Source organism: Musa acuminata, chromosome BXJ2-7 (genome assembly GCF_036884655.1).
Source record: "Musa acuminata AAA Group cultivar baxijiao chromosome BXJ2-7, Cavendish_Baxijiao_AAA, whole genome shotgun sequence".
NCBI lineage: Eukaryota > Viridiplantae > Streptophyta > Magnoliopsida > Zingiberales > Musaceae > Musa > Musa acuminata.
Window position 1 is genome coordinate 409,656 of NC_088344.1, and position 58,107 is coordinate 467,762.

Sequence of the window (58,107 nt, forward strand, 5' to 3'; positions counted from 1 at the left end):
TGGGCCGCTTTTGGTTCGAGCTCGAGATTATATGGATTTGGGTCCGATTCGAGTCCGTCATTTGGGCTACCACTAACTAAAATTTGATTTTTAAGGTCTGATAAGACACTAAATCCATAATTATCAAAACTATGAATCAATTGATTGGATCATTTGCTTGATAAAAGATATCAAACATAAATGCAAGCATATATATATATATATATATATATAGGGCTTAATTCCAAGGTTGTGAGGCTAATTTTCGATTTTTATTTTGATTACTAACGATGGAGGACTGATTACTGTATATTATATATTTTATACAAAATCTAAATATGATTTATTGATCGTCTAATCCACTCGTCCCATCAGCGAGCAGCCATCCAAGATTTCAATCTGATAACATATTTTTATTTGTATGAATCCGTATTATATATTTCAATGCCTTGTTGGTACTTGGCCCATGAAATAGTGTTATAGATGATGGCCAAAATTGACACCATTGATGGACCTGTCGATCTTGAAATAGTGTTATTCTAGATGGTCGAAGTTTTTATTTTTAGATATATGTGTGTGTGAAGAAAGACCTGTTATTTCGAGTCTTGGCGATTGAATCAGCATCACGAGTTTAGAAAAGATTGATTTTGTTTTGCTCTCATGAATTAGGTGAGTATTGAGAAAATTGACTGATGGGTTCATTGCACCCACAGCCATCTCTCTCGTTGACCTCTGCTTTCTACGGAAGTCGATGCTCTCTCCTAAAGCTTCCTTTCCGATGCGGTTTGATGTAATCATCTGTTAAAGATGAAAGAAAGCCGATCAAGGAGCAAATTGCAGGTGGGGGCATCGAAATCGAAGTGGATTCTTCTGGGTTCGTGATTCCCAAAAACAAATAATAATTGCGAAAAAAGAATACAGGATTTGATCCTGATGGTCAATGTTTTAAGGGAACAAATAAATGATTGAATTTACCATAAAAAACACCCAACAATTTTATTATCGAATTTTTTTTGTATTTTGTTGAAAAATATTTTTTTTAATATACCATGTGATTCGCCCACCTAATTTATCAAATACTTTTTTTACATTTGATCAAATACTCACTTTTTCTTAACTATAATTTTTAGTTTATTTTTTTTATTTGGTGCCTCTATTTTTTTTATAAAATACTTAAAATATCCTTCGTCCCATCACATTGTTTTCACCAATTCTTCCTTCACCAACTTCGCCTAACTCTCGACTCTATCATCACTCTCATCCATTTTTACTCTATGTAATTTCTTAAGCTCTCACCTACATCTACCTTCATCGCTCTCGATTTTATCATTTTTATAGGAGAAAATCATGAAAAAAATATGCAAGAAAGCGATGATATAACTATGAAAAAAAAGATAATGGAGAGAGACAATAGGACCTAGACGAGATCATATGAGATGAAGAGGAAGACTTGACGAGTTGATAGCATGATAAAATAATGATGGGTGAAAAAGACCATACGCCTAATGAAATAGATAAGTGACCTCATAAAATAATATATACAGTGAGACAGGGGAGAGAGATAGCTCGGGGTGAAAACGTTCAATCGAATATCATGAGTATTATAAAAAAATAAAGATCTAAAATTAAAAATTAAGATATTTCTTTTGAAAAACTGAAAGAAAAAAAAAAAATCGCCCAAACACTTTGACGAAAACAATTGGAAATCAAAGATAATAATCTTGTCTTCTAGTTGGGTGTCCTTTACAACAAAAGACTTGCACATGACCTCTGCTGTCGCCGCGCATCCCTCTCGCTGCCCCGCTTCCTTATTGGCGGTCAGTTGTCCTCTCCCTCAGATACGACCTATATGTCCTGCGGTGGATCCTTCCCGCACCACCAATCCCAGCCTTCCGAGAACAAAGAATATATAGGTACAACATATTATACAAAAGGCCATAGTGTCGATGGAAGCAAAACATTTTGCTTCCTTCTCCCTCGCCCAGGTTTCTTCTTCTGCCGTCTCGGAGTTCCACATGTTCCGTATTCCCCACAGAGTCTAAGACAACCTCATCCTGTTCGGATCCCTATATCCCGGAGACCACTAGCCCGGCTGCTCTCTCCTGTTGTACCTTTGCTCGGTGCTCTTATTCGACGGGGCGAGCCCGGCGCCCGGTCCGTGGAATCTTGGACGAATACCTGGTGACTGGGGTTCGCTAAACCTGATCGTCCCCGGTTCCTCTCTACGATCTTGGTTCCCAAAAAAACAGGGAGAAGGTCTCCATGGGGAAGAACATGAGGATCAAGACCGCGTCGAGTAACAGGAGCCCGCTGCTGGACCACGAGGTATCGCAGACGGCGTGGTCTCCCCTTTTTTGGGTGTTATCTTGCTTGTCTGCCCGATGTTATCTCCTTTCTTGGTGGGCTTTGGGTGTTGAATTCAGTTTGTTATGTTCTTTTTCTTTGCTTGCAGCGTTACGACGTTTGTTTTGGTGTTCATCTATGTCTGGTTTGGACTTTAAATTACCTGAAAGATCGTCTGTTTGCGCGCACCCTTTGCTTTGAACATTTATGACATTTTTGTGTTCTGAATTGACAATCTTTATTGCGTGAATCATTTGGTTACATGTTTATATTGTGGATTTGCAATAATCCAATAAGATTAGCTATTAATTGTATCAGACCTGCAGCTTGTGATGCAGAGAATCTTGGTTTTCCAGATTCAATAAAGAATTTTAAGGTTTTTGACAACATTTAATTGAGAAATCTTGAGGGCCTTGGTATCATGGTTGATTGTATCCGCATCTTTCCTACGATGATTCTATGTAGACTTCGTATGTTTTACACAGGATTTCAAATTTAAGAAACTAAATTACAAAAGAAGTTCAACAAGTGGGAATGAGAAATTTCATTATTCACTTGTGTTAGACCTGCATTTTTGGGACTTCTTATTTGTTTACGGTTTGCAATGCATTTATTGATGTCGTTGTCTTTCTAAGCCTCCTTATCTGCTGTCAATCCATCTAATAGTTCCATTTAGAAAACAATAGTCATTTTACATTAGGATCTTTCTTAGGAATGACGTGATTGAAGGGTTTTTAGCTAATGCTGGATTTTTTTAACTTAGGAATCCTCAAGCCGTGCTTTGTCAGACCTTGAACATGGTGATACAGTTCAGGTAACTTAGGTGCACTATTTCCTTTCTTTCATTGTTTCACCTACATTACCTTGTATTTCTCTCAAATGATACTGACAAGATTGCTTTGTGAACATCAGCCAGCCAATGTCACTTTCTCTAGAGTTTTACACTTGGTAAGCAATGATATCCTTTCCTAATTACTTTAAAGCTGAACAGATGTAGAGTTTATTGACATGCTGTTCTTTTGTAGGCGAAACCTGATGCAGGGAAACTTGTTCTTGCTACTGTAGCATTGTTGATAGCGTCTACAACAAATATCCTAATTGTATGTATTCATTAACCTTTCTTCCCAAAGTTTGTCCATTGGTCATTCTCCATAATCCATATATCCCTGAACTTCTTGGAAAAGAGAGCAAGATGACATGATGGCCTTTGTATTTGTGAAAGCTTAATAGTAGATTCACTAGGTGTTTTGAAAGGTTTATAATCATCAAAATACCTTCTCCAACATGGTTAAGGTGAAAAATAAAAGGAAGAGACTATAAAGGCAAGTTATACTGTTGCAGAGTTGTGATTAATGCTGCTTACAATGATATTTGCAATTTGTTATCAACTTATGATATTTCTTTTTCCAATTATCTTCAATCAAACCACTTAATTGTTTCCAAATGGATCTTTATACAGAGCATTTATTTCCGTATTTTATGTAAGACAGTGGTTAGCTTAATGAAATATGAAACGAATTTTGCAACTTGTACCTGGTTCAGTCTGTTGAATAGAGGAGCAGATGTTAGTGGTAGAATAAGCAATCAGAGTTGTCTTCAGGGTAGAGGCTTGGGCTCTCGGTGGATCCATTCCAGAATGAGAAAAGCTTGGTCTACGATGATGTGCATGCAACAAGAGATGCCTTGAACACATCAGAGCTGTAGCAATCACCCAGAGCAAAGCATGAAAGATGGAGGAGTAAGATATTAGACTTGTTCTTCTCAAGCACAAAGGACTGCTAATTGCCTACTGACTAGTCCCTGTTTCTCAAGCACAAAGGATTAGACCCTTTTTTCAAGAGAAACACCAACATCTCTGTTTCTCAATCATAGCCAACCTACAGAAATTTCCCCCACAGTTAGCTATAACTGCTAATTGACTAGGAGAGAATAGTGGGCTATGCTAAATTTACGGAAAGCCTTAGCACCATGTTAAGATTGCTCCTCTCTGATCAAGGATACTAAGATTGAATCACAAAAACAACCTTTCTAGTTATAAGGGTAAAATTGCATGGTTTGGCCTTTCCTAGATCCTTACATTTGGAGGGAGCTGGGTCATCCTTTTTCTTGTGGGTCTACTAAATTAGATTAATTCAAGGAATGAAAGTGTAGACCACCGATGACAAACCTTCCAAATAAAAATTGTAACACAACACACATGTAAAGGCATTTTAAATTAATTCAATAGACATGATAAAAGGGCACAAAAATTTAAAACTACACAACTTTGAAAATTTCAAATTAATTCAAAATTTCTGTGACATTTTTGAATGAAAAGAAGTCAAGGATGAAGCTTAATTCTCAGGACCTAGGTCACTAAAGAAACAGCAAATTGTCATTCGGCAAATGATGAGGATTAACTGGACATCAAAAGAAAACCAAAGTTACTTTTTCATTAATTTGTGGATTTATAGGTGAAGTTTCAAATACATATATACATTTTATATGTTTTGTGTATCTATTTATAAAGACAACAATATATTGTTCTATGCGAATAATAATGTCTAAACTTTAGAGACTAGATACTATATATTGCATAGATACGTCATGTGTGTGTATAGCAGCAATGATTTATTGCTTTTGTAGAGTAAGTTTTATAAAATCTGAAAATTTAGTTCTTTGTATATGATCTTGATTCAAAGTATGCTCTGCTCAAAGACCTAAGCATCACTTGTCGTGCATGTCCCACTCAACATATATCATGGTACATACTAGGTAAGAACATGCTATTATATGTTGCCATTACCAAGAACATGCTATTATGTCATTCTAGGTTGCCACATGACAACATATTCTATGTATCTCTATTACTTAGATAAAAAAGTAGCCAAATAGGAAAAGAAAAGAAACAAGACAAATCTTTACTTAATTAATAGTTCTAAGGATTGATTAGAGCGCCATCTCCACAATGAATTTAATCTTGAAGGGTCTATAATCTCATATTAAATCTATCTATAAAAAAGTTTATAAGGTAGTATATCATTCAAATATCATGAAACAAGAAGGATTATTTGCCAAAATAAATATGAAAGTACTTATTTCTCCAGAACAGAAAGAATATATTCTAATGAATATAGGTTTCTTAATCGTGTAAATTTTTTTATAATTTTTACTTTTTCTTCTTATACTAAGGGTCTATTTAAAGCAGGAAAGAGATTGTAACATAAAATTTTAGGGAATGAATAAATGATTTTTTTTTCTCATAATACATGTGAATTGCACATGCTCACATTCCTAGAAGTGACTCCTATAGGCTATAGCTAGAGCGAGTCTAATACTTATTCTAAAATTTTTCGATGATGTGTTGCCATTGTTCATGTGCAAGACACATGATGGGATGGGCCTGGTATTCTTTCTTTACCTCTCTCTTTTTTCTTCCAGCATTGTTATCCCAATGTATGTATATTTTCTATGCCCTCCATGCATGAGCTATCATGTTGTGCTGGAGCAATTGTCTTGCTTTGGATTTCGTATTAGGGCAGGTTGTCCTATGCCATTTTGGTTTCAGAGCTTATGTCTCCATCACGTATTGCATACACTTGTTCCTTGGGCTTCTTCACCTGTGGCACAGTGGATGACATGTTGGCAGCATCTAGATTCTTGGCCTTTGATCAATTAATCCTCTGTTATAATATCCTTCTAAAATCAAAGGCTGTGGGTAAAATAGAATGGAAGAAAAAGCAATTTCATTGAATGCTTACCAAAAAATAACCATAAGTGGAATTCTATTTTTTTTACAATTTTTTTTATGAAAGACATATCATGCTTTATTCCGAATTTTTTTTTATGTTGCAGCCTAAATTTGGTGGGAAGATAATAGACATCGTATCAAGAGGGATCCAAGCGCCTGACCAGAAAGCTGAAGCTTTGGATGCTGTTAAAAATACCGTGCTGGAGATCATGGTGATTGTTGTCATAGGGTATGTGTAAATGTTCTCAAATCTTGAATTTCTTATGCTTATTGTGGATGCATGTCATGAATTGAAAGTTCTGGTGGTGATCGCTACATATTATATTAGCCTTTTCTTTTCTTTTATGTTTAGAAGTTTATGTAACTCATTCTAACACAAATTTTTGTTTGCTGACTTCTTCAATTCTTTTGTATGGACCTTAGAAGTGTTGATAAAGCTGAAATGTTGAAACATATATGTTAATTGCTAAATGATAATTTTGATTTTATCTTTTAGTTCAATATGTACTACTTTGCGAGCATGGATGTTCAATTCTGCCAGTGAAAGGGTAGTTGCTCGATTGAGAAAAGACTTGTTTAGTCATCTTATGAACCAAGTGAGTAACAATTGTCTGTTCATATCATGTATAATGCTATACCCATCAAATGAATATTTGAGTGATCTTTTGATTTTGTTATGCTAGGAAATAGCCTTCTACGATGTAACTCGAACTGGGGAACTTCTAAGCAGACTATCTGAAGACACACAAATTATAAAAAATGCTGCAACAACCAATTTGTCAGAGGCTTTGCGTAATCTTACCACCACATTTATTGGTCTCGGTTTTATGTTCTCCACATCATGGAAATTAACACGTAAGTTCTTTAAATGCTTGATAATTAAGAATTGCTGCTTCTTACTTAATAATCACATCATAATTTCTTATCATAATAATTGCAATTGATTAATTTATAAATTCACTTTTTCTTTAATATTCCTCTTATCAGTAGCAAGAAATAAACAGCTATAGACATATTCATACGTCATTAATGATGAAAGCCAAAGTAATTTTATCATAAACTGCATGCTATAGACAAAAAAAAAGAAATAAACAGCTAAGGTATCAAGGAACTATAAAAGTGTCAATTGTATTCTGTATTTAAATAGCAAAAAATTTCAATTTGCATAAGAAAACTTTTCTGTTTAAAGACTATTTAAAAGAACCATACAAAATTTCAAGATTCTTGCCTGTCACATGGAAGGCTCTATTGTCTTGCAGAAGTTGCAAGCTTCAGCAGCAAAGACAATGGAATCCTGTATATGGATTTCAACTTCTACATATATCTTTATTACTCATGCTACTAGCATCTTGTGTTTGTTCCTGATAAGATTGCTACTTGTCATGGAGCAGTTCTGTTTGATTAGGAAAATTGTTCAGCAAGAAATGATACAATAAATCTCATTTAGACTCTAGCATTCACTTATTAACTGTTTTCCTAATGAATATTGTGTTAGATTTTTCTCTATAATTTCATATTTGTTCTTTACATCTTCACAAATTTCTTATGAAATCTCTTATCTGTTCTTGACAACTGTTATTCTTTAATTTTAATGAGGTAAATCTTATAGTTCTTTGCATGAATATAAAATCCAATGATATCTTCTTGGAGCAGTTTTGGCACTTGTTATTGTTCCTGTTGTCTCTGTCGCTGTCCGACAGTTTGGGCGTTATCTTCGTGAACTTTCCCACAAGACTCAAGCTGCAGCAGCTGTTGCAGCATCAATTGCTGAGGTTTGTTGGATCCTTATAACTGGTTCTTTAGGTAATTGTAGTAAAAGAAGTCATGATTCTATTAAAACCTCCTTTTTTCCTAAGTTTCCATGAGAGACTGCATCCAGGTTTACAATTGATTCTTTTGAGTAATGGTGGTAAACAAGTCATGATTTTATTAAAATCACCTTTTCCCTGAAGTTTCCTTGAGAGATTGTTGGTATCTGAAGCAAGCCATATATCCTGTTTCTGCGTCGATATTTTCATAAAATTAAATTACCATTCTTTTTATTGTTCTCAAACAAATTCACATCTGATGATCATTACTTTTATTTGCTATGGTTGAGTTATGGTTATAACTTATAATACTACACAATGATATGGTAAAAGCTGACATGGATTTTTAAAAAAATAAAAGTGGATTTCTCCACCATAATTCTGTTTATGAAAGTGGATATGACGTTTAGAACTTTAGATAGTATTTTTCATATGACTCTATGGGTTTGCTTCTGTCAATCTGTCTATTTGTTTCATTCACTTTATCTGGTCTTTGACAAACAAAACCATAAAATCTAAAAATTGAATGTCCAATTCAGGAATCTTTTGGAGCCATTCGCACTGTGAGGTCCTTCGCTCAAGAAGATTATGAAATATCACGCTATTCTGTAAAAGTAGATGAAACTTTGAAGCTTGGACTCAACCAGGCTGTAAGATTCTTTTCTTTGCTTTATTTCTTAATAGTATGAAAGTGATATTGTATTCCTAAATAATGAATTTTGCACACCTTGCCAGAAAGTTGTTGGTCTCTTTGCTGGAGGACTGAATGCAGCATCAACATTATCAGTTGTTATTGTTGTTATATATGGAGCTAACCTAACCATAAATGGATCTATGACAACTGGTGCTCTTACATCTTTCATTCTTTATAGTCTTACAGGTACTCCTTGAAGGTCTTACATTTATTTTAAAAAAGAATTAATAGTTCTGAGAAAAAGGATCTGATAATTTTTTTCTATTTTTAATCCACTTATAACTTATGCATTTGTTCTGTTATCCAGGAACTGATTAACCCTTCATTCCTAATTAATCTGTAAATTTTTCCCTACTTTTAGGGAAGAAAGTAAATCTCTCAACTTGAAAACTTCTCATGTATGACAAAATACAAGTGGCAAAACTGATTCCTATTAGATCTCAGCCATCAAATAAATATAAAATGGATGGCTAGAAAATTTTGCTTTTATTAAGCATCTGTATTACTTGAGAACCTTTGGAAAAGTTTTATCTATTCTTGCCCACCTGCAGTTGGTTCGTCAGTATCCGCCCTATCAGGATTATACACAACAGCAATGAAAGCTGCCGGTGCAAGCAGAAGAGTATTTCAGCTTCTGGATCGTGTCTCCTCTATGCCAAAATCTGGGGACTTGTGCCCCCTCAGGTCAGTTGTAGATGTTGAAAACATCTTTGTATCATACTTGAAGCAAGTTCGATAACTATTATTGTGATAACGATATGACTTTTCGGACAGTGAGCAAGATGGAGATGTTGAGATAGATGATGTCTGGTTTGCTTATCCTTCTCGTCCGACTCATATGGTGCTTAAGGTATGATCAAAAATGTATTTTTAACACAATTTAAATTAATTCTTAGTTTAGTTGTTTATTCTAATTTAACCTCGATTTCAATTTTACCTATCTAGTTAACTATCAGCAGGTTCATTAAAATAGAAATATATAACTAATATGTTGTTTGTTTGGTAAAGTTTGTAAATATGTATTGCAAGCAAGGAGAGTGCACGCTGATCTCTGTAAAGGGTGGAGCTCCTTGCATTTCTTGACAACTAATTATGTCTTTGAGTGTGACACACGTCACACACCAACAGCCCAGGTTTACTTCCACAAAGGATGTGTTTTTGAGTTAGTTTATAAGGCTAGAGAGAATCTACTTGGATTTAAATATTTTTTACCAATGTTCAGACTCATCAAGTTAATGGGTTAGTTAATCCATTGGGTCAAATCATGACAAGTGGTATCAAAATGGACCTAGTATTTAGCATTGTAAGGGACCAAAGTAGGAAAGAACTATCCATGAATAAGGCTTCTTGAGGGGCTTAGGTTGGAATGAATTGCTCATGGATAAGGTTGAAGGCATATCATGGTTTGCGACACCAATAGGCAGGCCTCTCATGCACTATATTGGAACTATTCTAGGTTATGTTGGACCTTGAGAAGGAAGTTTAATCTAACATTGAATATGTGGCCAATTGAGTTAATTTATAGGGCTAGATTAAGTTTATTAATGTTAGCTTGGGCTTAATCATTTTGGACAACTAGTTCAAATTCATCAAGTTAATGAGTCACTTATCCGTCACGTTGGGTTATAACACTGAGTCAATATAAACTATTGTCATTGGTTAGAAACTCAGTATTATGCTAAAAGCTAAGGCAAAATTTTGTCTTTATCTGGTATAAGGAATTCTTGTAGAAGGAAAAGCCTTTTTGATGTTACTATGTTATTATAGTTACTTGAATAAACTATCAGTATAATTTTACAAGGAAAACTTGCATGTGTGCTCCTGCAAAAAAAAAAAATCATGTGCCCCTATGAAACTTGAAACACATCTGCCACTTAAATATTAGATTATAGAATTTGCAGCCTAATGGTGGTATGTTGATGTGCTTTGAAATGTTATATTCTTACATAAATATATATACATGATGTACAAAATTTCTAGGGCAATATGAAAAAGCCTTGTCCTAAAATGAATTCATGACCTAATTAGTGCATTTGGACTACTTTATCTCACATTGGTAGGAACCTCATGCATTAGGCCATTCTTTTTTCCAATATGAATAAAATCTTGCAGAGTTATGTACAATTTTTCTTTTTAAAATGACATCACAATTTTTTGTTGTAATGTAGACTATTATTGTTCTAATTGTGTTCAGATGCTGTTTTATAAAATCCTAGTCAGCTGAAGCATGAGAAGGGCATCTGCATATATTATATACAAGTGGTGAAGTTTCATTAGAGGTTGAACTAAACCTGGGACTTTTCACAATTTGCAGGGTATTCAACTAAAGTTGAGGCCTGGTTCAAAGGTTGCACTTGTTGGGCCAAGCGGTGGTGGAAAAGTAATTTTCTGATAAGCACTAAATTTTAGATGTTTCTCTACCTATTTGTTTAACCCTGCCATTTGAGGTAGGTTGCTCGAGTCTTTTACTACCTGTGTGACATTTCTAATCATGCAAATTACATTCCTGATGCAGACTACAATAGCAAATTTAATTGAACGGTTCTATGACCCTCTTAAGGGAAAGATCTTACTAAATGGTGTTTCGTTGGTCGATATATCACATCGCTATCTCCACAGACAGGTAATTATTATTTATCATTGATAGATAGCCTGAAAATGAACAGATGTTTGTGATATCAAATACATAAGCGATATAGCAGATTTTAGTCATGCAAACCAATTCTAGCATATGGCAGATGATGGCCATTTCAATGATTGTAATGTGTTTGTTGTTAGTTTATGGCTATTCCTTATGTGATCTGTAGTAAACTTAAACATATTTATAAGATTAATGACAGTGTCTCTGAATTTCTATCAGTTAGTTCTTCTTTTGAGTTCATTAGACTTGCTACCTCCCATTTTTTGTATCAGAAAGAATAATTAATAAACTGGGAGTCTATGATTTACAAGTCTATGTAACTACAGCAGTATTTTGTGTTTTCATAATCAATCACACAAATGAGAATGGATTAAATAAAAGAAGTTCTAGCATTTTTGGTGACTGTGCTTTATAAACTATAACACATGCCATTCATGTAATAATACCCAATTCAGTTATCAGAAGAAAACTAAGAATTTTTATTTATGAATGATAATTTTAATGGATACGTATTGGATGAGTACTTATTGTATATGTTTTCACCATTAGTTACCAAATTGCAGGTTAGCATAGTTAGTCAAGAGCCTGTTCTCTTCAATTGTTCTATTGAAGAAAATATTGCTTATGGTTACGATGGAAAAGCCACTAGCAGTGAGATAGAAAATGTTGCTGTAAGTTTTTATTCTTGGGCCAACTATCTTTTCAAGTGTTATAAGTTGCTAACTAAAGCTTTTTTGCTGAAATGACAGAAAATGGCAAATGCACATGAGTTCATTTCCAATTTTCCTGATAAATATCAGACAGTTGTTGGTGAACGAGGCATAAGGCTCTCTGGAGGCCAGAAACAGAGAGTTGCCATAGCAAGAGCCTTACTGATGAACCCACGAGTTCTTCTGTTGGATGAGGCCACGAGCGCTTTAGATGCTGAGAGTGAATATCTAGTGCAGGTAGATCAAACGAACTGCCTCTCTTCCATCTTTCTTCCAAGTTCTCTTATAAAATGATCAGAACAACCTTTGTTCCATTTGAAGAAATTTCTTCTTTCCTGCATGGGCCTCACAGTAAGCCCCAGTACAGGAATTTCTGTTGACCATGGTTTCTGGATTCATCAAAGAATCCAGTGGCAGAAATCTAGCTCGAGATTGATAAGTACAAACTTTGTCAAATAATTTTTCAAACTGGTGCAGGACGCAATGGATTCTCTAATGAAAGGAAGGACCGTTCTTGTGATAGCTCACAGGCTCTCGACCGTTAAAACCGCAGATACAGTTGCTGTCATATCTGATGGTCAGATAGCTGAGAGCGGTACTCACGATGAGCTTCTTAGCAAAAATGGCATTTATACTGCACTAGTGAAGAGGCAATTGCAAGGACCACGATTTGAAGATGAGACAGGTGACAAATCGAATGGAACCCAGGGCTGATTTTGCCCCATTTTAGATCGCAAGCAATGCCAACAGTGCATTGCTGAAGATTCAGTCTTGCTTATCTTTATGTAATGGTGGTGATGATGATGATGAGGGCAATTTGTCACCTGGTAGTCATTAACTAAGATGCTTTAATATCAAAGCTTGAACTTTTGCTTTTTGAAGTAACGGCAAAATATATGGTAATCCTGGTAGTCATTAACTGAGATGCTTTAATATCAGTTTGTCTGGAAGATTTGTTGTGGAGGTTGTTCAATACTGTGAATGCTCCTCGGATAAATCTAAGTTCGCACTTCCACCTTCAAAAGTAAATTGATATATTTTTATTTTTTTTGAAATTGTTCTAGGAATTTTTTTATCCTCTTTTATTTTTTTGAGGTAAGGCTTTAAGAATCATTAGTTGCCAATATTTCATTGCGCTCAATATAATTGGATTGGTTATTTTAGTATATGCTTTAATGGTATTAAAAAAGACTTTCCTGCATGTTCTATTTTTTCTTATGTGTTTTTGACTATTGGTTCATAGGGTTATTTATTCTCATGATTATAGTTTTGTTTTCTTTAATATGCTAAATATGTTACTCATTTTTCTAAATGTGTAGTTCTCTCCTTTTTCGTTTAGGATTTTGTTCTGAGGTGAGCAGGAGGGGAGTCAAAACATTTTATTTTTTCCAGACACGTGAAGTTTGTTAATTTTAAATTTTTAAGGAAAATGAGTAAGAATTATTTTGGTTTATCAAAATTCTGTCTTCAAAATCATGCTTTGAAAGATGTTGGTATTTCTGGGAGATCAGAAGGAACATTACACAAAAAAACAAAAAAAAGTTCTTCAGATGCATATCATTAATATGAGCCTGAGGTGCTTAAGCCAATGGATGCATTACTTTTATATTTGCTTAAGATGGAAGGATTTTAGTTTTAGAACATTCTAAAAGGAGGTACAGAGCATGAGTCAAATAAGGAATAAAAAGAAAAAAAGACAAAGATTGAGGTAATTTCTAGTCTAATTCTCTATATGATCTTTTGTTTTTCATATTTTTCTACTGTTATCTTTAAATTATTTTTCTGTTGTAAAAATCTTCATAATTTTTTTCTTAAGGAATAAAACAGAAAATTAACAATACAAAACTAAACAAATATGAAGATGTAGTTTCTTTTCCTTCCTCTAGAAGTTGTCCTATTTTTATCTAAAAAAATTGATAATTCTCTCTTCTTCTTCTTCTTCTTCTTCTTCTTTTTTTGACAAAAATATCGGTGCTGCGTCGGTCAAGTAGTGGCCACGTTTGGCCACAGGTAAATGGAGGCCAGGTAGACACTGTCATGCCCTCGGACATAATGCCAATGGCCCCACCAGAATAAAGATACAATGCCAATGGCCCGAGGACTTGTTTCGAGAAAGATGGATGGCTAGAATGGAAGCTCGTCTTGGGACCATGTAAGAAAGCTTTGCCCTTCTGAAACGAAGTGGACCACCAAACCATGCAAAACCCTACAGGCCTATGCATGCATCTTTTTCCTCCATGGGACCATAAAAATCTGCCATCTTTCTGTGCTGTGCTGTGCTACACTGAGACCTCCACCAACAGCAGACTTTAGCTCCAGCTTTGGTATTTACTGCAAACTCCACCATGTCTCATTCCAACAGGCGCCTCCTCATCTCTCCATGCTTCCCCTCGATCTACACGGCGGCTTTCCACCGAGCATCATCCGGTCAGTAGCGATGCCTGTAGCTGTCCTAAAAAAAGAAGTCGAAAGAAAGCAAGAAAAGAGGAGATGATTTGACAGTGCTGCGAGGAAACCAGTAATGCAAAGCTCAAAGTTTGCAGCATGAAGTTCTTTCGATCGAGTGGCTTGAACAATCATATATGATAGAGCAGGACCTTCCCATAAAAATCATTCTGCATAATGCATGTGGACATGGAGTTGTCCTTGATTTGAGCGAAGAACACTAAATAGCAAATGGGATACATCTAGAATATCCACACTCGAGATCTACCGGTTATGAAAGACAAAAGTAACTGGGTTGGATATGACAACCACACAGAGGAACAAAATGCCTGACATCTGAAGCTGTTCTTATCGACAGTTTGTTTGCATGACATGCTTGACATGGATCGCCTGGCTGCTCTCGCTTGCACCGAAAGTTATCAGCTAGTTTGTTTGATGATTGTAAGGATTGTGGTGATCGGATGACGACCTTGGGTGTGAAGGTCTCACCATTATTGGGCTGCCACTCTGAAGAAGATTGGCCGAACTCGATTGTGAAGCTGCCGCCTGAAAGTGGTTCAACTGCACCGGATTTAAGCCATTTAAAGTGGTCATATATGGTGAAAACACTGATGGCATTCCTCCGGATGCATAAAAGACTAGCTGAGATCCCGAAGACAGTGACAGCGGAGATGGCACGGAATGACCTCCGAGCTGATGCTCGTAGTATCCATCTAAGCTTGCAGAATCCAAGTGATAGCAGGAATCGTATGAGATCACATTACTTCCCAAGCCGGCGAGTGAAGAATCATTAGGCCTCGGAAGAGAGACATCAGCTGAAACTCGTGCATGATACCTTCCGACCCCATCGTTTTCCGACTCCATAACCCTGATGGAATTGCCTCCTTCCGTAGCATCTGTTCCGGCACGCGAGCTCAACGCAAAACTTGCAACTTTCACTGGCTCAAAAACCTTATTCCCTATACCTTCATCGTTTGTCTTTGAAGAGAACAATGCCAGGTGACAGTCTCCGATTTCATCTGCTGCACACTTGACATTTCTATGAGTCGTACATGCAACATCCTCCGCCGTCGTACATGCACCACTCAGATTCGCACCTTGAGAGATCGGCAGTGATCCACAGAACCGTGTGAAGCTCGCTGGTGGAAATGGAAGCGGAGGAAGCTTATCGATCTCATGCTGTGCAGCATTCAGCAGCCAATCCACCGCCTTACTGGGTTGGTTAACCCCGAGCTTATCTTGGAGATCATACAACTGGATTGCAGTCGGGACCGAAAGCCTAACACGCCGGTCTCTCAATCCTCTGATGGTGCTGACTTTGCTGTGCCGATCTTTTCCTCCGAATGCACGAGGAACGCGCACGATTCTCGATTCCTTCAGTCCCGGCCATAGCCTTGATGAAGTGGCTGAGAGTATGTCATCGCTCGGAACACCTTCTTGTTTAGTCGTAATTTCCTTTTCTCTCGATCTATTTATCATCTTAAGCCTTTCATCATCCCTTCTTCGTTACTCAAAAGCTCGCAATAGAAGTCGCAGACGAATGCAATCCACCCAAATCTTCTTCGGCAGGATGAACTGCATCTACCGGTATTCCGAAATCAACATCTTGTTTGTTTATCGGGCGAGCATGTGTTCTTTCATTAACAAAACAAAACAAAACAAAAAAAAGGAGAGGTGAGGTGAGATTTTTGGCAACAATTGTCTTTCATTCGTGAGAGGAGAATATAAAACATAGAAAAGATGCAATAACAAGTTGGAGAAATCGTTTCTATTCTTCTTTGTTAGTTTGATTAACATGGTGTATGTTCTACCGAAAGAAGAGTGGCAAATATGCATGCAACAAGAGCACAAACCGTATGCATATGTCGGTCATGGTAGCCATGTGAGAGCTCAGGATCGTGAGATGAACAACAAAATTTTGTGTTCATGCTTCTCAGATAAATATGAAATAGCAATTGCTTCGTAGAGTACGACAAGCTTTGTGTTCGCATCTCATGGTGTGGTGTGTTTAATGGAATGAAAAAAAAAAAAAAGGAAAGGAAAAGAAAAGAAAAACGACTGAGTAAAACAATTAAAGATCCAGATATCATCAGTATCCGACTATAACAAAATTGGAGAAGATTAGATGACCTAAATAAATACTAGTCCAAAACAACATTGATAGATATCATCATATGTTCAAGAAATACACCAAAAATACTAGAAAACTGATACTGCCGTGGATCTCCCCCTCTTTCTGGTGCTTGCTTTTTTTTTTTTTGTTTGGCTTGCTTGCTTCGAGTCTTGGCACGGAAACAATTCAAAGACCAGCAATCAGGAACCACAACTTTGTCGTCTTAATGGGATTAAGCATTCGAGAAAGATGGAACACGAAGAACACACTTGGGAAAGAGCACGGGCAGAGTTCTACCTTCGATTCGCGCCGAACCCTTTCGGAAATGATGAACGACGAGGAGAAAAGGAGAGAGATGCTCGGTTTGTGCAAGCCCTAAGCAAAAGCCAGGGATTTCTCGCATCGATCGCCGAAGATGATGAACCCTAGTATATGCATGCTTGGTGAGGTAATAATATGTTGATGGACTGAATCGGCTAATTAAAGGAGAACGCTTTAGCACCTTCAGGAAAGGAAGCCACGAGGACATATTCTGGTGGTTGATGATCGACAGCAGTAAAATAATGGAGGTAGTACCCATTCAAGATGGGACCATCTTCATCGGTGTCTCGCGATGGCGTTGTCATCTCTTGAAATATCTCGACTTATTGCATTTTTTGTCTTGATCACAATCGAGGAAGATAAATGCAACCAAATACAGATGCCATCTGATGGTTCTAATCGTCGGTAAAAACCTTGCGAGTTTAACTGATTCACCCAGCTGAAAGCTCGCGTTAGATAGATGAAGATCCTGAAAAGCCAAAGAGGAAAGAGCTGGAATTTTAGGTCATTTATTTGATTTAAATCGACACAAAGATGCCGTCCCGTGGTTAAACCCTAGGGAGCTACCACATGTGTAGCACGAGGACCAATACGCCTTTTGAGCATCCTCTAGGTTTGGAGGACCACGCAACTTTGTGTCCTCATCGTGCTACATATCCTTGAAGCAGTGTGAGTACCAAAGATTTGCCGCTAAGCCGAACGCAGAATAAGAATATATGAAAGATCTAACGGTTCTCGTGCCGAAACACTTATCTCAAGCTGCTACGTACATGATGTTGCTCGGGGGGGACTTCGATCTTGAAGAACCATGTCATTTTGTGGTTGGCACTCTCGCTCTCCCTCTCCGGTGCTGCTGGTCCAAACAAAAGAGTCGAATCCATTACCTGGGAAAGGAAAAGTCAACAACAAGACAGGTAATCTTTTTTGGTTATGAAATCTACTGCAGATGGACAGTGCTTTTTTCTTACTTTGATTGCAAAGAGCCAAGGAGAATATTCTTTCATGAGTTCGGTTGGAGCACACTAACCCAAACCCAGCAGCGTTCGAGTGCAGAAGGACAAGCAATATGTTTCCTCGGACATGCTGCGACATAAATGAAATCTTCTTGTGTTTCCTTCTTTTAGAGAAGCATGGGAGAATAGACCAAAGCCAACAACTCATACCTTTTCGTCGTTATAAACACAAGCCAAAAGAAGAACACAAAACCACCAAACGCGGCCTCTTTTCTTGATGTTGGATCGCAAAATCGCTCCTCCGAGATATTCTATGGTTCCATGACTGCGTAAATCCCCCTTGTGCACCTTTCATTCAGTCTTCTTGGATCACGGCTACCAAGCAGCGAAATCCCTACTGAACATCTCATATCAAGAACATCAGGAACTAATTCCACCAGCTTGTTCACCGACTTCTTACCATCCTTGTCTCTTACGTTTTGGTTGTTGGATTAAAGTGCATGAAGGCCATAACACCATCACCTTCGGGGGGAGACGAAGAAGCGTGGTTGAGTAGGCTTTTCCATGGAAAGAGATGGTCGTAGAGGAAAAAGAAACGAGAGCCGTTCGTGGGAAACACCATTTATGTGTTCACTATCATTGAGCTTGAATCAGTTATAGGCAGTACAGCAACAGGCATAGGCATTCGTTCTGATGGCCGAATCTGGTGCAGCAGAGGAAGAGCTGTTGTGATCCAAGTAGCCACCCGATCACTGTGGATCATGAGACTACCGTGTAGGGTTTCGGTCCAGAGATTGGGCTGTGCTTGCGACATGGCACATTGTGATGTAAGCAGGTAAAGGGAACAAGGCATGCCAAAAAAGCAGCGGAGGATGTGCGATCCAAATCAGCAAGGAAAGTGACCCAGCCAGGCATGTAAGCAAACAAGTCTAGATTTCTAAGTTCGTCTTTTTTTTCTTTGACTCTCACATCAAAGTTACAACTTTAAATTGCACAAGGAGAAGCAGAAAAATCTGCGACTCGAAAGTTAGCTCGCGAGGAGCAATAACTATGTCTTCAATTACATCAGCAAGCATGACAACAGATTTAGATTTTGATGCAAACTAAGTTTACGAGGCAAGGAAGTTGTTCCCTCCAAGACTACGATGATCTTGTGTGGGGGTTTTCATTCTGTGAGTCTTCTCATCATGGTTTGCCAAGGATCATGCTTTCATCAATTTCTACCCCTCTCTCTCTCTCTCTCTTTTCTTTTGATGCACTTTAAATCGACACGATCATACTCGAGACATGTGAGTCGGAAAAATATGACTTAAGTAACAAGAAACTTGTCACAGCAAAAACTTGACCCAATAAGAAAAAATCTGTCATGGAGGTAGGCATAAGGTGAAAAATGTCAAGAGCAAATGAGTCGGAATAACCAAACCTGCATGAGAGTAAGTTTGCAATGGCGAGAGACATAAAGAAAAGAATGCCCGAAGTAGGGAGATAGAGTGTCAACCCCTCTTTTACTCGAGGTGGGTAGGCCCAACATAGCCTATCAGCTTGGAGGCCCATAAATTAAAAGAAAAAAGAAAGAAAAAGAGATGCAAGCACCTTAGGTAGAAATAAGGTCTCTATATATAAAGAAAAGAGATGTGAACCCCGCTTTCTCTCAAGGCAAGGAGGTCAAAAAACGGATCCTCACCATACGCCGAGGTGTGGAGGTCGAGAAGCTTGACCCTCACTTTTGCTAAAGATAAGGAGGTAGGGAAATCCGACCCCCGCCTTGCCCACATAGACAAGAAGCCAAGGGGGGAGGCTGTTGGAAGCAGTCATAGACTCTCCCTATAAAATATTTCATGAAATATTCCGTCTCTTTAAGGTTATGTATAAAAGCTCATTTTCAACACAATACAAATTAAATTACTTTTTTTACCACTCGCATCTACACTCATATACCTCGGGTTATTAACTTGAGCGTCGAAGGGACCAAAACCAGGTCGAGAAATCTCTCTCGAGGTTTTCTGACTTTGGTCTTTATGCAAGTGGCATCTCTAAAGCTCAACGTTTTTATCTCATAGGCACTTCGGATAACCCTATGTATATGGGTCCAGACCACGTCAGACTGACTAGGATGTTAACGACTTCGTCCTTCAATAGAGGATAAGCAAAGTAGGTAATGCTATAATCGGCGATGAAAGCATGTATCCTTCCATCGTCCAAACTAATCAAATCAAATAGGACATTTTTGAAAAGATTCTGCATATAGATACTCATCGAGTTTCTTCCAAGACCCCTTCTAATTCTTAAACAGGTGTCCAAGTAGTCGTGGGCATCGCAGGTGCATCCCACGGGCTTTCGTCCATGAATTATATAGAAAATCGACCCATTAGCAGTTCAGGTCGGGTTTGCATGATATATTCCATGTGGAACTCAATTCGAATGGCTCACACCTGATAGAGAATATTTTGGTGTCACCCCCATAACGATAGCTGATAGCCACCTCAGAATCGACATGGCATCTCAGAGATAATGTGACGCACACGTGTGGTACAACCTTGACACGATGTAGCAAACTCAGAAGTGATGCATAATTGCAACCGTGCCGCTTGGGATCATACAAAGGCGTCCCCGAATGGAACGGAATCAGAAGAGTTAGCTTATGTCATTCAAAGCAGACGAACCGACCGTCTGGAGTGTCCACGATCATTAACAACTTGCATAAGACCGACCATTGAGGAGAGGTATAAACATTGACTCTTTGGCCATTGCTAGCAATGTGGAAGCAATCAATAGCCTTTCCACTCTCTACTATCTTATTTACACACCTCATACTATTGTCTTCCTCCCCCCCTGTCTTTTACTGACTTAAGCATCGAAGGGGTCAAGCCGAGAAACTCCTAGCGCGGACCTGTTGTGCAAGACCACCAACGACCAAAAGACGACTACACAGCCTAGAGGTGACGTCATGGCCTGAGAACCACCCATCCGCTAGGAGATTACTCCGCAGCAAGGAAGATCCTCGTTCCTCTACCTAACCTCTCCGTTTCCAAGCTAGGGCACCTCCAATGAATCATCTCGTCGGTAGGCCTCCCATACCGACTCACCACATCAGCATCCGACATAAGCAACGAGGAGACACCAAAAGAAACCTACGTCTTTGATAGTGAACATAGCAACGGATCGATTCACCGGTCGACGATACTTTGTGACTTATCAACACTCGTGACGAGTATATGAGGCCGGATATCTGAGTGTGAGGGTAAGCAAGGCGGGTTATGCTACGGCCGACGGTGAAAGCGTGTGTCGTTCCGTCGTCCAACCTAACCAAATCAAACGGGGCAGTTTCAGAAAGATTCTACGCGTAGATACGCGCCGTCGCTGACCCTTTCTAATTTTTGGACACGTGTTCAAGTAATCCTGGCCATCGCTGACGCTTTCCTCCACGAAGATCGATCGAGGAATCCCACAGCCAGACGTGGCCGCAAAACACGCGAATTCTAAGGCCGTCCAAACGACGACGCAGTTCGCGGTCGACCTCAGGCACGATAAGATTTATGTGGACCCCACACTTCTCGGTACAGTCCGGTAGTGGCTGGTAGAATGTCGCGGGTCGGAACACCCAACTCATTCTGCTCGGAAGAGTACTTCCCAGGACTCGGCAACATGTGGGACCCATCAGTTGTTATCTGCGACCGATTCGAAGTCGGGCACTAACCTCTGCTTCGCAGGTCTCGAAGACGGAGGAGTCACATTCGCAGGTCTCGAAGCACAGAATGATGTCAGGGGGATTAGTCTAAGACTCGGAATGTAGCGCTAATTCCTCCTATAAGATTGGGCAGAACTGAAGGAAAATGGCGAAGGGAATACCTGAAAATTCGATGAAAGAATAGCAGGCAGCGGGGCAACGGTGATCGTCGATCGATGTCCACCCGAGAAACAATTCCTGTCCAACTAAATTACAGAATCAAGTATCAGCCGCCATTAACATTAAAGAAATATTATGGCCGAGCAATCCAATAGGAGAAGGATTTTAAGCACCGGTAGAAGTCAGCAGAACAAGGTAACAAAGGATCACCTCATAAAATTGGCCAAGCGATGTTCTAGTGATAGAACATCTTAACATTTCAAGTGGTCTAAAATCAGGAAGCAGTAGTAATGTTGATGTAATCTTCTGTTTCTCTTTGACCTGCACCAACATTGAAATCTCCCATACAAAATTTAGCTGGATAATCTAGTCATTGAGGCATAGAAACTCCACAGTCATGTTGATATAATCTTCTGTTTCTCTTTGACCTGCACCAACATCTAGATATAAAAAATACCATGTGCCTCATCTCAAACTATCCTATTTACTTCTTCAAGGATATAAATACCCCACACATAAACTCTCATTCTATGCCCATGACAATGACTTTGAAAAATGAGTGCTAATAAAGTTAGCACAACATAAAATTTTAAGGCAACTTAAGACTGTACAAAATACTTACAATTTTCGAGGGGGCAATAAAACATGACATTTGAATACACCACCCCGTCATCGCCACAAACCAACTCCATAACGATAATAGTAGCTTCAGACAATTTTAAATTTATAGTTACGACTGAAGAATCCTGAGAAAGGCAAATATGATCTAAGGTAATCAAACTTAAAGCAAATCAACTAATTGTTATCAGAAGTTACAGTTAATTATAACCCTGCGTGATAGCAAGGTTTACAATCTTGGTTTCGAACCAGTCGATATGATTCTTATAAACTGGGTGATATATTGATCTGTACCAATGGATATCGCCAAAAAATGATACACTGGTCAAGAACCTATGAGTACAATGGTAAGTATCAGTTTGACCAACCCGATATTTGATGTGGTAGGCCTTGGTTGCAATATAATACCATCAGCTTAATGATAAAAAATGCAGCTATACTTGCACTTTCAAATTGACACTTCTTGCCGGATCAAAATGGAGGAAAGATCTACACCCTTACAATGAGATTTTCTTACATTAAGATTCTTTTGGTCTTTCAATGAGATCATGGTTTCATTATTAACAGATGCTGCAGCATTAGACCAACCTAGGTAGCCTTCTGTGCCAAAACCTGATACGGAGATTGACATGCCGCACAACCACTTGAACGATAAATCCAGAATCCATCTGCAATAAGCCAAGACTTCCATAAGCAACATAAAGCTTGCTGACCTGACTGGATTTGTGGAAAAGCATAATAGGCTTTGTCTCCTTTGTGCATTCCAAGATACAAGCCACTTAAATACTGTGGCTATGGTCCTAGAGAAGTTCCTCATTCATCTTCGACAGAGAAAACTTCTCTCAGTACAGGAACCAAAACCTGATATCAGGGAAATTGACCTGTAAAAGCATGACAAAGGATATGTACGCTGCTACATGCAAGAAAATGGCCACATTTGTCCCTTCAAAGAACTCTCAGATCATCTGCAGGAAGAACAAATAAGTATTGATTCATTATTTAATCAATTCAGTTTAAATGATAATTCTGTTTGTTACAACGAAGCATCACTGCCACTACTGGTTACTAAAATTTGCTAAAAGAAACAATCTGTAAGTCCATTGCACGGTTGCCTTTTCAATGTATATTCCCTGCAACATTACAAAATGCTTGCATATCACATTCAAAACAACCTACAAACATGAGTTTTACACCTTTGCTGTAGGTACAAAAATTGAATGAAAAGTCAAAAACATGGTCCCATATAATTTCTTTTAAAAAACAAGATGGTAAGGGCAATTCACAACCTCACCTGTTTGTTTACTTATGATCTAATGAAACTATAGTTAATTCTAGGATATTGAATGTGAGGTAAATGCAGGGTTTTGCTCGCAATAAACAAGATTTATAGGGTACAAAGTACAAACATTGTGAATTTGCAAGGTATCAAGCTAATAAGAAACTTTATAGAGATACATTTATAGAACACCCACTACAAATATCAATTAAAGAAATCTGTCCACGTTTCGAGATTATTATATGTTTTAATATCTCAGTCTACCTTAGTCACAGGTCCTTTATCATTTCTCATCTCAATTTCAGCCCAACAACCCAAATCCACTCCCATTTTCATTTTATTATATACGAAGAGAATTAATTATGATATCATGCGCCGGACATGGTATAGTTTGTATATTAGATGTATATTAGTTTCAAAAAAACCTTGAGATGATGCTTGAATTCCATATAATATTAGCATGCTCAGATTTGTAAGAATACAATGGTAATGTTGCAAGCAATTCCCTACCTATGTTGATTTTATGGATCAGTCATGCTAGGGTAAAGAATTTTTTTAATCAAACAACATATGGTGTAACTAGATCAGAGAGCTTAAAAAAAGTGATTAGATTTTTAGAAATTAAAATTTAATTTTTACAATATATCAGAGAATGAAAAATCAAAACTTATGTAATATGCATAGGAGAGAATATAGAAATATATGAAGGTAAAAGTTACGGTTTGATTAAAGAAACGTAGCAAAAATGCATAAGATATAATGACAATTTAACTGTATAAATTAAGTGCATTTACATACATTTTCACATTTTTATCTATTTATAAGAGAACACGATCTTTTCACCACTTTCTCTGTAGAAAATATTTGAATAATGACTATTATAGCCCTTGTTACCAAGTAAATGTAGAGAAAGAAAAAAATGCACCCCACTCTGACAGGTTATATGAAGAAAAAACATCTGCAAGATGGTGACTATACCAGCAATATCATATAAAGAAACTTACTTGGACAAAACTCCTTGGTGTTGCAACCTTAAAACAGCTCAATTACTTCAGTGTGGAGAATGTCTCATATCACCTGTTATTGAATTTTAAGACACTTTTACTACTGATGAGAAACAAGAAGTAGAAATGGTGAAAAGTTTCCAGACAGATACGAACCATTACCCTCCCATATTATGCAGGACCCATCTTTGAAGTAGAGACTGCAAAAAAAAATAAAAAATATATAGGCCATCATAATTCTTCATCAGTTTCATCTTCAAACTCTGCCTACATGTTCACTACCGATTGTACAAGTTGTCTAGATTTTATAGAATAAAAATAAGAGTTGTAATCATAAAAGCATTACAAAAATCTGTTTTCTTTTCTTCTTTGACAAAGTCTAATATCATCCACATATTTTTCCTGTGCATAAAGCTACACGGGGGAAAAATCTTTTTTACCTGCAAGAATTAAGAGTATAGTATCTCTAAAGCATGTATGATTTGGAAGTATGAAAATACACAAGCTTAATAATCGGTCTAGATAAAACATGGCTGCCCTATTTTCTAGTAATAGCCAAATGTAACAACAGTCGTCAGCACAGAATCAGCAACTGAAAAGATATATCATATGGTACACAAACTGTAGCTAAATCTTCGTATCCAAGAATATATAGCATGTCATACCTCTCTAAGTATGTTGATTGTGCCCAAAATGTGGAGGTTGGATTTCCTTCAAACGTTGAACAACTTGCTTCATAGTGGGTCTAATAGACAGTGAGTCAACAGTACACTTGACACCCAAGTGTAGGGTCTCTACCAAATCATCATGGGGAGCCACATCCCAGAGCCCCTCGGTGAAAAACTCACGAGCCCGGCCTTTTTGCAGCAGCATGCATGCCCAAGTAACTATGTTGAAACCATTACCATATGGAGAGAAGGAAGGATCTAGTGCTTTTTTATCTGAAATTAATTCCAGCAGTACGACACCGTAGCTATATACATCTGCTTTATCAGAAACACGACACGTCATGGCATACTCAGGAGCAACATAACCAAATGTTCCAGCGACACCAGTGGTTGCATGGGTCTCAGAATTTCCTAGAAGCCTAGCCAGTCCAAAGTCAGAGAGATAAGCATTGAATTCATTATCCAGCAATATATTGCTAGGTTTAACATCCCGGTGGAGGATACGAGGCACACATGTGTCATGCAGATAAGCAAGTGCACACGCCACGTCCAAAGCAATCTTGTGAAGCATCCTCCAATCCACAGGCCTTCTTGACCTTTCTTGTATAAATCTCTCCAAATTACCTCCAGGGAGATAATTATATATCAAAAACATCTCAGTGTCACTAATGTGATAACCTATTAGTGTCACAAGATTAGGATGCCGCCATCTTCCAAGTGTTTTGATCTCTGCATGGAACTGTTGAGCACCTTGAAATCTCCCTACTGCAAGCCTCTTTATAGCCACCAAGACCCCTGGTGAAATCTCAGCCTTGTATGTGGCCCCAAAACCTCCACTTCCAATGCAATTGCTTGCATTGAAACCCCCAGTGGCTCGCACAACACTCTCATAATTCAAAGGAACCCCAATATCGACAAAAACAGTCACTTCTTTTCTTCCAGAAGACCGAGTGGTGGACCTAGGTGCACACTTCCTTGTGTAAATATAGAGGACTATCAGAGCTAGGAGGACTGAGACTATAGCTGATGCTGATGCGATTGAAGCAATTTCGATAGAACTAAATCCACCACCACTGATATCATTTGGTGAGCCGTTTGGTGGTGACTCAGAATATGATTGCGAGTTCTGGCTGCTCCCTTGCAAATCAGATGACGGAACAGAGAGAGAGTATATATGACAAGATTGGAGTAAAGGGTTGCCGAGGACACTATCACATCTCAGTGTACTGGCATTTAAAGGCAATGGTCCAGATAAATTATTATATGAAACATTGAACTTAGTAAGCGATGTCACATTAGCAAAAGCAGAAGGGATATTCCCAAAAAGTTTATTGTTGTTGAGTAACAGAGTAGTAAGATTTGACATCTTCACAAGATCACTAGGAATATCACCTGTAAGGGAATTTGATGAGAGATCCAAAACCTTCAGTGATTGCAACTGATCAATGCCAGAAGGAATGCGGCCACTTAAATTGTTATCAGATAACGACAGATAAGTCAAGCTTTTTAACTGTTTAATGGTGGCAGGAATCTCACCCTGCATCTGATTCCTACTTAGATCCAGGCTAACAAGATTCCACAATAACCCAATAGTTGCAGGGATTGTTCCCGATATCTGATTATTGGCAACATCCAGAACCACAAGAGACCTGCATGTTGTACCTATTTCTTGTGTAAACCCACCACGCACCATGTTGTTGCTTAAGTCGATTATCAAATGATTCACTTTGTTGCACTTTTCTACAATAATGCCATTCAGCGACCCAAAAAGGTGGTTGTCATTAGCCAAAAATGCATAAACAGTCTGGTTAGCATACCCATTAGTGGCCAATGGTAAAGAAAGTAGACTACCCGTAAAATTGTTCTTTCCAAAATTATGATATATAGCAGATTCACCACCAGATTCAAATATGGGCAAGTTAAGTCCTGTGCGGCTCTTATACGCAAAAAATGAAAAATAAGCTGAGGATAGGTCATCTCTAGGGAACTGATATAAGAAGCATTCCTTGTAAGCAAACCTTGGGATGGAGGCAGACAACTGATTTCCACTGACATTAAAGAAATCCATACATGGCACAGGAAGATCCTCCTCAAGCCAACCTGTCAAACTGTTTGAGCTCAGATCAAGAAATCTAAGATTTCTGCACTGACCATAAGCTTTAGGTATTGGTCCTGTAAAAAGATTCTGGCCCAAATTAACCATTTCCAAGTTCTCACAGGTACCCCAATTGCTAGGAATCTTGCCTTGAAATTTTGCCCTTGGGGCCCAAAGCACCCTAAGCTTTGGCAGAACAGTGATGTTTTCAGCAAGTCTCCCTTGGAAACAATTGAATTCATCTATATCAACAGAAGTCGAAGCTACCTCCTCCGGAATTGGATCATAAAGATTAAGAAGAACAATGACAGTCAATTCTAGGCAGTTCCCTAGGTCCTCAGGTACGAATCCACTCAAACTGTTCCTCGAGACATCCAAAACTTGAAGCTTATTCAATCGACCAAGATCAGAAGGAATGAGACCATCCAAAAGGTTGGAGAATAGCAATAGGACTCGCAACTCGGTGCAGTTGCCTAAATTGGACGGAATGCTTCCAAACAAGGAATTTCCAGACAAGTCCAAGATTTGGAGATTTCGGCACCCATCTCCAATCTCATCCGGAATTGACCCATCAAGCCGATTAAAAGCGAGATACAGTTCTTCAAGTTTGGAGAAACCACCAAGAAATCCTGGAATCGTTCCGTTGATCTGGTTGCCTGAGAGGTCTAGGGTTTCTAAATCTACACATCTCGAGAGGGAGGGAGGAATCTCACCTTTGATCAAATTGGAAGCCAGACTTAGCTCACGCAACCGGCGAGGGAAACGCGAGGGCAGGCCACCCGAGAGCGAGTTTCCTTCGAGATCAATCACTTCCAGCTTCTCCAAACCCCAGATCTCGTCAGGGATCTCGCCATCAAAACCATGGAAGGGCAAGGAGAGCACCCTGAGCTCGGATAGGCTCCCGACGGCTGCGCTCAGCCTTCCGGCCATCCTCCGGCCGGGATCGCCGCAACTCAGCCGATAAGGACCGGATCGGGAGCAAGGGAGCGGGGAAGAGCCACCTTTCGCGGAGATGTTAAGGGAGACGACTCGGGATCGGCCGTCGCAGGAAACGCCGGGCCAGGAGCAGTGGTCCGCGGAGGAGCCCCATACGTGGAGGAGACCAGCGGGGTCTGCCAGGACGGAGCTCTTGAACTGGAGAAGGGCGGATCTCTCCGCCTGGCGAGCGTCCAGATCCCCGCCGCCACCGGAGGCGGAGATCGAGACCAAGAGGAGGACTAGGAAGGACAAGGAGGATGAGGCGAGGGTTATCCGGCGGGACTTCATCTGCGTTGGGCAGCCAAGGATACGTCGCCAGAAATCGCAGGGAGACAAGAAGGTCGTCGTAGTCTCACAGAACTCCAACTCTAGCCTTACATGGGAGAGGAGGAGGAGGAGGAGGAAAGCTCGGAAGAACCAAATTAAATCGAAGAAATCTTGGGTTTCTTTGAAGGAAGAAGCAGAAGGAGAGAAGTAGAAGAAGAAAGACGAGATTTTTCCCCTTTTTTTTCTCACAGTTTCTTTTCTTTCTCCTCCCTCCCTGTCGAGTTTTCAATATAATAATAAGCTTCTTCGTTATTCTACTGACACAGACTTTACCGGCCGTGAAAATATTTTCTATTTCCGTTTTGGCGACTCGAATTTTATACATATTTGATTTCGTTATTACCACTCTCATGATCGGCTGTAATCATCGATCGACGATGAGAACACGTGCCCGGATGAAGAACAGAGTTGCAACGTGGGACCCACTCAAGTGCGTCGCGAGCGGAGGAATCCGGTGTTTTTGGTGCTCTGGAGATAAAATAGAGGGGAGGATGGAGCGCCGGGCGGCTCGGGGCACGTGGGGGCCGCGCTCGCACGTGTCCACGGGACCCAAGATGAGCCGTGTGGAGCCCGCGTCAACTCTCGAAATAAAATATATCCACCAAAGTGTGGTTTTTCCGCCAGTAAATGGTCCTCCGAACACTTGTTAGTTTCGAATGATTTGGAGTTGATCTAGAACCATTTAATCTTTCTCGTGAGCTTCATATGGTAAGTGCAGCGTCGAGATTCCTCGTATCCAATTCACCTTCAAACCTAATTGATCGATCTTTTATATGACTAAATAAAATATCATAGACGTAGGTAGTGATACAGCCTATTTTGGGTGCAAGACACGTTACAGTTGATGTCACACGTCAAGTCAGAATCCATACCAAGATATTATTTGGTATGTCCATCATGTCAATCCATGTGCGACTGACCCTTGGACAATAGTATAAAGACCTCTGACCGACATTCGGTCAGAGAGAAGGAAAATAATTACACCCACAACTGACTTGCTCGTCAGAGAGGCCAAAGTCGGGAATCACCCGACGAAAACCTTTTTTGCAGGAAAGCGATCACCCTGAGCCACGAGCGCCTCGACTCATAAATCACCATCCGATGAATGAAGGCAAGCTGTCACCTATCCTGAGAACGGCGCTTGGATCAATAAACGCTGACTAACATCCCGTCGTGAAGGCCCGACCTACCTCGGCATCCAGCTCAATCAATAAAGAACTCTCGATATCGACCCGTGGACCTAGCCATGTTGATTCACCAACCACGATACATTTGTTCACCAACAGATAGTATCTACAAATCAGGTAAATACAGATCCACTAAAAATGAACCTTAATAATGAAGTAAAAATGGAGACGAAATATTAAATTTGCCCAAAAAGCATCAGAGTTATCAAAAAAAAAAAAAAAAAAAAATATATATATATATATATATATATATATATAAAGGATAAATATTTGATAATTCCTTAGACAACTCAGAACAAAATTTTCCTCCCATGTTAATTTTTTTATACTTGTACATATATATTTCATAAACCAGGCAATAAATCTTATATATTTTCTTTTCTTTCTATATATATATATATATATATATATATATATCTTTCACATGAAAAGAGGGGAGGGGGTATTCTGCTTCCTCAAACCAGAGACTCTCGAGTCAGATGGCTTTTCTTTGCTCCATCTTCCGGTTCTCTGATGACAGTACAGGAAGGAATCACTCGCCACGGCCACTTCGGTGAGACCCATTTATTTGCCTTGGCCAAATCCAAACCTTCCATCGATGCTAAGACTTCCAACATGGAAAGGGGTCCACGCACACCGGATGCGAACTGTGTCTTCAATGGCAACGGAGACCGGGCTGTTGCTCTGACCGGTCCTTCTTGAGTTCGGGACGCGTAAAGCGAGAGTGATTTCTTACATTTGACAAAAACATGAACTTTATGTACATCAAATCCTTGCAAAATCGATACTTGTATTTCAGATGAGTACGTGCAAGTATTTTCGTTTTCTTTTCAGTACAAGCTGTTTTTTCACTAGCACTATATAGATATATCAAAAACAAAAACCTACTTTTCCCAACTACTGTCTAATATGTTTCCATGTCATAATTGAGCATGCTGGACAACGAATGATGATCGAGCTACTACTACTCGAGCACATAGTGTAGCTGAAACATTTTATGAGGTTAACACAGAATAGACAGTGTTCTACCATCCATGATGCAGAGGGGAAGCTTATCATCTGGGTATTTGGACAGGTGGAAAGTTCAAGATGTAGCAGGAAACCAGCACCGGTCATCTAGTTGTTAGTCTTGCCGGAACTCTTTCTCTGGTCAACGTCAATCCCATAAATCAACCTTGAATGTTGCCCACTTTAGGTGTCCCACGATTGTTTGTCAGTGAAATGATATATGCCCAGCCAACCCCCATAACACTACTCTTCGTTATCCATTTGAGTTATTATGTAAGAGTAGAGACACAAAGGACAAGGTAGGGAGGAAGAGTGCTCCTCTTTAAATAGTATCGAAGATGTCCTCTTAAGCAGAAAGAGATCGAGGAATATGCTTCTCAACCGGACAAGCTTTGGGTGTCCATGAGCCCCCTCGATACAGCTTGTTTTTGGTTGGTCATTCTAGTTAATTAAACAAGGGTTGTTGTAGAGCTAGAAGAGAACCTTTTACCAGGAGGAGTTCCTTATCTTCAATGGTTCCTTACACTGTTAACTTGCTCAAGGGGGTGGCATAATGCTCGTACACACAGGTCAAAACAACTGCAGCATTACTGCAACATGTGAGAACCAAGAGAGGAAGTCAGTCGTTCAAAGCAATCTTGTAAGATCTTTTTCCATGCTTGAATATTACTTCTTCCCCAGTCGAGATACATGCAGAGAGAGAGAGAGAGACAGAGAGAGTAGCTTTCTGAAAGACCAATGGAGGTCATGGAAGATTTGTGGTGGAGAGAGAGAGAGAGAGAGAGAGAGAGAGAGAGAGACAGAGAGAGTAGCTTCTTGTAGAGGAAATTAGTGCTGGGTTGAGGTGATAGGGGATGCATCTGCGCTGTGCGCATCTTGGAAAGTTTCAGAGTGGTCTCATCTAAAGCACAAAAAATAACGACGGATCAAAGAAGTTGCTTCGATCTAATTGGAACACACTGGAGATGGATTGGATCAACATCAATATATCATCCCTGATCTCAGATTGTCAACCCTAAATAGAAAGATAAAAGGACATTTGCCTGTCACAGACTGAGAGAGAGAGAGAGGTGTTCCGGTGACAAAGAGCGGCCATACCGCCATTGGGCCCATCAGCACCCCGAATAACGACGAAGGTAGCCATGCGAGTAACTTAGTCAGGTAGGCCAAGAATATTCTCTTATTTGAGAGACGAAAGTATTAGGCCGAGTCAACGTTCCCTCCCGCGGTGGTCGCGACAACTCGCCACCACCAAACCGGTCGTCATGGTCCAACCGCGTCAGGCTCAGCGACTGCCCCGATCGGACGGTTAGATTTCTCCAACACGTCGACGGCTGTGATGGGAGCCTGCTGTTTCATCCTTTGTCCTCTTCTTCCCCATCCTTCATGCTTTCCATCCCTAAAAGATTCGTCTTACCATGAACATGAAGTTCTGTGAAAACGGAGGGCCCGCTGTTCCAGCCAGTAAAAGGATTGGTAAAGTTGGGGTAGATATTGAACTGGTTGGCAAAACTATGATCTTGTTCTTTTGTTTGTTATTTTTCTCTCCGTCGTCATAGTGATTGCGAGAGCCACAGACAATCTAACGCGAAGGGAAGAGAAAGGCGAGAAGAGAGGAGAGAGGCCATCTTTTAGAGCAGTGGGAAGCTTCGTATCACCTTCCTCATCCCTCCTAAGTTCTCTCTAGGTTCTCCGCCATATTCCTCCGACAGAAAGCTATTTTTTTTTGGGGGGGGGAGGGGGGGTCTTTTTCATCTGATCACTCTCTCTCGGTTCGTGAAAAGGAGGGATTTTTAGTTCCACAGCTGTTTGCTCCACCTTTTCTTTTAATCTGATCACGATTTTCGAACGAAGAGTATAATCTTCCCGTCTCGTTGTTTGATTGACTTCCAGTCTTGCTGTTGCTACTTGTCCGAGTTGATCTTCGCTTTAGGAGGAGGAGGGAGGGTTTCGTTGCCCTAGAATACAGAAGATTCGATTTTTGAGTTGGAAATCATCTGTTCGATTCCGGTCTCTTGTTTGCTACTTTATGTTTCTGTTGATAATCTCGCAACTCCATGTCTTCTTCCTTGTTTGCTTCTGATTATAAGTGACAGGATTGCATAATGATCGAACCTAAAAGAGAAGAACGGAGATGGGGAGTTTACGATCTATTCTGGCTTAAAATCTCATGAAACCCTCTTCCGGTTGTTGCTACAGTTACCACTTAGCTACAATTTCCATACAGTCTGCTACGGTTAGGGTTAGATGCTGTATTTGCTTATGTCCTGTCAGATTTCTTCTCCCTTTTCATTTGTTCGTGAGTTCATATGAGGTTGAAGATATCTAATCTTAAGTGCAATCCGATGAAGGTGTCAGTCAGCTTAACTGGTAAAGAATCGCAAGGTCCTCTTGCTACAATCTCAATATTTCTCTTGTTATGCTCTAATATGAATTCTTGAAAATTTTCTTCAAGGTTCCTTTTTCATTGGGTCATTATTTCTTGTTGATCTGTGCAAATAGTGCCTCAATTTTGCATCAGTGGTACAAAGGATAAGACTCAGAAAAAAGTTTAGGATTTTGATTATGACAGCACGTTAAGGTGCTAAATGACATAGAAGAAGGATCTCAGAGGGGTTTTACTTTGCTGTTATCCTCTTTTCATGTTACTGTGGTGAAGTAGTGGGATCATAGCAACATCATTCTATGGAAGGTCAGGTCTCTGTAGGAACAGCTCAGGTGGACGGAAGATGTGTTGTGGTACAGAAAGAGACTCAAAATCTTACTGATGAAATGGTAGAAATGATTGCTGATATTGGCATCCGATACTCGGACTTGACAATTGCAGAAGAGGTGGGAACTGGTGACATTGAAGAGCAGCTGAAGGAACTGGAGAAGAAGATTCTGTTACGTGATTCTGATACGTTACCGATACAGGATCAAGTTCTGCCACAAGTATCCGAGTACTTAAAGGATGTGAATGAAGTCTGGGAACTTGGTGGAGTCTTAAGATTACTATGTTTGAGCAATGAAGATGAGAAACATAATGAACTCCTGAATTTTGCCGAAATCACTCTTCAGATGGCCATGGAAAGACTTGAGGATGAGTTTGTCCAACTTCTCACTCAATGCTGCAAACCTTTGGTACCTGACAGCATGTCTCTTCATTCTGCAGAAGAAGACAGCATGGACAACTTCTCAAACAGTTCTTTTGATGAGGAATCAGTTGAGGCCATGTCTCACAGTGATACCGCCAGAGAGTCAGAGAATGTTGTCATTGATTTGATCAATCATGGTTTAATTTCTGATATCACAGCCATTGCCAATTTCATGTGTCTATGCAATTATGAGAAGGAGTGTTGTCAGGCATATGTAATAGTCAGAAAAGATGCAGTCGAGGAGTGCCTGTCGGTTCTCCAATTCGATAGATTCAATATTGAAGAAGTTCTCAAAATGGGGTGGAATGTCTTGCATCGCACGATAGAGAAGTGGAAGCAAGCAATGCAGGTGTTTGTTCGGGTCTGTCTTGCTAGGGAAAGACATCTTTGTGATCTTGTCTTTGGAGAACTTCCAGGATCAATCAGAGAACCTTGTTTCGTCAATATCTCAAATAGTTCAATTCTTCAACTTCTCAGTATTGCTATGGCCATAGCCCTTGCACCTCGAAAGCCAGAAAGGCTATTTCAGACACTCAATACATACGAGGTTTTAAGTGATCTTCTTGTGGACATGGAGCATTTCCTCCCGGAAGACTATGGATCTGGCATACTAACTGAATGCCATGAAGTTTTACTGAGATTGAAAGAATCTGTGAGTGGGACTCTAGAGGAGTTCAAATATAATATTCAGTCAAGCATATCATATACTGCATTTCCTGGAGGCGGAGTCCATCATCTTACAAAGTATGTCATGAATTATATCAAAGCCCTTTCTGCTTATGGGGAGACACTTGGTTCTGTTCTTGAGGGCCAACAGGGCACAGACCAATCTTCAGTGATGGAAGATGGTGACAGAGAAACTTCTTCGAATCAATCCCCACTGGTTTGGCATCTGAAGTCAGTGACCAAAATTTTGGAAGCAAACCTTGCTCATAAGTCCCAGCTATACAGTGATGTCTCTCTGCAAAGCATTTTTATGATGAACAATGTCTGTTACATGGTTGACAAAGTTAAACAGTCTGACCTTAGAAACTTCTTTGGTGATGAATGGATTCGGGCGCACATTGTGATGTTCCAAAAGCATGCACGGGACTATGAGAGGGCCTCATGGACTTCTGTCCTCTCGTTCCTGAAGGAAGAGGGGATTTGCAGGACAAGTTCTAGAAATCCTTCCTCGACAGTCCTTAAGGACAGATTCAGAGGTTTCAACCATGCATTCGAAGAGGTTTACAACGCACAGACAGCATGGTCAGTTCCGAATGCTGGACTCCGGGATGATCTGAGGATCTCTGTATCCACCAAGTTGATACAAGCATATCGGATTTTTGAAAGTAGGCATGCTGGCTATCTGGATGGTGAGAGACATCGAGAAAAGTACATCAAGTACTCCCCAGATGAATTGGAGGAATACTTGCTGGATCTTTTTGCAGGGTCCCCAAGGTCATTGCAGAGCCAACGAAGGTGATATAGGTACATTCTTGAAGTCTCTGCTGCCACTTGTTTTCTGTACAACGTGTGAGATACGTGACCAAGTAGTTGTAGATAAAGTGTCTTATGGTGTTGGATGCCCGATATTGATGCTAGTAATATTTGTCCTTATATCCTAAGGATTCCTGGTTATCCAGACTGTCTTCACCTTCGAGGTGAAAATATGTTGGTTTGTGACTTGACAAGTGCAATCACTTTCTAAATAGGTCGGTTGCCGAGTTACAGATGATTGACATAGACTAGACTCGTTATGCAACAATATTTCTATTTTGCTTGAGCAGCATTTGGCATCATTCATGTAGAAGAGACAATGGTATCAATAGGTGCATCATGTTTTTACCATGTTTATTGCTCTTCGTGTAGTAGAGACAACGGTATCATTCATGTGGAAGAGACTGATGATAATTATGGACAAAATTTTCAGACTCTTTGCTCTGTTTTAAGGTTAATTTGTACCGAACAATTTCAATACCCATGTATCTTTCTCTCTGATCCTAGTGAGGAAAGTTCAAGTCGAGTCAATAATATTGATCACTTTATATCGGCAGCCTATGACCCATTCAGCAGCTCTGCTCCCTTCTTGGTTTATGGCCCCCTTGCGACCACCGCATTAAGAGATTTCATCGTAGCTTCCTCAACAACAATATATCCATGTTTTCCTGCTTCTGGACAGCAACTGTAGTTCTAGCTCCTATCATAGAGCTAACTAACATTTCAACACCCCCCGTTAAGTATATTTGCTTTATCCTAATGAGAAGCTTAAGTTTAGTCAAATTTGAGTATATCTGTATCTGTCGGCAGGCATGGACGGACAATCGGTTCCCATCCATCTTTGTGCATTTTATCTTGGCTTGTGACACAGCAAGCACCAAGCAAAGAGAACATGCATGCATCACCCACTACACCAAGGTAATGCCAATAAGAACTTGCATGTGAAGTTGTTCCAGTTAATTGCTCTCTTCGTTCGTCATTGAAAGGAAAAAAAAACTATGATGGACAGTGATTCTAATCAGGTGATGAAATCAAATTTGCCAACTTTGTCATCTGCATGTAGGCATGCTGAGTGGTGAAACTAGGCACCACCAACATGCTTCTTCTCTTGGTACTTTTTCATGTACATCATACTTGGATGTTTAGAAGAAGCTGCTCTCCATTTGCTGTTGATGTTTATTTAGCTGTATCTATCTTTAGAACACTCCAGAAGGAATTTTATAGGGATGCATGACACGATCGAAATGAAGAATAAAACAGGGTTGGTCCATTTGACAGTAAGAACAGCTCATCAGTGACAACAGAGAAGAGAACCCATGTGGCCCGGGATGGAAGAAGAAGAAGAAGAAGAAGAAGAAGAAGAAGAAGAAGAGAGACAAACCATTCCAGGGTTCCCCCAAGCACACTAAACTCTTACGAGAAGATATGCCTCTGCATCAACATCAGCAGAATCACGTATCCATTTTTGCACAGCCATCGTCACCACTGTAGCGTCGAAGCCAATTCCCGAGCAAATGAGAGTGAGGAGGAGCCAACCTATCCCCGGCCTGAGGAGGAAACCACCGTGGTTAACGTCACTGGTCAAGCTACCGGACGGCCCCAATCCTCCCGGTACCCCCATTGGTCGGAGTGAAGGTGGTGGGTGGGTGGGGTGCTTGTTGGCCGGTGTCGAACTTGTGCCAGAAGCACTGGAGGAAGAACAGCGAGCAGAGAGAAGAAGACATCGTAAAAGAGATGCTGGATTACGTTCCACAGAAAAGAAAATGGTCAGAGATGAACCTGGAAGATGCAGGGTAAGCGCAGCCACTGCTACCTGAGGTCAAACAGATGAAGATTATTGCTGCACTCGTTAGGGAATCAAGAAGATGCTGGTGACTTACTTGGATCCGTAGTGGTAATGGTGGCGGTGCCTGAGAAATCACAAGCCCCCTGTGCCTGCCCCTTCCTCTGGTAGTAGCTGTTAGCAGCATAAGAGCAGTGGGCTCTCACGGTGTTGGGATTGTAACAAGCTCCTCCGTTCTGGAGAATGGGGGTGCAATCAGCCCCAGCTCCACATGCATAGTCCAGTGTTTTCTGGAGAGCTGCATCGGCCATCTCAGGCCTGCACACACACCAAGCAGCGTCTGCCACCAGAGAAGAACATCTCCAGAAGGATTAAAAGACTAATGATCCTAATTGTGTGTTTTTGTTTGTTTCTCACAAGTAAACATTTTCCATTTCACAAGTTTGGGGAAGAAATGGAGATGGAACATGCGATTTAGGTGTTGCTGCAAACATGAACAGAAACTTAAGAAAAGACCAGAAAAACAACAATTTGGCATGTAGATTGAGCATCAGAACAAGCACCGAAACAATGCGTCTCATCAAAGATTACCAAGGATGAGATTTATTTTGAAGTGATGTTAATTACGCCTTACCTGATCCACCAACCATGGTCAACATGAGAAGTACGAGAGCTAGAGAAGCCATATCAGAGAGTCAGAGAGAGAAAGAGAGAGGCTTTGTGTTGTCTTCGCGGCAAGGGTTTCTAATGCTTCATTTACTGATTAGTTTATCGCCTGCCTTCTCTGGACGCAGTGTCGCTCGGAAGAGTGCCACCATCCTCGCTCGCTGTTCATGTCCCTCATGTGTGGAGTCAAGAGAAGATCCAAAGGTCGGGGGTTGGCGTGCTGTCTCCATGCGCCGACAGTGGCCGCCGTGCAGCATCAGAATCTAGATTCGTCGATGCTGATAGGAGAGGAGGCATGTCATATTTGAACAGTAAACAGCACGCACACATCATGATACATTTTTTGGTTCGGAATCTTCCTCTCCACCACCGACGGACTACGACCCATTATTTCTGTAAGTGTCAAAGGTGAAGACCAGACTGTTTCTCTTTGTGTTTATAGGATTAAAAATGAGATTTACGACGGATCTGCTGACCCAATAACTCGAGAAATTTCCTGCCCATAAATAAAAAACCCTGATGCAGTATATAATGATGTTCCATATGAACTACTCGCTCTCTCTTATTAGCATTCATTCAGAAAACTAAGACGAATCACAAGTAAAAATCCTATCAACCCTTATGGTTATTACAAAACTTGAAATTATTTTCATAGATAATAATAGATTTCTCATCATGTGCCTAACAATAATGCTTACTTACAAGAAGTCGGGATATCTGCCTGCGAAGTTAGGTATCACTCTAATTCATCATGAGCCTAACATTGCCGGATCTCCAAGTCCAAGTTCTTACACTACGATGAGTGTTCGTTGCTTACTCGATCGCCATTTTTATAATTTATAAGTGTTGGGATGTTAGATTATAAGATCATATCTAATTAAATTTTAATTATGATTATCGATCAGTCAATAGAAAGAAAACTTAATAGAATTCATCTTTATACGAAGGACTTTTCTAATTACCTCTATGTTCTCGTCGATAAAAGAATAAGACCTTTTAGTATATCAGATAGATAGATCAGTAGATCAGATAAAAGTTTTCTGAATGATATCGAAAGTTACGTATTATATATTTAATTTGTTATTTGATTTCAATTTTTGGTATTAAATTATCTCAGTTTGTATATCGAAAGGTACGTATTGCATATTTATATTGAATGATCTCAGTTTTTGATATTACAGTTTTTAAATTTACATGCAAATCTCAAACTCTTATGAAATATGAAATGATAATAACAAACGGAGATGATTGAAGCTTAATGGCTCACATTTCTTTTTCCATTGCCATCACATACAAACGGAGGTATCTCATCGTTGTTCACGTGTAGTTCCAACAAATGTGCTTGACGAGGTTGTAGCATTTCCTTCGCCAGCTATCGCTCTATTTTCCGGTCATGACATTGACATTTGGGAGGTGGCATACAGTTGGAAAGATATATACATATATATGACGGATCGGAGACGACCCAAAATAAAATAAAACATCAAGCGGCATAGAAAAATTTCTCGTATATCCGAATTAGATCTATTTGTGTGCCTGACCGGCGTTCCATAATTCGACCACTTCGTTTGCATGTGGATTACTGGAATCAATCTGCTAACAGGTTGAATTTAACTTTTGATTGATTAGTAGGTAGAGACTTTAAACAAAGAATGCCTTTTTTTTCAATTAGTAACGATGAACGGTGTTGGGACGACAACATCATCGAGGCCCGCATGTGACTGTTGTGGATGGAGAGAGTGACGACGAGAGGTAAGGGTCACTTTGCATTGACGCTAACACAGTTAACAAGAAACTATTTCGCTGCTTTGCAACTGCATTGGTGTCGATGCAGGTACAAAGATACTTTGCATCTGTGTCGACGTTGACACAGTTGTCGAGCAGTGAAAGGATCGCTCTACATCTGCATCATAACTGCATTGACATATCGCTTAACACTTGTGTCGACATTGATGTAAATACAAAGCAATCCTCACATCTCGTTGTCGCTCTCATTTCTCATCCATAATAGTCACCCACGGCCCCTAACGGTGTATAACTTAACAATTGTGTCGTCGATCATCACCACTAATTAGAATATTAAAATTATATTTTTTATTTATTATTTATATATTTTTATCAGTAAAATCGATGAATAAATAAAATTAGATTTTTTTTTACTTTCATAATTATAGAAATATTAATATGATTTTTTTTAATTTAAAAACTGAAACACTAAAAAAATATCTGAGTGTATAATTAACAGTGGATTTATTTGCCAGCACAGGGAAGAGCAATTTTTTTTCCTTTCCTTTTTTTTCTTTTTTTTTAATTAAAAAAATTCATTTGTCACCATCAATCAATGCATTCAGAATTGTAAGGATCGATTGGAAAATGGGTGTGGGCTCATCCTCCCTTTCCTTAAATGATCTTAGCAGTTGCTCAAAAGACAAAAGGGAAGAAGATAGCCAAACAAACAGAGGCCCGATTATTACATCAAACTTTATGCCTCCTCCGTTCATGCATATAAATAAATGTAGCATCAAAGAAATAAATCACCGTCAGTGCTGAGAAGAGGATGGATGGATGGTAGGTTAACAATAATTGATTCTTCTGTGTCTCTAAATGGATAGATAATGCCATGGAAATGGATAGCCACAAAACATTAGGATTGAGCATCTTGTACCTCAGGCTTAGCAGCAGCTGCTACGCCCGCTTCATTCTTGACTGCACCATCACCTCCGTCCTCAGGTAACTCAGAAGTCCAAAGAGTAAGGTTGTCCCTCAGCAATTGCATGATCAAGGTGCTATCCTTGTATGACTCCTCGCTCAGGGTGTCTAATTCTGCAATTGCTTCATCGAAAGCTTGTTTTGCCAATTGACATGCCCTGAGATGAGATCCCACACACACACACAAAGAAAAAGGTTCCGAGCGCTTTAATTTTTTCGCACATCAAACAAAACAGAGAAATCGGAAGGAACGACTGTACCTCTCAGGAGAATTCAGGATTTCGTAGTAGAAAACTGAAAAGTTGAGAGCAAGACCGAGTCGAATTGGATGGGTTGGGGGCAGCTCAGTGTTGGCTTTTTCAGAGGCATCCTACAAAAATAATAAAAGAAGATAATAATAATAAAGAACAACACGATCAGAACCAAGAGAACAAACAAACACTGGACGTGCCTGATAGCCCTTCAAAGACTGGTCGGCTGCTTCTTTCCTTTCTTCTTCGGTCTTGAACTCTGCAATGTAGCGGTAATAATCACCCTTCCTGTAAACAGAGTTGTTGTGCATGTTAAATAACAGGAAAGAGGACTCCGGAGACGATCACCACCAAATCAGCTATTCCATATCGTGATGAAATCGAGACAAGATTCGAATAGGCTACGGCTCGGTCCAAGAACCAATAATACATAAATACCACTAGGAAAACCAGAGAAAGTGAATGATAGATATACCAGACACACAACCAGAAAGCTAGAGATCATGTTTAGTTTTGATCTAGCACAAGGAAAATATTTATGTCTGTAACATATTGATACCATTGGCTTAACGATAAAGATGAACGAGTGAGCAATCAACACAAAAGTTCAAAAAGATACGAGACGGATGTAATAAACAGCATAAAATAGAAGAAACATAAGCGAGCAGAAAAATCTCTTACATTTTGGCATAAAATACTTTAGATTCGACGCTGCTGGAGAACGGGATGAGATGCTGATCGATGATGGCCAAGATGTCATCACACATCTGGGTGAGTTCTTCCTCTATCTTCTGCCGATAGTCCTTGATCAGCTTAACATTCTGCTCGTTTCCCTTTGACTCTTCCTTCTGCTCGATGGACGACATGATGCGCCAGGACGCCCGGCGAGCCCCGATCACATTTTTGTAGCCCACCGAGAGGAGGTTTCTTTCTTCGGCTGTCAGCTCCACATCAAGCTTCGCAACTTTCTTCATGCTTTCAGCCATTTCTGGGTGGAGATCGTGACAAGCACCGGATCAGTATTGTTACAATTCTCACCACCATCATTTTTTAATGCTTCAGGCATCAAAGAAAACCAAAGAAATCGTTTTCCCAGAAATAAATCAAAAATGAATTGCCTAAAATGGATATAGGGACGTGGACCTAAAGCAATCGATCCACCTGGTTAGGTATGATCGCCAGAAGAATCGCAAACCGCATGAGTCTTGCATGCAACAACCAAAAAATTAAAAGGCAAATGAGGGCTCGATGATCCAAATAATAATAATAACGTATTATTATAATCCATCAACGACTTACTAGATTTTAAAGAACAAAATTAAAGACGGAAGATGAAGATTAGATTAATCCCAAGGGACGAAATTTAACTGAAACCCACAAGTCTGTGGAGAAACGATCGTCTTTATCATCGGAAAACACACTTGTCAAGCTCTCATCTTTGGGATCGAAAAGAACAAGCTTTACAGGTAAAATCGAGGTAAGAAAAATAAATGAAGGGGGGGGGGGGGGGGAGGGGGAAAGAAAGGTCTCTCACCTTCGTAGCGCTCGGCTTGCTCGGCGAGCTTGGCCATATAGACATGGCTCTCCCTCACCTTCTCCGTCGACATGGATTTTCTAGGGTGGAAGAGGAAAAGAAGAGAACGGGAAACTTCGAACCAGAGAAGGAGAACCAAAGGATCCGAGTAGGGAAGAGGGAAGAGGGAGAGGGAGGAGAGGCGGGTATTTGTAGGTGCGGGTCGAGCGGGCGACGCGATAAAAGAGGCGGAGAAATGCTCCGGGGCTGCGGCTCGCCTGTATCGTCGGAGACAGGGAACGGAGCCAGACCACCAATCACAGCATACTAACGCCATGGACCCCTCTATTTATCCTTGCCCCTGTCTCACGTGATGCACACCATCCAATAGGCTGTAAGAGTCATGTTAGTAGCAATTTAAATACTACATCACGATATATATATATATATATATATATATATATATATATATATATATATATATATATATATATATATATATATATATATATATATATATAATAGTGTGATCTCGAAAACAGCTCAAGTTTATTACGAGATGTTAAGATGTAGTATTTACTCTTTCGCATAGAGAACCAACTATTTATCAGGGGAGTATAATTAGCTCACCATTTAATCAGCAGAATTTTTTTGCTTGATCTCATCCTCAAGGCAGCAACGGCAATGATCCACGCGTGATCCTGTCGCGTGTCAGAGGCCTGATAAATAAGACCGGTGAATTATAATGACAAACAGGTTTATTCACCAAAGACTGCAGGAGGATCAACCAATCCATTCTCCAATAAAATAGTAGTAACACGAAACATGATCCAAACTTGGAACAGGTTTTACAGGCAAAAAGAAAACGAATTCATGTATCTGGCATTCATTATTTCATTTGATCTTGGAATGTTACATCACAAGTACTGTGAACGGAAAGCAAAATCCTTCCAGACATCTGAAACTTTCATGGTGATTATGATCAACAGCAAAACAGGAAGGGCCAGTGAAGATCCCATTCTGAAGATCTAAAGAATAATTAAGAACTAGTGCCCACCATCAATAGCGGAGCAAATATGTGTGGCGCCGGAACCAGTTGTAATCTGGAAGGCTCTGGATTGGTCCCATGGCTGCAATTGCAACATCCTGCAAGGCCAAAGTCGCACCAGAGTTACATGATGATAATACAAAGGGTACCACAGACTGGAAAAGAATATAGACCTGTGGTGTTGCACATTCTCACTATATCAGATTAGTGAAAATATACAAGGGAGACTTTTTCAAGAAAAACTTCAAGGCTCACCAACTAGTAACACAAATCTTAAAAATTGGACATGATTCTAACACAAATCTTGGAGACAAAACTCCAATCACAGATGCTACCTAACACTGAAATGCAGGCTTGATTCTAGCATCATTTATGATACCACTCAAGTCCCCTACATCTATCTCGGTATCACTGACTTTTTTTTATCAATCATAAAGCATCGCTTTGTAAATAAGAAAAGTAAGCTATACCTGATCAAATATAAAACGATTGGCAACACGCTTAACAGTGCTAGCATCGACTGCATCTATCCTTGCAAAGAGTTCAGCAACTGGGACTCTTCGTCTATATGTAAGCATCTGCAAGCATTAAAAAGTATTAATAAAGATATGAAAGAGAGCAGGGTACATGATGTAAGACTTATTGTGACCAAGTAAGCATTTTTTTATGAGAGAGTAACAGAAAAAAGCATGTTAACAAAATAAAACAACTCATTACCTGACGGCCAATATCCTCGGCAACAGGGCTGGTTCCATCGATGTGAAGTTGAAGAGAAGATTTGAGCTGTAAATAACCATCGATTGATTGTGGCTTATACTTATAGACCAGCTAAGAAATTCAATAGAACATTCTACCAGTATGTAATTTTTGCTTATTCATCATAGTTTGGACATATTCTTGAACATAAGATTCTCTGGTTATACTCCCGAGTCTCCATAGTACCACCATAATGGAACAAATAAAGCACATGTGTCAATTAATTACCTGATTACATGCACGAGTAACATCAGCCTCCGAAACTCTGTAAGACAGCTTGCTTATCTCAGACATAATTGCATAAGCCAAATCATCCAAACAATCCGGCTGCTCATGAAAGGTGGAGAAATTTTAGCCAACAAATTTTAACTTGCACAAACAAAATCATGATTCCTATATTTAAAGCCACTGTAAAACAGAATCCATATTCCAATGCTTTGATGTAATCACCATCTGGCCATTAATACCATTAGAACTGAGCCCATGTATACCACTAACAAACAGCATATTCTCATAAATAAGGCAAAGGTAAGATTCATGCTGTTGAAATATCATGTGGTATCTATATGATGAACAGTATGAAATACTATGCATTTAAAAGAAATTCATTCTGAAAGACTGCTGCACAACTAAGGATGACACAAAGTTTAAGACTAGAAATTCAGGTAAAACTTGCATCAAGCTATCAAATAGAATTTGCATGACACATTTCAGTATGGGTAAAGCCTAATTGATTCATTTTCTACATAATGTCAACACATGCTTTAAACAGTTTCCTCATAGCAGTGATTCCGTACAAGCAATGTGAAAACTACCTTCTCAATGACTCATCATTGCAAAGTCAACTTGTTCAGAGACAAAGAACAATTCCTTTGTCATCCGCAAACAAACTACTTTAGTATCACAATTCCCATTGTACGGCCATATTTCATCAGTGCATATCATATACCATCGTATAGTGAAAAAAAGATTAAGTACACCTCAAAGTTCGGCAAGAACTAAGAAGCAGGTTTAACAGGAGGCTCTGGTAAGATTACTATAAATAACAACAATTTTTTTGAACAAAAACTTGCCAGCTACAAGGATCCATCCTTACATGCAATTTAGCGCTGACAGTGGAGCAGGTGTCATCCAAGAGCAAACATGTACATTGTGTAATTGATTGTGTCAAGTCTTACCCGATTTCATTCCTCACAAGGACACCTCAAGTTTCAATTACTCTTCCAACCAAAAATAAATCATGGCCATCCTACGTGGTGAAGAAGCAACCTTGTAGTTGCCCTCTATATCAGAACTAAACAATTGCAAGTCAAAATGTACAGGACTTTAATATTGTTGCCAGTATCTTTTGATGATTAAGGCAACTAAAACTACAGAATAGATAAAGACTCACTTTTTTCCAGAGATATGATAAGGTGTAAGGATACTGTTCGTTCTTTAATTCACAGATTCACTTTGCTAAGAGCTTATTCAACATATTGTGGTTTTAAGATTTGACAAATTAGGATCAAGATCGAATTATGTAGACCACTTCAGAAACTTGTTATCTTACAATTTGTTCTCCCAACAGAAATTCGTAAAACTATTACTTGTTCCCAGTAATACTAGACAGCACAGGTGTATATATTGCTCAATATACTAGTCCAACCAGTTACCCAAACTGATACTGCTTCAAAATTTAAATCCTTGGAGTAAATATCTTCAAACTTAAATGATAAGCTAGAATCTTAATCATCATTTGAATTATAAATGGTCAAAGTATTTATAAGCTTATTCAAATAAAAAGAACTCAAAATTAGACCATAAACTGCCTCTAACTGCTCCAATTAGATAACAGTAAAAATCAACAAATTGAAAGCAACTCTACTGAAATTGCAAGTTTCTGGACATAATCCTGTGCTTAATTTTCACAATTCACAAATCACCAAAAGCAATGAAACCTGAGGCGAAACTTTTACACATCAGGCTGTATACATCTTTGAAAATGAAAATATGCTAGAAATATCGCTTTTAATGAACCAATCACCATTTAGTGATATCCACTATCAACTTCAGCATTTCCTATCTGGATAAAAACATAAAAAGATCACTAACCTTGGCAACTGCATAAACACCAAACAGACCAGTGTCTTTATAGTTTGTATTGAAAGCCATCATGCTTTCAGCAATCTCATTAATGGCTATTCTTTGGGACAGCTCTGAACTGCTTAAAATCGGGCATGCGATCAATACAGGTCAAAACTTGGATTTAAATATTAATATCATCTGAGCCTATGAAGAAGACTATAACAACCCACCCCATGTGCTTTCCACCACCAGCGTTCTTGTTCCAAGAACCTAGCATAGACTGCATGACCATTAATGCAATAGAATCTGGGTCTGTCCAAGATGCTCCACTAAATGCAACCGCAAATTGCGCAAGTGGAATATCATCATCTATTATCCTAACCTGGACATGGCAAACTTTAGAGGCAAGAAAGAATATTGTGATAAAAAAACAACATATCTAAGAGAGAATAATGGCCAAACATTTAAAATTGGGTTCCCACCTCAGAACCCGTGAAAATAGCTGGTTCCTTCGCGACCAATTCGGATGCTGTAGTAGGATCATTTGAAAGCTTTGTGAACACCTTTTTAACGTGCTCAACTATGTCCTCATGTTTAACAGCACCAGCAGCTGAGATGACCTAAACCATCATAAACAAAAACTAAAAGTTACACCAGCTAAAACTAGGGAAATTTGTAAAAAAAAAAAAAAGCAGGTGGCTGGGTCAGTCTAATACAATGATCACACAGAAAATCAAGAATGGTAATCCGAATAAAAACACACCATTCTAGGGGCTGTGTAATGAGTGGATATGTAGTTCTTAAGGTGCTCTTTAGTAATAGTCTTGATGTTCTGAGCAGGTCCTAGAATGGTTCTGCCAAGTGGAGTATACTGGAATGCAGTTGCATGCAAATGATCAAAAATAACTTCTTCAGTTTGTCCCTCAACCTACATGACAGAGAAAGATGATATTAACATACAGTACCAACTAACAGTTCATATAAAAGTAATCATCAACAAGTTTACTGAGGTTTTCCTAAAACAAATGTTTAATGTGATGTCAAAAACACAAATCTGGGAGATCAGTATATCCAATGAACTCCATAAAATTAAAATGTGTTTCACTTTAAAAGTTTATATAAGGAAAATGGTATGCAAGTGATGACATGTTAAGATAAAATAACCTTAGGTTATCCTGGCTAGCATGTTTACCTGACAAAAGGGAAGAAAAAAAAAACAGGAACACAGCTTCCGGATCATTTTTCAAACTGCTAATATTAAACCAGCTACAGTAACATAACACAAGAAGCAGCAGCAACAACAAAATCATAACACCCAACTACTTGGGATCAACTACGTAAATCTTTTGCTGCCATAACACAAGCAAACCAAAGTTTATGCATAGAGTAAGAAAATATTATACTGCTAAAAATTGTGGGCAGGACACATTTGGGTTACAAGCAATATAAATTACATAAGTTGCATCAAAGTTATATGCAAATAATTTATCACAAAGAACACATGAAGATGAACTCAATCAAATATTCCTCAGCTAAACCAACCAACAGGATTCAAAACAGAAATTGAAACAGACAGAAACAAGTAGTAAAAGAAATTCCAGGACTATAAATCATCATACTCAACTCATATTCAATTCAAAATCTACAGACAGTATCCATGATTACAGGGACCAAATCTCAAAATTTAAAGCAAGAACATTTCACTTGTTCGCTTTTGAACAGACTTCCTTTTTCTTGGGATTGGACAGACAGTTAAAATGATCAAATAATAGGCATAAATAGGCAGAATTATAACATCAATATAATTGTGTATTTTGTACACCATGTTACCCATTATAAAAAAATATAAGCCGATAGAATCAACATCCTTCAACATTGACTTTAAAAACAGAAGACACATTTGACTACTAACAGATTTATGTTATAACAACACCAATAAATTAATGAAATAAGAAACATCAACAAGCAAATGTTTGAGTGAACCATTACAATAGATGATATGAAGATTAATAAAGAACAATAGGCACTTCTCCAATTGCTTATCCATAAACTACTTTGTCATTAATATCCATGTCAATAATAGCCATCAGACCCCTCTCCACTATTATATATCCATTTGCTGGTATAGATACAAACAAACAGATATATGTACGCCAGAAAAAAAGATACTGAATCAACAGAATCTTTTCCCAGCACCTCCCATGTCTACATTGTAGTGTACATTAAAACTCATAATTTATTTTGATGCACTAATTGATAGGTCATGTAAGACAAAACTTAAGATCGAGTAAAAGGCTCTGACCATACAAACACAGTAGCAACAGAGTCTGGTTTTTTAACTGAAAATTGTAAGATATCAATTAAATTACACTATTCACTCCACTCAATTTCAAAGACCATGCTCAAACCAACTTCTACTATTGGCAGCAGTTCTCCAATATATTTTTAATTGTCAGTATTACTTCATGACATGTTATCTACTGAAAATAAAAAAGGTCATTCCTCCTATGTAGCCCAAATAAGCACAAACAACAAAAAGCATATAACTGACAACATTGTTTCTTCTTATGCATCTGTTGACTAAGTGTAAACATTTCTTAATCTTCCACATTAATTGCGTAACCTACTGGATAATTTTTGAACCCACATTCTCATCATGAATAAAAGAGTTTTTGAAGAGGGAACACTTCTTTAACATCAGTCATCTAATACAGTACCAGAATGGACACAAAGTTTGACACTATAATGCTTCTCATCCATTAATCTTGTAACATAAACATGAAAAATTCATTTATAAAGAAACAGCTACCAGAATATGCAACCTTCACAGCTACAGTTTATTGTTTTTACAAAAATTAATATAACCATAAACCCCTTGCAACATATTATTCATGTTTTCATTAATAACGTTATGGTAAATGCCAAACATGATGAACATGCAACTCTTTCATCTCCTTGGGTTGAAAAAAAAATATATCCAGTGTGATTTTCTTGTTAGCTTCCTGTCATAACCTACTAAATTATTTTCACCAGAAAGCTAAATGGTATCTAGACAGTAGATGTCTGACAGAAACGTAAGAAGATGCTAAATCACCAAGAACAGAGACTTTTTAGGAACCCACTGTATCGTGTATTACCAACAACATACTATCGATGGACTTTCACTTATATTTCCTCAGTTGTGTGATGATGCATGTAAAACCTCTAACACACACTGCTTATAAGTACCTAGCATCTTGATGCAGCAACATATTCAAAGTGTTTTATCTTAGCCAATTACTCATGTAAACTAATTATCTTCACCCTCAAGTTATTGCCTACAGTATCCAATTCTGTTTGCTAACAACTAATGGATCAGCGAATATATAAAATATAGATCAAATGTCTAATAAATTAATATAAAATAACAACGCAATGAAAGCAGAAAGTATAATAAGAGACTGCCAGAACTGATGTCATCAATTTCAAGGTTAGTATAACTCATCAATTCAGTCTCTTGACCTTCTTTTGTTTTTTCTTTAAGCCATAAGATCTCTGATACAAATTAGTAACTGGCTGATAAACAATCAAACTATAAACAAGAAGCAATCAGAGTTGGATTAAAAGAGTAACTGTGAACTTTGTTCGAGGCAAAAAGTGTGATTAACAATGTTCATCGACTTTGAAGTGGATATTTTAGAAAAAGTTGGTCTTTTACAACGGAGGAGGTACAAGATACTAAATTCTGAATTATACCTCTTCCATCTCCCTGAGGATGACATCCCGCTCCCTCTCAATGCGCTTCTCATCGAAGCATGAATTCTGAAGTATGTCCGCAAGGATCTCGAGCGCCTTGGGCACATCCTTATCCAACACCTTGGCATAGTAGGTGGTCTGCTCCCTCGAGGTGTAAGCATTCAGATGCCCCCCCATGTTCTCGATCTCCTCCTCCAGCTGCCGCACCGTCCGTGACTGCGTGCCCTTGAAGATCATGTGCTCCAAGAAGTGCGCGGTCCCGTTGGTCTCGTCGGTCTCGAATCGGCTGCCGGCGTCGATCCACACGCCGACGGTGGCGGTGCGGGAGGAAAGGGTGGACTCGGTGGCGATGCGGAGACCGTTAGGGAGGGTGGTGACGCGGGTCTGCGGCGCGGCGAGGACGGACGTGTGGTCGGCGAGGGCGGGGTGGGGGGAGGCGTAGCGAAGGAAGCGGGGGTCGGGGTCGTCGAGGCGTTTGATCTTGGACCGGACGGCCTCGGCGAGGCGGTCGTAATGCATGACGGGGGGCTTGGCCGGGGCTGGGGCGGCCAGGTCTGGGAAGGCAAAGGCAGCTGCGGTGGAGGCGGATCGGCTGGAGAGGAGGAGGGGGCGGCGAGAGAGGGTGAGGAGCTTACGGATCGCCATGGCTAGGGTTAGGGGAAGGAAGAATGGGAAGAGAGAGAGAGAGAGAGAGAGAGAGAGAGAGAGAGAGAGAGAGCTTAATAGATTTCTCAGTGGCAGGCTCCTCATAGCCCAGAACATCTAATGTGACTGATTTCACCGGCCCAAAATTCTAAAGTTGTGGAGCAAGGTCTCAGTAGATGGCCGGCCCAAAATTCTAGTGTGCCTATCGACCTCAGATCCTGCAAGCGAAGGCCGGCCCAAAATGCTAGGCCCAAATGCTCACTAGATGGATCTGATCTGATTCATCGTTTGCCTGTAAATAGCCAGTCCTCACCGTTGTTTGATTTTGATTCCGGATCAATCGTTTTTTTTTTTCTATTTTTTTTCTCAAAAACAAGAATCAGAGTGATTTTTTAATTAAATTAATTATTATTATTATTATTATTTTATTTGAATTATCGTTTTTTTTTTATTATTTTTAATTAAAAATAATTTTAAGTATGAAACAAAATTTATAAATTTATTTTTAAATTTAGATAAATATGTATAACTGTAATGAGTGTAATGTCATGAAAAAAAAATTGATATAAAAAATAAAGGATGAATTCAAACTCATAACTTTGAGAAATTCAAGTAGAGATTTTTTTTTTTTTAAATACTCATTCTACCCCTTTTGGCTATTGCCCTCCACCGTGCTGTCGTGTCTTCACCCCATCAATCACCTCCCTCTGCCATGCTAGTTATTCCTTTCTTATCACAAACAAATCTATACAAAGGATATTCGATGTAGTATTTGTATATATTTATATTTTTTTTATTTTGTTCATCCTTTTTACAAAATGTAGAGAGCTTATAGTAGGCTTGACATCCTCATTTTAATTAGTTTTTATAGTCATCTTAATCATATAAGTATAAATTATGTAAAAATTGCCAACTCGATGAATTCAATACTTATGCAATGGCTTATATGTGGACAATAGTTTATCCATGGCTATACTAAGGCAATCAAAATTGAATGTCATGAAGCATAAAGATTTTCTCTTCCGTATAGAAATGATGCATGTTTAGCATGTTACTAAGCCTTGAGGGATACAGTGAAGGTTGTAGTGCCGAAGAGTTGTAATATAGTAAGTGTGTTCATGGTGGAGGAACAATGCACAGTTTGCTTAAGAAGACAGAAAATAGTCCAAGAGGATAGTAGTATTGAAACTTCCAAAGAGAAAGATAATAAGAGAAAAACTACTCCAATGGGACAGATATCCAAGAGGGATAAGTTTCAATTTTCTAAAGGGAGGATTATATGTAATAGACTGCACATGTTGATTAGGTACCTCAAGACAACGGCTCCATAAAGCTCAATAGATTTAGCGAGTGATGAGAAGTCATTGTATGATCTCGCACGAGGTAATACGTTGATAGACATTATAAGACACACTTAAAGCCAATGTAAGAATCAGACTTAACGAAGGGCTGACCTGTGGAATAGTAAGCACGAGGAGTACTATCAACTTATTGCAAACCGATTAGTGGAGCAACTTGTGTGAAACTTAGTGAAATACTCAAGCCACATGAAGAGAGTCGATATATAAAACGAAATATAGAGTATATATATTAAGTTTTTCTTGGATAGAGGTTAATGCCATGAACTATTACAGAGATAAAAAATAAAATCATATCATTATGGTAACTATTTTAATTTATTTTAATTTTATTCTCAGTAGATTATAACATTTTTTTTTGTCTCCCTATCCAACGTGAGACAAAGTAATTTATAAGAATTAGATGAGTATAATTTCGAGGATGATATCCTCCATATATGGGTAATTTAGTCATTTGAAAGATGGAGGTGTTGTTATTTTTCATTGGGTGGCACAAACTTTTGTATGTCATTCAGAAATCCCATTGTGGCATTATTATAGTCATCAAGTCAGGGGGGAACATATGCTGTATAAAATGTAGGAAAGCTTGGCTTCACTGTCTTGGCTTTTGACCTTCTGGTTTTGTGCATTACAGCTGAGCTCAATGTCTACAATCCTTCTTATTCTCTCCATAATAAAAGTTGTGATACAAATGACATTATTCCTTACAATGATGCATAAAAATCTGGACAATTGTGCTCAGTCGCAAGAGGTTTTCATGTGGTTCTGCTTACAAGCTCATAAGTTTATGCCAAGTGAGGCGAGAAACAATGAATGCATTTTAACTCTCTTCTAGGAACAAGGCTTGTCATTTGCCGTACAGTTGTTACAGTTATTTCTAATCGCAAGCAGTCAAATGTGCCAACATAAAGTTTTCACATTTGCTCAGACAAATATGTAAATGGATTATTTTTTGCATCGCAAACTGAAAAAATCAAGATCAAGGCAAGAAAAATAGAAGCTTCAAACGTTGCTTAGTCAGGCAAACAAAAGGGTCAGCTCCAAATGTTGAGAATTTTAGCTGAGAATGGCATCCTGCAATTTGAATGAACTTGAGCCTTCACAAGTGCTAGAAGAATTTAGTTTACCAACGACAGTTGGGTATTTAAAAGAATTGGTCTGTCAGATACATCCACGCTTCGATTCATTTACCTGGCATTAGAACATGAACAAATGAGTGAGAACATACCATCATCGATAAATCTCAAGTGTTTGCTGATCATCAAATAGAATTTATCTACATGCTAAACAAATGAATTATATTAGCATCTCTTGTGGCTATCATCATATCCAGCCAGAAATTATTTTCTGACAAGCAAAGACTCAAAATAATCAATATCCACACGTTATTAGTCCTCCTTGATTGACTTAAGACACTGAGCTTACTGGTTCAAAGACGCTAATTGTTCCTTCACAATGCATATGATTAAATCTCGACTCTTTCGGAACTACCGTGCAGGGTTTTGTTGATTTCTATTACAAAAATGAAACATATAACGAAGGAGCTAAATAGGTTCCGTAAGAGTAGTAAGGTTTCAGAATACAGTGAAGAGCAAGAAACAAGTTAGATGCTTACTTTCTCGGGTTGAAGGGTTGATCAAAGTACAGCATGGGCTGGTCTCACAGTACTATATCTCTTTTGGATTCTGATTCTTCCTATTTCCTTGTCTTGATCTTTAAACTTTCAAACAGAACTCATATTAGCTGAGTGAGAAAAGGGAAACTGTAATGACACATGACAATGAAGAAAGGAAACGTACTTTATGTTCGGAAGCTATTCTGAGGTCTTCTGAATTTAGATTGTATACCTTATCCTGCCTCTCTCTCTCTAACGTTGTCTGCTTGATAAAATCCACATGCTCAGCAGCCTTTCACATTAATCACAATGTAATAATGAGGAAAATACAATTTTAAACGAAAGTGGCATTTGTTTGAACAAAAATTCTGTAGAAGCCTACGTGAAGATCAAACTCAACATGTTCACTATGAAGAACGAGATTAATTGGTTCAGTTAGCTCCTTTATGCCAGGCTTTGGCGGGTACCATTGCATCAAAGATCAATGTCACTATCGGTAGTTGATCTTGAGTTGGAACTATCAGTGATGGAATATGTAAATACAATCAGATTGGCCTATAAAACAGACCATATGTATCAATCCAGTAGCGTTTAAATCAAAATTTCCTATAAAATTTTGATCCATTTTAGTTCTTACAAAATCTAGGTTGAAACTAAATTGCACTCATATTTAAAATTCATTAGATTGTGTGTCTGTGTGTGTATATATATATATACACACGCATATATACTTTCAGTTATTGCAAACTACATTTGGTTTGGTTGTGTGTGATCATTTCTTTTATGTTCTGAGATGTTTCAAGGTTGTTATTGTGATAATTTGCTAGCATAATTTCTTGTCACAATTAACTCTAACCAGACATCTTATGATGGTTTTGTTCAATCGTCACTGATCTAAATATGTATTGCATGAATATAATTCTTCAGTCTGCTGAATAATCAAATTGAAGATAGGTAAAAAAAATTAGTCATGTTGTTATAGGACCTCTATTAGTGCCACTGAATATTCTACTAAATACTGCCTTCTGTTCTATGATATGCATGCAACTGATTAGAATTAAGAATGTGATTAAATGTGAAACCTCAGGTTCTTCCATATTCCATGTGAGCCTTTGCGTGAAGGGTTTTCTTTTCTCCTCCTCCAAAAGCACCCCTCTTATTTTCTTGGTAAAGTTCTCCTCTTTGCATCTTCCTCTTTGCTGTCAAAGAAAATTTTCAATCTGTTCAGATTCATTGAACAGTAATAAGCTTATAACCAAATCTATCTTGAAACTTCATATTATCTGAGGCTGATTAGAAATTATGTACAGAATTTTAGTTTTCAGGCATTACTAACCCTGATCTCGAGGAAGAGAAAAGGAACAAGGACAGATACGAAAGAAATTGCACACTTGTCTAGTAAATCCTTCCAACAGAAATAGCATGCTAAATGAACACAGATTTTGCATAATGCCTATCCAAGAAATGTGTAAAATCCTTGTAGACATTTTTTATGACAAGGTGGATTTGAAGCAGCCGATATTGAGACTGAATATCCGACGAATTTCCAGATTACTTTTTGCTCCTTGCCAAGAAGAAGGAAGCCTCTTTGCACCATTGATTTACCACTACTTGAGGTTCAAATTCAAATGAATTACCTTGTTTCTCAAGGCTTTGTCATCAGTCATCTAAGCAGAGTAAACAACCCATGCAGATCCATAAAATTGAGGCCATGAAATGTGCGCATGCGGCAAGCGCCCACATTAGTCTTCCTGCCTTTCATCTTTCTTAGACTAAAAGAATTCCAGGAAAAGAAAGGTCTCCTATGCATTTCATTCTTTCTTAAACTAAAAAGAGTACAAATAACTTTTAATCGGAAAAGAAGAATTGATTCTCTCAATACCGTGTTCGGATGAAATGTCAGATTCTAGGACCTCATTTCCATAAACTAATTTCAAACCCACTATATTCTCTATCATTTTCTATGTACAAAAAGAGAAGATATCAGTATCTAAACGTCGGAATACCTCAGTCCTCAGCTTGAGAGGTTGGTGTGTCACTTTAGGCTTCTTATTCAGGCTACTTCCCGGAGAACCAGTTCTCTTCTAGAATGCATAAATAGTTAATGCCAAAGAAACGTAAACCTTACTTATCGAGTAAAAAACATGCTATAAAGAAGCAACACAAATTTGATATGCCAAACAGGATCTACACAATAGGAGATATACAAGATTATGCATGGAAGAATTCATACATTGCATCTGTTAGCTCGGCCATCTGATTCACTATTCCATCTGTTGGCAACATTAAGAAGGCAACAAAATTAAATCGATGGTTACCGACAATAATCAGAAAGAAAAGATGTCTTGATAGTATCACTGACCTATCACCGTTGCTGTTCACCGAAGACTGCATGGTGGAATCTCCGTCGTCGTCCTCACCATGGAAAGAGGATGAGTAAGAGGCAACTGGGGAATAGGAGGCCCCAGTGACATCCGCCTTCGTCGGAAGCTGCAAAGCTGGCAGGGCCCAAGTCATCACCTTCCGCTTGCTCTGGCCTCCGCCGTCGCCCTTGGTCTCCTTGGAGATTGAAAAGAGCCTCTCGAATGTCTTCACCAGATACATCACGCGCCCGGCCCCCGGCTCTGGTAAGCTACTCATGGCTTCTTCCAGCATCATTCTCCTCATCATCCTCATCTTCGAACTCCCCTCCAATTCTCCAGTCCCTGGTTCTTCCGCCAGCGAACACCAGATTTCTTCGCGATTCTTCTTCATTTTCTCTGTTCCATCTGCCTGAATTCTCGCAAAGGGCTTCTCCTGCGGTGTGCCGAGGCCACCGCTGGCGACTTGTCGACGTTTCGTGGACTTGAAATCCCTGTTTCCTTTCACCGAATCCTTCTCACCAGCAGCCGTTCGCTTCGCATTTGCTAGGGAAGGAGACGACGACATCTTCGGCACCGATTTCTTCGTTTTTGCGGACAGGATCGCCGGAGACCTGATTGATCTCGGCGGAGTGGAAGCGGCAACATTTGGATCGATGTTCTCCGAGAGATAACATCTCGGGGCACGGTACTTCTTGACAGGGGTCGTCATGCTGCCGTTCCGGTCCCCGGAATCGATCACAGAGCTAGTCGGAAGCGGAAGAAGTGAATCTAAACACGAAGCTCGACGATCTGGAGATGGGTTTAAGTAGGCTGAGAGGAGCGGGAGATAGAAAAAGGTGGGAGTTTTGAGGTTGGATTGGGGCGGAGGGATTATAACGTTGTGGGTGCGGAGGCGGCGACCTCGCAACGGCTAGTTGGTGATGATTTAAGGTAAGTATTTAACATACGATTTAGCCGTTGGATTAAGCATCGTATTAAAGGTTTTTGCACATTTTAATTACTCAAGTTTTTAAGATATAAATATATATATATATGTATGATTTCACCTTTTGTATTTTAAATAGAAAAAAAAAACTATTGATCAAATGCTGAATTGTTTTTTTCATTTTTAACCCGTGCCACTAATTATAATGATTCATAGGATGAGTAATAGTGCAAACTTTAGACAAGCTTTAATATCTCAATTGAGTAAAAAAAAAATTCAATCATCATGTCTTACTTTCACTCTCAATACTTTTTTTTTGTTAGGGTCATCGACTTTTACATTTTGATCTATCTTACTTTTGGATTTATACTTTTGTTTTTTTTGAAGAGTTAGAGAATGTTAAGATACTCTTATTTTTCAACAAAGAATTAACTCATATAAACAAGCGAAAGAGTTGTCACTTAAGGCCTCAACCACCCAAAATATGAAATATATAAAGAAAAATATCTGAAAGCATGGCTCTAAACAATACTAGTACGATTACGAAATTGTCAAAACTACATCGCTTGGACTCTTCGGGATGATACTAATACTACTAGATTGTTAGATAGTACCACCGTTTAAAATAGATTGCTAAGCCTAATAAAATAATATATAATTCCTCGATACAATAATCTTTCACTATTCTCCAACTCGACAATTGGCTCTTTAATGGTCCGAATCTATAATACAAATATTTCTTACATTATTCACAAGTTTATCTATTGATCTTATTATCTAAGGGGCCTATCAATAGATATCTATTGCTCATTTCATGCCGTGAACATGATGAAAAGGTGTTTATTAATAAAAACTCAAGATGTATGCACCGAAGAAAGAATCATCAGAAATAGAATATCTCTGAGCAGTGCAATTTTGTTACAATATTTTTTTCAAGTGCTCAAGTTGTGATTGGATCCAAAATCTACTTAAAAAGATATAATATTTTAAATATAGTCAAAAGGATTATCGATTAATGAACCACGATACTCTAACTCGTTTTAAAAAAGTATTATAACCCATTTAATTTGACACTGAACCAATTTGGTTGGTTCAATTAGCTGAGATGGTGTGAATTCCTCGCTGTCAACAAGATAATTTTGTTATTTTTGGAGAAAATTAGGTGTTTTACCTTAAAAAATTATTATTATTGGGCTTTTAGCACAACAATGAACCCTTTTTATATTATTAATTTGATGAAAATATGCCTCCGTCTTTGACCAATTGCTCTTGATCGTTATGATTATTATTTCTCCTGACCATCATCGCCTTC

At 38.9% G+C, this 58,107-nt stretch overlaps 8 protein-coding genes across 17 annotated transcripts; 2 read left to right on the top strand and 6 right to left on the bottom strand.

The window, feature by feature from the left end:
• Positions 1-1,910: 1,910 nt before the first annotated feature.
• LOC135616471 (ABC transporter B family member 25-like) lies at positions 1,911-12,786 on the top strand. The gene is made up of 17 exons (XM_065115690.1): positions 1,911-2,304; positions 3,086-3,136; positions 3,235-3,270; positions 3,348-3,422; positions 6,157-6,281; positions 6,549-6,648; positions 6,736-6,907; positions 7,706-7,824; positions 8,400-8,510; positions 8,596-8,740; positions 9,106-9,238; positions 9,329-9,404; positions 10,869-10,934; positions 11,070-11,177; positions 11,759-11,866; positions 11,945-12,142; positions 12,383-12,786. Exons 1-17 carry the CDS (start codon positions 2,242-2,244, stop codon positions 12,617-12,619), a joined length of 1,923 nt encoding a protein of 640 aa, XP_064971762.1. The 5' UTR covers positions 1,911-2,241; the 3' UTR covers positions 12,620-12,786.
• Positions 12,787-14,469: 1,683 nt separating this feature from the next.
• Positions 14,470-16,987, bottom strand: LOC103991007 (transcription factor TCP5-like). 2 transcript variants are annotated; one of them, XM_065115692.1, is made up of 2 exons: positions 16,761-16,987; positions 14,470-15,925 (listed from the first exon to the last, which is right to left on the bottom strand). In XM_065115692.1, the coding sequence occupies exon 2, from the start codon at positions 15,827-15,829 to the stop codon at positions 14,774-14,776; it is 1,056 nt and encodes a 351-aa protein (XP_064971764.1). In that variant the 5' UTR covers positions 15,830-15,925; positions 16,761-16,987; the 3' UTR covers positions 14,470-14,773. The 2 variants fall into 2 exon arrangements, with proteins under 2 accessions (XP_064971764.1, XP_009408628.2); XM_009410353.3 differs by having other exon boundaries at positions 14,470-15,984.
• A 5,364-nt stretch (positions 16,988-22,351) lies between these two features.
• Positions 22,352-28,754, bottom strand: LOC135586411 (LRR receptor-like serine/threonine-protein kinase RPK2). Its single transcript, XM_065115693.1, has 4 exons — positions 25,148-28,754; positions 24,639-24,682; positions 24,483-24,555; positions 22,352-23,167 (listed from the first exon to the last, which is right to left on the bottom strand). Exon 1 carries the CDS (start codon positions 28,509-28,511, stop codon positions 25,152-25,154), a length of 3,360 nt encoding a protein of 1,119 aa, XP_064971765.1. The 5' UTR covers positions 28,512-28,754; the 3' UTR covers positions 22,352-23,167; positions 24,483-24,555; positions 24,639-24,682; positions 25,148-25,151.
• Positions 28,755-32,314: 3,560 nt separating this feature from the next.
• Positions 32,315-36,540, top strand: LOC135582035 (exocyst complex component EXO70E2-like). 5 transcript variants are annotated; one of them, XM_065115694.1, is made up of 2 exons: positions 32,315-35,352; positions 36,172-36,540. In XM_065115694.1, the coding sequence occupies exon 1, from the start codon at positions 33,431-33,433 to the stop codon at positions 35,345-35,347; it is 1,917 nt and encodes a 638-aa protein (XP_064971766.1). In that variant the 5' UTR covers positions 32,315-33,430; the 3' UTR covers positions 35,348-35,352; positions 36,172-36,540. The 5 variants fall into 5 exon arrangements, with proteins under 5 accessions (XP_064971766.1, XP_064971767.1, XP_064971770.1 ...); XM_065115695.1 differs by lacking the exon at positions 36,172-36,540 and adding an exon at positions 35,919-35,937; XM_065115698.1 differs by lacking the exon at positions 36,172-36,540 and having other exon boundaries at positions 32,315-33,130; positions 33,248-35,647.
• Positions 36,541-36,582: 42 nt separating this feature from the next.
• On the bottom strand, positions 36,583-37,958 carry LOC103991165 (PLASMODESMATA CALLOSE-BINDING PROTEIN 3-like). The gene is made up of 4 exons (XM_065115700.1): positions 37,779-37,958; positions 37,242-37,484; positions 37,141-37,174; positions 36,583-37,049 (listed from the first exon to the last, which is right to left on the bottom strand). The coding sequence occupies exons 1-4, from the start codon at positions 37,828-37,830 to the stop codon at positions 36,767-36,769; spliced, it is 612 nt and encodes a 203-aa protein (XP_064971772.1). The 5' UTR covers positions 37,831-37,958; the 3' UTR covers positions 36,583-36,766.
• A 2,218-nt stretch (positions 37,959-40,176) lies between these two features.
• On the bottom strand, positions 40,177-42,656 carry LOC135616472 (14-3-3-like protein GF14 iota). Its single transcript, XM_065115701.1, has 5 exons — positions 42,305-42,656; positions 41,452-41,758; positions 40,971-41,058; positions 40,780-40,889; positions 40,177-40,677 (listed from the first exon to the last, which is right to left on the bottom strand). The coding sequence occupies exons 1-5, from the start codon at positions 42,618-42,620 to the stop codon at positions 40,455-40,457; spliced, it is 1,044 nt and encodes a 347-aa protein (XP_064971773.1). The 5' UTR covers positions 42,621-42,656; the 3' UTR covers positions 40,177-40,454.
• A 400-nt stretch (positions 42,657-43,056) lies between these two features.
• Positions 43,057-50,585, bottom strand: LOC103991003 (probable mitochondrial-processing peptidase subunit beta, mitochondrial). The gene is made up of 9 exons (XM_009410342.3): positions 49,890-50,585; positions 46,918-47,082; positions 46,637-46,774; positions 46,385-46,536; positions 46,182-46,290; positions 44,316-44,414; positions 44,049-44,114; positions 43,802-43,909; positions 43,057-43,429 (listed from the first exon to the last, which is right to left on the bottom strand). Exons 1-9 carry the CDS (start codon positions 50,532-50,534, stop codon positions 43,343-43,345), a joined length of 1,569 nt encoding a protein of 522 aa, XP_009408617.2. The 5' UTR covers positions 50,535-50,585; the 3' UTR covers positions 43,057-43,342.
• Positions 50,586-52,617: 2,032 nt separating this feature from the next.
• Positions 52,618-56,763, bottom strand: LOC103991002 (microtubule-destabilizing protein 60-like). 5 transcript variants are annotated; one of them, XM_009410338.3, is made up of 7 exons: positions 55,870-56,763; positions 55,741-55,780; positions 55,514-55,591; positions 54,590-54,706; positions 53,692-53,799; positions 53,508-53,612; positions 52,618-53,083 (listed from the first exon to the last, which is right to left on the bottom strand). In XM_009410338.3, the coding sequence occupies exons 1-6, from the start codon at positions 56,577-56,579 to the stop codon at positions 53,529-53,531; spliced, it is 1,137 nt and encodes a 378-aa protein (XP_009408613.2). In that variant the 5' UTR covers positions 56,580-56,763; the 3' UTR covers positions 52,618-53,083; positions 53,508-53,528. The 5 variants fall into 5 exon arrangements, with proteins under 5 accessions (XP_009408613.2, XP_009408615.2, XP_009408616.2 ...); XM_009410340.3 differs by having other exon boundaries at positions 53,692-53,769; positions 55,870-56,704; XM_065115702.1 differs by having other exon boundaries at positions 52,943-53,083; positions 55,514-55,588; positions 55,870-56,704.
• Positions 56,764-58,107: the final 1,344 nt, after the last annotated feature.

Coding starts and splice junctions, on each gene's coding strand:
- LOC103991165 (XM_065115700.1), bottom strand. CDS start 37,830: ATGGCTTCTCTAGCTCTCGTACTTCTCATGTTGACCATGGTTGGTGGA. Junction 37,485..37,778: donor GACCATGGTTGGTGGATCAG/GTAAGGCGTAAT, acceptor CTCTGGTGGCAG/ACGCTGCTTGGTGTGTGTGC. Junction 37,175..37,241: donor CATTACCACTACGGATCCAA/GTAAGTCACCAG, acceptor GTTTGACCTCAG/GTAGCAGTGGCTGCGCTTAC.
- LOC103991007 (XM_065115692.1), bottom strand. CDS start 15,829: ATGATAAATAGATCGAGAGAAAAGGAAATTACGACTAAACAAGAAGGT.
- LOC135586411 (XM_065115693.1), bottom strand. CDS start 28,511: ATGAAGTCCCGCCGGATAACCCTCGCCTCATCCTCCTTGTCCTTCCTA.
- LOC103991003 (XM_009410342.3), bottom strand. CDS start 50,534: ATGGCGATCCGTAAGCTCCTCACCCTCTCTCGCCGCCCCCTCCTCCTC. Junction 47,083..49,889: donor TCCTCAGGGAGATGGAAGAG/GTATAATTCAGA, acceptor TCTGTCATGTAG/GTTGAGGGACAAACTGAAGA. Junction 46,291..46,384: donor GGTGGTGGAAAGCACATGGG/GTGGGTTGTTAT, acceptor GATTTTAAGCAG/TTCAGAGCTGTCCCAAAGAA.
- LOC135616471 (XM_065115690.1), top strand. CDS start 2,242: ATGGGGAAGAACATGAGGATCAAGACCGCGTCGAGTAACAGGAGCCCG. Junction 3,271..3,347: donor TCTCTAGAGTTTTACACTTG/GTAAGCAATGAT, acceptor GTTCTTTTGTAG/GCGAAACCTGATGCAGGGAA. Junction 9,239..9,328: donor GGGGACTTGTGCCCCCTCAG/GTCAGTTGTAGA, acceptor CTTTTCGGACAG/TGAGCAAGATGGAGATGTTG.
- LOC135616472 (XM_065115701.1), bottom strand. CDS start 42,620: ATGGCGTTAGTATGCTGTGATTGGTGGTCTGGCTCCGTTCCCTGTCTC. Junction 41,059..41,451: donor AAAGTATTTTATGCCAAAAT/GTAAGAGATTTT, acceptor CTCTGTTTACAG/GAAGGGTGATTATTACCGCT. Junction 40,890..40,970: donor AGTCTTTGAAGGGCTATCAG/GCACGTCCAGTG, acceptor TTATTTTTGTAG/GATGCCTCTGAAAAAGCCAA.
- LOC135582035 (XM_065115694.1), top strand. CDS start 33,431: ATGGAAGGTCAGGTCTCTGTAGGAACAGCTCAGGTGGACGGAAGATGT.
- LOC103991002 (XM_009410338.3), bottom strand. CDS start 56,579: ATGACGACCCCTGTCAAGAAGTACCGTGCCCCGAGATGTTATCTCTCG. Junction 55,781..55,869: donor GTGAACAGCAACGGTGATAG/GTCAGTGATACT, acceptor TGTTGCCAACAG/ATGGAATAGTGAATCAGATG. Junction 54,707..55,513: donor CTCTCAAGCTGAGGACTGAG/GTATTCCGACGT, acceptor TTTCTTTGACAG/CAAAGAGGAAGATGCAAAGA.